This window comes from Elephantulus edwardii, unplaced genomic scaffold, assembly GCF_000299155.1.
Source record: "Elephantulus edwardii isolate Elephantulus edwardi_28Jun2011 unplaced genomic scaffold, EleEdw1.0 scaffold00152, whole genome shotgun sequence".
NCBI classification, from domain to species: domain Eukaryota; kingdom Metazoa; phylum Chordata; class Mammalia; order Macroscelidea; family Macroscelididae; genus Elephantulus; species Elephantulus edwardii.
The window spans coordinates 4767952-4833363 of record NW_006399902.1 but is presented as its reverse complement, the minus strand read 5'-3'; the positions used below and the strand labels follow the sequence as shown (position 1 = coordinate 4833363).

Below are 65412 nucleotides of genomic sequence, written 5' to 3'. Positions count from 1 at the left end.
CCGCGGCGCCTTTTCTGCACCCGCCGCTCCTCCGAGCGGGAGCCTCGGCCATCGGTGCGGCTGCTGCGAGCTGCCCCGCGCCTGGCCCGGCCCCCGCCTCAGGGATGGCAAACTTGCGCCCCGTGGCAGCCTCCGCCAGCGCCGGCCCCCGCTCCTGCTGCTGACGGCGCCCAGGTGAGTGCCCGGCCCCCAGACCCCGAGCGTCGCGGTCTCGAGTTTCTGCACTGGCCCCAACTCGGTGCCATCTAGCCTGTCTCTGCCTCATTCTCCCCCCTCCGCGACTGAGTTCGTTTGGCACCCTCCCACCCCCATCTCTCTGGGAACTCCCAAGCCTAGGGCCAAGGCCCCCTTCATCTCCATGAGTCTCTTTTTCAGCACCCTCCCCAGCCTGGATCGACACGCTTGCTCATCTCTTCTAAAAACACCCTCTCCCCAAATCCTGACCCAATCCGTACACCCATCAGTGGCTCGAGGCTTCTTATTTCAGCCCCGGATCCCGGCAATGCGCCCCCGCCTTGATTCGAGCTCCTCTCCAACCTGCAGCTCCACGGTGCCTTCCTCCCTCCATCTCCTTTCCTAGTCTGGATGCCGGACCCTGCTCCCCACACTCCATGCCACCTCTGCCCAGAGTCCTTTTAGTCCTTATCCTTTCAGTCCATAGTTACTACCCTCCCTGGCGCCGGTACCCCAACCGTGCATCCCCTCCATTTTTGCCCGGAGTGCCCCCTCCCCCCATATCTGCTTGGAGTCCCGCCTTCCCTCGCCAATCTCTGCTGCAAGTCCCCTCCCCCCCCCCCAGCCTGGACTTGGGGTCGTGTCCCCCATGTGTGCCATGAGCCCCCTTACCCTCCAGCAGGATCACGCCTGGACCCTCATCCTTGGCTCCCCGCGTCCATCTTTGACCAGAGTCTTTCTATCCATCCCCTCACCCCCTTCCTCCCACCCCCAGCGTGGAATTGAGCACCAGACGCACCCTCCCGCAGCCCCAGGGGCCGGCATGACTTGGGGGGTTGTAGGCTATCAAGTTGGCGGCCACTCCCGCAGTCTGCTGGGTCCGAGGGCACGGCCGCGGGAAGTCGTCGGCGCCGCGGCCGGTGCAGAGTGGGCAGCGGGTCTTGTGCTTGCTGGGGGAGGGGTGCCGGGGCCCAGAGATGCCGCCCGCTTCGCCAGCTGCCGGGCCCCCGGGCGTCCTCTGGCGCCCCCTGCCCGCGGCCCGCCCCTTCTCCCGTGGACAACCCCGGGTTTCCGCAGCCGGGAGCAGCAGCAGTGGCTGCAGGACTGGCGCTGGGAAGTCCCTTGGGAAATGAGGTTGGTGGTCGAGGCTGGGTGGCCTTAGTGCTACCCGTGCTCAGACACTCCTTGTTGTCAGACCACATTTCTGGGATTGCGATGGAGTAAAGGGCTCTGCCCTCTTCCCCCAACAAGTCAGAAGCCCCTCAAGTCATAAGGCACAGGATAGTAGGATCGACCCCTGGCTTCACCAGGGTCTAATTGGGCTTGTTTGGGCTTTGATAAGTGTCCCTAGGGATCCCCTGTCCACCCTATGGCTGTCCCAGTAGGGTGGGGATTGGGCAGAGGAGGACTATGGCTTGCGCATGGAGTAGGAGGGCTTCATTGGGGTCCACCTGACCCTCAGAAGGAGCAAGCACCTGGGATGGGAGGTGGTGGGAAGGTGTGAACAGTGCACAGGATATACTCCAGGAGGGGAGGGGTGAGAGAGGGTCTGTACACCTAGATTAAGGATGTGCTCCCCTCTGCTTCCGTTTTCTCCCTTCTCCTTCTCCTCTTTCTTTCTGTTCCCTACTCCCCCCCCCCTTACTTTTCAAAGAGGGACAGGCCTTGCCCGGGGGTGTATATATGTGGTAGGCATTTCTAGAACACAAAGTAGGGTCCCAGCTGGTCTCTGCCTCCTTCTCAGCTTCCCAGCCCCCAGGTAATTCAGCCGAATCGCTAGGAACTCAGTTTTGGGTTAGATGCTTTGGATTCGAAAGCTGTGCGGTCTGTGCCAGCTACTCAGCCTTTCTGAGCCTCAGTTGTCCCTCTATAAAATGGGTCCGTGATCACAGTTGTAGATAGTTACTAGGAGAATGAAATGGGATTGGATAACGTGTGTGGCACCTAGAAGTGTTAAAAAAGGAGATATCTCTATTTCTGTTCAAGGCCAAGGTCAGATCCCTCTTCTCACTGTGCGATGTGTTCCCGATTCTAAAGGAGAAACACAAAACAGATTGTGGTGTCTTTACTTCAACTCCCAGGGTAATAAAGCCAGAAAATACCTCCAGCTTTCCAGAGCCGATTCGGTGGGTCCAGGCAGCCTGTGACTACACCCTTCCCCATCCTTCATCCCGCCACATCCTTTTGGACCTCTCTGCGCTCAGCTCTGGCCAGAAGATCAGTAAATGCTGGGTTGGGGGTCTCTGAGGTCCAGGTTCAGGGGTAGAGGCCAGGGGGATGGGAAGAAACTTACCGCAGGGCCCTCAAAGGCAACCAGCCTATTGGGGAGTGGGGTTACGCAGCAGGAAACTCCATATTCTCCCCACCCCCACCCCCGCCAGGAGGTCAGACACCACTAGGCAAGTCTTGGGGAAACTGTAGACAGAGATATAGCTCCAGGTCAGAGTTAGAGGGCGACCTGGCCTGAGGGCCCTGGAGTTTGAAGAAACCTGGCTTTGGCCTAAATGGGTTGGTGACCGATGGGTAAGGAGAAGAGAAGGGCCACGAACTGGAGACGTCTGCTCAGCTTGAAGTCCCGTGGACAGTGTGACTGGATTCGAGCCCCACTGGGGGAATGAGTAGAGTCCTGGCCACTCTCCTGCCCCGGCAGTCCTGACATTGGGGAACAAAAGCTTTCGGTTCCTGTAGCAACGGTGGCTCCAGCTGCTGCAAAGTTCCGGGGAGGCGGGCGGAGGGCGGCTGAGTCACCGCCCCCTCCCCCTGCGTACGCGGCACCGCCCCCAGGGGCTGGGGGCCTCGCGCATCCCACTCCCCATTCTGCTAGCCTTTCCTCTTTTGGCTTCTGGAGCCCCCTTCTCCATCTAGGGACCCCTGGGAGCGGGGCGGAGCGACCCTCTTTGACAGCTGAAGGGGGCGGGCCACTGGGGGGTCGCCCCGTTCTCTCGGTCCCGCCCACCAGCTCTGGAGTCTAGGAGAAGGGTGGGCTCGCTTGAGCCCACAGCGCCTGGAGAGCGGTGTCTGGAGAACCCCGCCCCCTCCGGCCAGGTGCGCGGGCTGGGGACTCTGGGGCCCCCTGGAGGGTCCCTGCCCGCCGAGTGGCCTGGGTCCGGCCGGGCAGCAAGCACTCGGGAGGCTGAGGGTGAGTGACAGACGGGCGAATTGGAGCTGCCAGGTGGATAAACGCGACGGATGTGCGCGCCGCCGCGGTCCCCTCCTCCATTTCAGCCCCTTTCCTGCCCGCCGCTGGGGCTCCAGGCTCCCAAACGACCCCAGCTCCTGCTTACCACATTCGGCCCACTGGACTCAATGCCTGGGATTCCTAGCCCTGAGACACCCCTCCCTCCCCAAGCACACGTGATTTCCCTGTCCCTCTTCTCTCCTCCGTCCTGTTCTCGACAATTCCTACTGCTTGGAAAGCCTGGGATTCCTTCATTGAAGCAGAAGGGAAGCCGGAGGTTGAGAGGCCAGTGAGGACCTGGGGAGGGAGGGCACATAGGGTCTGAGTGTTCTTGGGCAGAGAGTGAGGTTCTTGGATCTGCTGCGGGCGGAGGGGCATGCTATGTATGGAGTGAGACCCTGAGATGGCTGGGGCCAGCCCTTCATTTAGCTCACCCTGAAGAAGGAGGCCTTTCTATGATCCTCCTCTCCATCAACCTTCTTCTGACCCAGGAAGTTCTTCCTCACCACGGATCTCCCTACCTCTTCTCTGTAGCTCTTGTGAACAGGGGTGTTTTGTGGTCTTGCTGGACTTGGAGATAGCAAAGCCCCACTTGTGGGTCTACCTGCAGATCCTCTCCAGACAAAGCGGTGACGGCAACCTTGAGGGGAAAGAGTGTGTGAGGTTCTGAGAAAAGGGAGAACCCACCTTGTGCCAGGCATATGCTGAGAACTGGCCAGGAGGCTGAGGGAGAGGCATGCAAGGCTTGAGAGCAGAAATAATGGTCTCCATTGGGCAAGGGGCAATTTGGGTTTGGTGAGGTTAGTCACATGGCTCGGAACCTGTGGGTCCCCTTCTAGGCTTTCTTGTGGGGGAGTGGCTCAGGGCAATGGCTCTGGATCAGTGCCTGAAGACAAGACTTGATATACACACTGGGGAGAGTTTAAATTAATCAGTGACTGCCTCAGGTCTAGCTTGGAATTGAATTCCTTGCGTTATTTCATGGGATGGTGAGTGATATCAGATGGGAATCCTCAATGCTCTTATATTGCAGTAGAATAATGAGGATCACACCCACCCTACATGGAAATCCTAGAAGGAGTGTGAAAGGTGTGTCTGAGACAGGCTGAGTGGAGGAGGGGCGCAGGCTGGTTTTAGAGGTGGCTGGGTCCTGTGGAAGCCAGGCTGTGACTCAACAAGAGTGGATCTGGTTCTTCCTGATGGATGGGGCCTGTGGAATAGGGAGCAGAGGCCCAGGAGGTAGGTCTGGGCATATGAAGCTCCCGTTTCAGGAGCATGAAGGAGCAACAGGTCAGATTGCATCTGACCCTTAGTTGCCAACTGCTAAGCCTCAAAGGGCCAATAGCTGTGTGTCTGTCATCCTGAGAATGCATGTGTATCTCCATGCATATACCTGTGTCTTACTCTTTAGATTCTTGTATATGTGTTTGTGCATCCCGAGCGCATGTGAATTTATGCATCTGGTGTGTCCCAGTGTGTGTGCATGTCTGCATGCATATCTGCATGTTCTAGTGCAGAACACCTGTAAGTGCCTGTCTATGCATATGCCAGTGCACACATACGTTTGTGTGCGTATCTTCAAGGAGCCAGGATGCTCAAGCCCCCGTGTGTAAGTGTGTGTGTGCGGAGACTCCTCGACCTGCTGTAAGTGGGGGAGGGGATGCCAGTTATAATGAGCCCCCTCCTCCCCTCCACTGAGCAGCAGCCACGGCCTGAATTTTGCAGCCTGCTTAAAAATAATTGGGGGCAGCGGGGGGATTGGATGTCACTCATCATCAGCTGCTGGCTTCACTGGTGCCGCAGCAGGCTGGGCAGGCTGAGCAGTTCAGGACAGGCATGATGGGAGGTAGGGAAGACCAGGGATCTGGTGCCTGGGGTGAGGGGAGGGATGGAAAATGGGGGTAGTCAGGATGGGAGGGTTGGAGACACAGCCTGTGTTGGCTTCTGCGGAACAGTGCTGGCCAGGGCTTTGAAGGAGATTGAGGCAGCTCCTCCCCAGCAAATGGGCTTGTACCGAACTCTGCCTCCCTCTTCGCCTTCACTCTGTATGGTTGGGAAGGGCAGAGGTGTCTGACTTAGAAGTGCAGTAATTGAGACGTGAGGCCGTGCCATGCTTCCTAAATGTTGAACAGGGGTTGCAATCCTGGGCTTCAAATTCCTGGATCCCCTTCTGCCCACCATCCTAGCCACTATTTGAGCTCCTATCTTACCAAAGAAAATCTAGAGATCTGTCCCTAGGGGGCACCTGCCTTGGGACAATCTAGCCACACCTGTGAATTATCCTTCTGTTTGTAATTCCACTCCCAGAGCTAAGAGCTTGTCTATCTGGTCTCAAACCTGAGCAGCAAGGAATGGGAAGGAGCAAAAGGTTACTGGTGGAAGAGAGAGGGGAACCTGGACAGAGGCTTTAGGTTCTAGATTCTAGACCTAACGTGACTCCTTGCATTGTGTAGTCTTGAGCCTGCCTTCCCCTCTCAAAGGCTCATCTTTACGCTTCTGATGTGAACAGTCAGTACTGCGGGCTATGCTATGTGCCTGGAGGGAGGGCATGTGGATTTCTGGGGGGCGGGGTGTGCAGAAATGGACGTGGAGCTGAGTGAGACCAGGGACTAGGCTCCACTTTCATCACCACTGGGAGAGGAGGCTGAGCCGGCTGTGGGCAGTAGCTCTGCTCTGGGGAAGAGCCTGCTAATTTCTGTCCCACCCCGAGCCCCCTTCTTCACTCTGGTCTGTGCTTGTGCCTGTCAGGATAGTACTTGGGTTTGAGTTGCTTTCCAACACCCTGAGCAAGTTCCCACCTGCTGGGAGCTCAGTTTAGAACAGATGTTTTTTGAGGGAAAGTAGAAATCAATATACTCGGAACCCCATTCTTAGGACCTTGAAGACTCTTGAGATGAGCAGGTTACCTCTGGGGGGATCAAACTCAGGTTAGGATGGTTAAGCGCCGGACTTCTGACTGAAGGTGTGCAGGTCAAAGGCATGCAGTGGAACCTTGGAAGACAGGCCCGGGGATAGGTCTTGAACACCATATTCTACTCAGCCCACATAGGGCTGCCATGAGTGGAGTTGACTTGAAGGCAACTAGGTCATGATTGAGTGAATCATACTTTTGGGCAAAGGCTGTAGATGCTAAGAACAAAGAGATGGCTTAGTAGTCTCACTGCAGGGGGTGAGGGGCAGGAACAAGCCCTATGCCAGGCCTTGGAGGACAATCTCATGTGAGCAGCAAGGGAAGAAGGTAGAAGCGAAGTATCCTTCCCATTTTGCAGATGAGAAAACTGAGGCCTATGAGGGTCGCCCAGCTGGTAGACAGTTGGCCAGGCTGGAGCTTAAGCCCAACACCTCCTTGCCTGATGCTACTTCCCTTGTTCCCAGCAGGAAGGAACTCTGCAGCAGCTGTAGGAATTACGCATGTTATTCGTACTTGCGATGCCCTCCCATGGGCATGGCCTGGGTTGTGTGCAGTCCCTGGTGTACCGGCGGTAACCCACCCCTTTCTCTCCCACTCAGTAAAGCAAGTAACGTTGCTCTGGGAATAACCTTGAATTGCTTTGATTTGTAAAAAAGCAAATCATTGTCAAACATCTCCACTTTGACAATTACTGCTGGATTATGTGTGACACGCCTCATAGCTGATCACGACAAACTTCAACTGTGAACGATAGTTAGGGAGAATAAAGAATCTGAATGCTGAGCTGAGACCCTTGTGGCTGATGGGGTCGACTGTGAGGAACCATGCAGTAATAGTTGTTACAGGGAGCTCAGGTGGCCTAGTAGCAAGAAACTGTGCTGTAATCCTAAAGGCATGCGGGTTCAAATCCACTAGTTACTCCACAGGAGAAGGATGAGCAATCTCCTCCTGTATGATTAACTGCCTCTGAAAACCCACTGTAGGGTCAGCTATGGGTTGGATCTGAGTTGACAGTACACAACAACCAACACAAACAGGAAGCCTGTGAGATAGATACTGTTACTGCCACAGGTAAACCCTGGTTCACTAAGGAAACTGAGGCTCAGAGAGGTCAAGTTCTTAGTTGTAAAGTGAGGCCTGAGAGTCTTAAAAAAATGTCTTAACCACAAAGTGCATTACCTATAGCGCAGCCACAAGAAGCTGGGTCTGGGTGGCCTGCTGATCATTGTCTTTCTCCACAGGGCAAGGGACATAGGATGACCCCAGCCTGTCCCCTCTTACTGTCTGTGATTCTGTCCCTGCGCCTGGCCGCCGCCTTCGACCCCGCCCCCAGTGCCTGCTCTGCCCTGGCCTCAGGTGTCCTGTACGGGGCCTTCTCACTGCAGGACCTCTTTCCGACCATCGCCTCAGGCTGCTCCTGGACTCTGGAGAACCCTGACCCCACCAAGTACTCCCTCTACCTGCGCTTCAATCGCCAGGAGCAGGTGTGCACACACTTTGCCCCCCGTCTGCTGCCCTTGGACCATTACCTGGTCAACTTTACCTGCCTGCGACCAAGCCCTGAGGAGGCAGCGGGCCAGGCAGAGGCAGAGGTGGGGCAGCCGGAGGAAGAGGAAGAGGAGGAAGCAGCGGGGCTGGAGCTGTGCGGGGGCTCTGGTCCCTTCACCTTCTTGCACTTCGACAAGAACTTCGTGCAGCTGTGCCTGTCTGCTGAGCCCTCAGAGGCCCCACGCCTGCTGGCGCCCGCCGCCCTGGCCTTCCGTTTTGTCGAGGTCTTGCTTATCAACAATAACAACTCCAGCCAGTTCACCTGCGGTGTGCTCTGCCGCTGGAGCGAGGAGTGCGGCCGCGCTGCGGGCAGGGCCTGTGGCTTTGCCCAGCCGGGCTGCAGCTGCCCTGGTGAGGCGGGCACTGGCCCTGCCACCACCACGCCTTCAGGTCCTCTCGTTGCCCATACCCTGTCCAATGCCCTGGTGCCCGGGGGCCCAGCCCCGCCTGCTGAGGCCGACTTGCACTCTGGGAGCAGCAATGACCTGTTCACAACTGAGATGAGATATGGTGAGTCTGAGCAGAGCCCTAGGGGGGGTCGTGCCTGGAGCCTGAGGCCTATCCTGGCGGATGCTAGGACCATTCATGTGGTCGTTCACTGATGTCTGTTTGTGTCCACCCTTGTCCAGGTGTTGAGGTAACCGACCTGTGTTAGGATCAGATCTCCCTCTGGAAGGGTTTGCAGCCTGGGCTCGAGAATGAGGGTTCAGATAGGATAGTGCAGAATGATCTGTATACACACAGGGAGGGAGTGCTCTAGCTCAGCAGCCTGGGAAGACTTCCTGAAGGAAGCAGAGATTGGAAGGACACGTGGAAGTGTGCCAAGATAATGGAATGAGGGCATTCCAGGCAGAGGAAGCAGTGCTTACAAAGGCCTAAAGCTGGGAGTGACCATGGCAGGCCCTGCACTGCAAGCTGACAAATTTGCCTGGAGGCTGGAGTAGGCAAGGAGCAGGGGATGGTTCTTGCCCACATGGGTAAGTGATTTTTGGCAGTGTCTCCAGGGTCAGGTCAGAGGAAGGTGAGGAAGAGTGTGCTTGGGTGAAGAGGCCTGAGTGCCGTGGTGGCCTTGGAGGGCTGGGTTGGCTCCGATCCCAGCATCCCTTGCCTCCCCCCTCTGGGCCCATGTCTTCTGGGACTGAGGCCGCCAGCTGCTAGAGCTTCCTGCTGACTGGGCAAAAGCTCTGCGAGCCCTTGAGTCCCGCCTGCTCCCTCTCCTACCCCAGCTCCCCTCTGTCATAGTCACCTTCCATCAACTCTTCTTCCTGCAGCTTTAAGGCCCCAAGACCCTCAGCTGGATCCTGCATGTCCGCTGAACCACAGTGCTTGGCCAGATATGGGCCAGGTGGCTGGAGGGAATCAGGTGGCTGGAGGGCTGAGAACATGGGATGGAAGGGAGGCAGGCCTGGAGTCAGGCCTCTAACTCAGGTCCTGACAGGAAAGCCCCTCTACTCTCTGATTGTCAGGTTCCCCTTCTGGGCTAACCAGACTAGCCTGTCAGCACAAGGATGGAGGGCATAGGGTAGGTATCTCTAAGATTGTTTACAAGGATCAGGGATCTGGTCTGAGGGCTGCTAGGAGGGTGGGAAGAGCGAGACAAGCATTTTTACCTTCATTGATCTCTGCTTCGGAGACCAGAGCCCTGTGGCTGAATCAACCTTTGGCTTTCACCTTCAGTAAGTTATTTATTTGGATGTCAGTTTCTTCATCTGTAAAATGGGCAGATATTTCTATGATTTAATTAGAGGGGATGGTTATCATGATAGTTTATACTCTGGAAGGGTGGGGGCTTTTTAGCCTCCCCCATGAAATAGTTGCTATTGTGTCTATCCATTTGGAGTGCCCAGTGGCCCTGCTCCAGCCTCTGTCCCAGGACTCCTTGGCTGCATAATGCAGTCAATGAAGCCGTCTGAGTGACAGCCAGGCCGTGGGCAGGTTACAGACCCCGGAGGCTGGCCTGGGATTTAGTGCCTGCAGGAAGAAATTGAATTTCGCTTCTTTGTCGAACATCAGCGGAGAGCGCGAGGCGTATATCAGGAGGTTTATGGCTCTTCCTGCCTGGCGGCCACTGCCTATCACTCTGCAGGAGCCTCCCCCGTGGCGCTCAGCTGAGGGCAGGTTCTTTTGTCTGGCTTCCCCTGTGGTCCCTCAGCCCAGTGGTCTGCAGTGGATGGAGCAAGGCTCTGCCCTCATGGGCGGGCACCATCTGGGCAGGCTGCCATGTGGAGCACAGAGCCAGGAGCAGCCAGCTGGGCAGGGTGGAAGCCGGAAGCAGGAGTTGGTTGGTAGCCGAGGTGCCCTTGGGGGTCAGTGAGGACTGGCAATGAGGAAGGCTTCCTAACTGGGGCTGCCCATTGTCCTCAGAGCTCTGGGATTGGAGGGGGTGGAGACTGAACGCTTGACTGTCCTTGGGCATGAGGCCTGGTGTCATCTCTGAGCAGGGAGCCCTGAGCTGGGACTCCCAGCTGTTCCCAAGCTGCTTTTGCCCCTTGTCCTACTTGGCATGTCTCAAGACTTCTCCACGGGGTTGCCCTGCAGAGAAGGCCCCTCGGAGGAGCTGCCCGGGGTGACATGGCATCAGTCATGGGCTCACTTGGCACACTGGTGCCCAGAGTCATTCTGGCTCAGTCTCTCTTCTTTTCTACCACTTCCTCCCTCCTACCCAAACTCTCTGGGCAGACTGGCACATGATTCAGTGTACTCCATGTAGCAGGAGTGCCTGGGGTTGGTGGCATTGTCAGGGCCCAGAGAACTCTGTGCCTACTGGTGACAATAGCATTGCCAAGCCCTTGGACCTGCATCCATTCCCTGACCTCTCCACCTGGACCAGCTGGACACATGTACCAGCTGCAGAAGAACGGGCTGGCACGTGGAGCCGCCAGACTGAAAACAAGAGGTGAGCAGGAGGTGTGAGACCCCATGCACCGCTCTGCCAGGCACTAGGCTGGGGGTTTGCTCACCTTCACCAGGATATCTTGAGAAGGATTCTGGACTTCCCCTCTCATAGGGTGTGCCCAGGTTGATGCTGGAAGAGTGGCTGGCATGGGAGCTAGTGGGCAGTGAAGGGGCACAGTGCCTGGGCCCGCCACAGTGCCAAGTGCGTTGGACAAGAGGGTACATGCGCCTGTTAATTTCACGCAAACTGCCTTTGATAGATCTCTTGTTATTTTTGGTGAGTTGAGCCATAAATTTGTGCCATCTTGCTGCCGCAATCTGTTAAGTGGGGGTGGAGGAGAGGAAGAAAGGGAAGGCAGGCAGGAAGGAGCTCAGCGGAGGCTGACTGAGGCTGGGGCAGAGAGCTGGGTCCCGAGGAAGGGCACCTGCAGAGCCTCCCTCCCGGGGGTGGCTATCAACCTGCATTACCTACCCACTGACCCTCAACTCTTGAGGAGGCACCAGCCATGGGGATGGCTGTGCAAAGGGACACTGAGAGGAAGACCCTTCCTTTCTCTACTGTACTCACAACCTCTCCCAGTTGGTACTGCCCCACCCTGGAGGGGCCTGGACTGTTAGCCTACCCTCCTCTTCATCCAAAAGCCACCAAATGAGCCTGGTGTCACTTGAATGCCAGACCAGGGAGGCAAGGGTTCGAATCCTTGCTCTGCCACTTCTGCTGTGAAATTTGGACAAAGTACTGTCTTTTTGACAAACTCTCAACATTTGCATGCAAAATAATCATGGCACAGTCTCAGCATTTGCATGCACTAAGCGCTGATTCAAGCACACTACTCCTCTTAAGCATTAAAACTTGGGTGAAGAGTTGTGCTGCCACCCCAAGGGTAGACAGTTCAAATACATGGATAGTGTCTTTTCCATGTGTGATACACAGCGTCTAGGAAACCAGGCTGGAGGATCCAGTTATGAGTCGGTTCTGACTCAACAGCAATGAGTTTGAGTTTTTTTCCAACAACCAATAAATCTGCTTTGATTTTTCCAGTCTTCCTTTGCAGGGAGGGAGCTACGGTGGGCTAAAGGAGCTGCACTCCCAAAGCAGGCAGTGCAGGTCCACCAGCTGCTCCATGGGAGAAAGATGAGCAGCCACCTCCTTTTGTGCTTTATAGCCACTGAAAACCTGTGGAGGGTCAGCTAGGAGTCAGTTCTGATTTGACAGCGATGAGTTTGAGTTTCCTTTGTAAGTGAGGAAACTGAGGCATAGAGAAGTTAACCACTTTGTAAAAGATCACAAAGTTAGTGAGACACGGAGTCAGGGGCTGAATGTGGCTGATCTGACTGGTCCTTGCCACCTCAGTTATCTGTGGATCTCTTCTGTCCTCCAGCTTCCAGCAACTCCTGCCCGAATCCACAGCCCGGAACTCAAGCCACACCCTGAGCCTTGCATCGCCTGTTTTTCAGCCTCCCCTAGTGTTGTCTAGTCAGAGCTCTTCATTCCTCCCCAGGCCTCTGCCTTCAGGCCTCCCTGCCTTTTCTCAGGAGAGGATGTTGGGGTGCATGTGCCTCACTTGGAGAATCCCTTGCACTTGATTAACTGGAGCCGTGGATCCTTTGAAGCACAGCCCAGGCTCTAGCCCTCTGAGAGGTAGTAGCCTTAGACCTGGCCAGTCTAAGATTGACCTGGTCCCAGGATTGACTTCTGTTCTCTGTTATCTGGTTCAAGCCCTCACTGCCTTCCTTTGACCAACTGCTGGTCAGGTGATAGGAAGGAGGCCCTCCCTGCCTATTTGGGGCCCAGACAGCAAGAGGCAAGACTTCTCTCCGGGTGGCATGAGGGAGACCCAGAACAGACTGTGGCATTTCTTTGAAGGCCCGCAGGCTAGAGCTCTCCTGAGTTTCTGTGTGTGTGCCTTAGGCTTGGAGCTCTGTGTGCTGCCACCAGGTGGGCATGAGACACAGGCTTCCCTGGACATACTCAGCCCCGGGACTGAACTCTGCTAGTTCATTCCACATTCCTTCATGCTTTCTTCAGGCACAGGAGAATGTGCCAGGCTTTAGCCAGCTCCTGGTGAATAACCTGAGATGAATGAGACTGGAGGTGAGGAAGTGTGTGCCACAGACTGAAGTCACTCAGCCCTCACTTCGGTTCCTGGCCTTACCATTTACTAGCTGTGTGGCTCTGGGTGTAAGTTATTTCATCCCCACTTCCTCATCTCTCTAATAGGGATGAGACATTGTGGAGGTTCATGATTGAATTCCTGTCTTTCATACAGGAGATCTGAGTTCAATTCCTGACCAGTGCACATTATGTACAGCAACCTCTGTCTCTCAGTGGAGACATGTAAGCTGCATGATGCTGAATAGGTTTCAGTGGAACTGCTATGCTAAGAGGAACCGGGAAGAAAGTGCTGGTGATTTTCTGCAAGTCAGCCACTAAAGACTGTATGGATCAAGAGAGACCTCACAATTCCTGAAATCAAAATATATGATACAGTCATTATAATCAAAACAGTCTGGCAGATCAATAGACCAGTGGGATAGAATTAAGAATCTAGAATTAGACCCAGCCAACTCTGGACAAGTGTTTTTTTAACAGGGAGTCAAAATCCATTCAGTGGAGCAAAAACTGTCTCGTTAATAAATGGTGCTGGCAAAACTGGATATCCACTTGCAGAAAAATGAAACAGAACCCAAGTCTCACACTAGACACAAAAATGAGCCCAAATTGGCTCAAAGACATAAATGTTAAACTTAAAGCCATAAATTCCTGGACGAAAACGTAGGAAAATACTATGAGACCTTCCTACTCCTTTGTAAAAAGAAGAGAGAGCAGACACTACAACAAATTCATGAATAAAAGAAGATACTATAAATGGGGCCTCATACAAATGGAAAAAATTTATACTAATCCAAAGGCTTTATTAAAAGATTAAATAGACAACCTACAGTCTGGGGATAGGGGTCTTAAAAAAATGACTTAGTCACTAAGAGTTAAGTCTCTAAGATCTATAAAAATCAGCAGTAACACAAAATAAAAAGACAATCCAATCATAAAACAGGCAAAGGACATGAACAACACTTTGATTAAAGAGGTCACCCAGGCAGCCAAAACACATCTGAAAAGACTTTCACGGTCATTAGCCGCTTACTCACTCATCGCCATCGAGTGGAGCTGACTCAGAGCCCCGCCATCGGGTTTCCGAGGCTGTAAATCACATAGGAGGGGTTTGCCCGCCTTTCGCCTGCCAGGGAGGTGCAGCCTTTGGCGTAGCAGTGCAGTGCCCTATGGGCTATGCCACCAGCATGCCCTCCTTAACTGTTGTTGTTCTTAGCTGCAATCCAGCGAGATACAGATCAAAACCAAGTTTAGATACCATCTAATGCTAAAATAGCATTGGTATATTACAAAACAAAACAGATAACAAATGTTGGCGAGGCTATGGGGAAGATTGAAAGCCTTCCCCCTTGCTGGTGGTGCTGTGAAATGGTATAACCACTATGGAAAACATACGACAACAATGGGGGACCTGGAGGGTACACTGCTTAATTAAATAAGTCAAGCATATATGGACAAATATGGCATAATCATTTTTTTATAAGAAGACAAGAATAAATTATTATAGTGAGACCCATATTCACTGGTAGTTACCAGGGTGAGGGTAGAGGAAGTGTGCTTGATCCAATACAAATTCGTTCTTTGGATGGTGAGGGAGGTGGCACTGAATATAGATATAATGCGCACAGTACAACCAAAGTCAAAATGAGGGTTTGAGGACATAGATGGATACAAGCAGACTGTCCTGTGGGCAGGTACAGAGGGACACAAGGCTGAGATGTATTGGAGTTGTTGTTTGTTTCTGTCTGGTTGGTTCAGACCCACAGCAACTCTGGGTCTCACAGACTGAAATGCTGCCAGACTCTGCACCAGCCAGCCTTGCAGTCATTGCTACGTTTGAGCCCATTGTCAGAGCCCCTGTGTCAGTCAATCTAATTGAAGCTCTTCTGCTTTTTCACTGATCCTCCTCTACTTTACCAAGCATGATATTCTGATAGCATCATACCCAAAGTACATGAGGTGAAATCTTGCTATCCTTCGCAGAAGCATCCTTGATATACTTCCTCCAAGACAAATTTGTTTAGTCTTTGTACATTCATGGTATATTTAATATTCAAAGGCACCAAGTCTTTCCCAGTTTTTTTATGTCTTGCTTTCATACACATATGTTGTTGTGCTATTGTTAGGTGCCATTGAGAATGACTCATAGCGACTCTATGAACAACAAATCTGAACCCTGTCCTATCCTGCGCCATCCTCACAATCTCTGACACACTCAAGCCTATTGCAGTAGTCACTGTGTCAAGCTACCTGGCTCAGAGTCTTCCTTTCCTTTATCATACCTCCACCTTTCCAAGCATGAGGACCTTCTCCAAGGAATAGCCTCTCCTAGCAACATTCCCAAAGCGTGTGAGACAAAGCTTTATCATCCTTGTCTCCAAGGAGCACTCTGGCTGCACCTTCTTCAAGAAGTATTTGTTTGTATTTTTGGAAGTCCATGGTATATTCAATACTTATCTCCAGAACCATAGTTCAAAGGCATATGTAGTTGATTGCCTTTGAGTCGAGCACAACTCTTAGTGCCTCTATGAACAAAAGGCCTGAAGTCTTTCTATAACTATTGACATTTTAGGCAATTAAAAATAATCTGGGTTGGATCAGTCCTAAGAAGTTTCTGTGCTATTAGGTGCCACTGAGTTGAGTTATAGCTACTTTATGAACAACAGATCTGATGCCCTAGCCTGCAGTATCCCATTGGTGTAGTCAACGTATCTATCTAGTTGAGAGTCTTCCTATCTTTTGCTTATTCTCCACCACATAACAACAACAAGGTGCCTTTTTCTAAGAACTGGCCTCTCCTGGCAGCATGCCGAAAGTATGTGAGACCAAGTTTCACCCTCCTTGCCTCTACGGCGCACTCTGGCAGCACTTCCTTCAAGACAGATTTGTTTGTGCTTTTGGCAAGTCCATGGTGTTTCCGATACTCTTTGTTAACACCACAGTTTAAAGGCATTGACTCTTTTTTGGTCTTCCTTATTTGTTGTCCAGTTTTCAGATGCATGGAAGCAATCGGAAATACATGTCTTTAGACTTTAAATTGCTCTTTAGCCCTGTAAAGAGGTCCTTGAAAGAGGATTTTCCCAATGCAACATGTCTTTTGATTTTTTGACTGCAACTATCATGAGTGTTTATTGTGGATCCAAGTAAAATGAAATAGTTGATAATTTTAATATTTTCTTCATCTATCCTAGTGCTGTGGTAAAGCTTTTTGTTTTCTTGATGTTGAGCTGTAATCCATATTAAAGGCTATAGTCTTTAATCTTCAGAAGTCAGTGTTTCAAGTCTTCACTTTCTTCAAGCAAGGTTATGTCATCTGCATAACACAAGTTGATGTTGAGTCTTCCTCCATTCCTGATTTCATATTCTCCTTCATATAGTCCAGATTCTTGAATGATTTGCTAAGTATACAGATTGAATAAGTATGGAGAACAGATAACAATCCTGATGCACTATTCCCCTGATTTTAAACTATGCAGTGTTCCCTTCATTTTTTTAAATACAATTTATAGTTTTCCAACACTCAAGCTTTGGACATTCCAAGTTCCAATTATTAAATGGTGTTTGTCATTATTTTTCTTCCTTTTTGACTTCCAATCTGGGTTCGACCACTATACCACTATAAATATCTGTGTTCCTTTACTGTTCATAGGGTTTTCAGAGGCCTGTTATTTAGGAAGTGGATAGCCAATCCTGATTTCTACTCTGTCTTAATCTGGGAGCTGTAATAAAACCTTCAAGCATGGATAACCATTAAGACATTTGACACGCTAGTGGCGTAGCTTTCAGTATCATAGCCACCCACAAGTTATGTCAATATAGCAAACTGACAGACAAATGCTGTAGCAATTAGAACAATGTTCTCCCCAAACACACAGACTGCTAATTTAGTTTGAATACCTAAATTGGCAAAAAGGAAATAGAATGCATGAACACCTACATACTAGGCATTAGTGAGATGAAATGGACTAACTTTGGCCACCTTCATATGGTATACTATGCTGGGAATGAAAACAGAAGAAGAATAGTGTTGCATTCATAGTAAAAAAAGTCAATTTCAAGTTCTGAAACCCTGAAATACAATGCTGTTAGTGATAGAATATTATCCACACATATACAAGGAAGACCCATTAATATGACTATTATTCAAATATACAATCCTACATCTAAAGCCAAAGAGGAAGAAATTGAAAATTTTTATGAAATATTGCAGTTTGAAAGTGACCAAAAGCACCATCAAGATGTGTTAAGATAATTGGTGACTGGGTTGCAAAAGTTGGAAACAGTAAAGAAGGAATAAGTAGTTGGAAAATATGGGCTTGGTGATAGAAATGAGGCTGGAAATGGAATGACTGAATTTTGTATTTTGAATGATTTATTCATTGCAAATACCTTTTTTAAAAAGACACAAATGACAACTTTACACGTGGACCTTACCTGATGGGCTGCAAAGAAATCAGATTAACTACATCTGTGGAAGAAATTGTTGGAGAAGCTCAGTATAGGCCATTAAAACTAGGCCAGGGGCAGACTGTGGGTCAAATCATCAATTAATCATGTGCAAGTTCAAATTGAGGATGAAGAAAATTAAGTCCATGAGAATCAAGATACGATCTTGACTCTATTCCATCTGAATTTCAAGATCATCTTAAGAATAGATTTGAAGCATTGAACATCAATTATCAAAGAACGAAATGGGTTGTGGGATATAAAGGATATCATCCATGAAGAAAACAAACAGGTCGTTACAAAGACAGAGGAGAAAGAAAAAAATAAAAATGAACGTCAGAAGAGACTCTAAAACTTGCACCAACTAGAGCATCAAGAAGCCAAAACAAAGGGGGAACATGCCAAAGTAAAAGAGCTGAACAGATTATTTCAAAGGGCAGCTTGAGAAGACAAAGCGAAGTAGTATAATGGAATGTGCAAAGAGCTGGAATTGGAAAATAAAAAGGGAAGAATTTGTTACCCATTTTTCAAGCCAAGAGAACTGAAAAACAAATTTAAGCCTCAAGTCACAATGTTGGAAGATCCTATGGGCAATATATTGAATGATCCAGAAAGCATCAAAAGAAGATGGAGGGAATACATAGAATCACTATACCAAAAAGAACTGACTGACAATGAAAAAAATTCAGAACATTCCATATGAGTAGGAGCCAGTTCTAAAGAAGGAAGAAATAGAAGCTGCATTGAAGGCACTGACAAAAAGTAAGGCCCTAGGAATCGATGTGATACCAACTGTCTTGTTTCAATTAACAGATGCAGCCCTAGATGCACACTAGTCAATGCCAGGAAATTTGGAGGACAGCTCTCTGGCCAACAGATTGGAAGACGTCCATATTTGTTCCCATTCCCAAGAAAGATGATCCAACAGAATGTGGAAACTGGAGCATTATCATTGATATCACATGCATGCAAAATTCTGCTGAATATCATTAAAAAATCGCTAGAACAGTACATAGACAAGGAACTGCAAGAAGTTCAAGCAGCATTTAGAAGAGGCTTTGTCACCAGAGATATCACTGCTGATGTCAAATGGATCCTGGCTGAAAGTAAAGAATACCAGAAGAATGTCTATTTGTTCTTTATTGACTATGCAAAGACATCTGACTGTGTGGAATATAACAAGTTATGGCGAATGTTGACAAGAATGGAAATCCCAGAGCACTTACTTGTGCTCATGCAAAACCTTTACCTACACCAGGAGGCTGTTGTGCAAACAAAGCAAGGGAACACTGCATGGTTTAAAATTAAGAAGGGAGTGTTTCAGGGTTGTATTCTCTCTCCGTACCTATTCAACCTGTATGCTGAGCAAATAATTAGAGAAGCTGGACTATAAGAGGAGAAATATGGCATCAGGATCAGAGGAAGATTCATCAATAACCTGTGTAATGCAGATGACACAACCTTGCTGGCTGAAAGTGAGGAGGACTTGAAGCACTTGTTGCAGAAGAATGCAGCCTTTGGTATGGATTACATTTAAATGTCAAGAAAACAAAGATTTTTATCACTGGAACAACAGGCAACATGATGGATGGAGAAGAGATTGAAGCTGTCAACAACTCCATCTTAATTAACACCCCTCATACCAGCAGTCAGGAGATCAGAAGACACATTGATTGCACTGGGAAAGTCTGTAAGTTATTGAGGAGTAATGATGTCACTTTGAGAACTAAGGTGCTTCTGATTCAGGCCATGGTCTTTTGAATCACTTGCTATGCATCTAAGAGCTGGACAGTGAATATGGATGACAGAAGAAAAGTTGATGCCTTTGAGCTGTGGTGTTGGATAAGAGCACTGGACATCCCATGGACAACCAGAAGAACAAATAAATATGTCATAGAGAGGATGCAGCCAGAGGGCTCTTTGGAGGCAAGGATGATGAGGCTTCACCTCAGGTACCTCGGACATGTTGCTAGGAGGGACTATTACTTGGAGCAGAACATGATACTCAGAAAGGTAGAGGCTTGGCAAAGGAGAGAAAGACCAAGTGGATTGACATGGTGACAGCTGCCAACAAGCTCTCTTGTGTCAGAAAGGGTGAGGATGGTGCAGGATATGACAGGGTTCAGATCTGTTGTTCATAGGGTCACTATGAGTTGATGGCATGTACAAACAATGTAACAATGTTCCCTTGTTCTGCTTGGACACATGCTTTTATGTATATACACATAGTTATTCAGAAGAGTTTCTGCATAGTGCTGGTTGTTGATGAGTCTTCCTTCAATCCGGATGCCACAGTCCTCCTCATAGAGCCCAGCCTCCTGGCTGATCTGTTCTGCATATAGATTGAAAAGATATGGTGATATGTTGCTTCCCTGGCATACAAACTTCCTGATTTTGAACCATGCAGTGTTTCCTTGCTCTGTTCTAATGACTAGGATTCCCATTCTTCTCAGAGTCAGCCACAGTTTGTTGTGATCCACACAGTCAAATGCTTTTGCGTAGTCAACGAAAACCAGAAATTCCTCTGATACTCTCTGCTTTCCGCCAAGATCCATCTAACATTAGCAATAATATCCCTAGAATCAAGGCATCTTCTAAACCTAGCGTGCACAACTGGAAGTTCTCTGTTGATGTGCTGTTCAAGTCGTTTTCGGTAATTTTCAGCAGAATCTTGCATGTGATATTAATGATATTGTTTGATAATTTCCACACTCTGTCAGGTCACCTTTCTTTGGAATGAGAACAAATATAGATCTCTTCCAGGCAGTTGGACAGCTAGCTATCTTTATCTTTCCGTTTTCTTGGCACAGCTTGGTGATCACATTCAGGGTAGAGTCTATTTGTTGAAATATGCCAGTTGGTACACCATAAATTCCTGGGGCCTTGTTTTTTGCAGTTCTTTCAGAGTAGCTTGAATTTCTTCCTTTATCACCATAGGCTCTGCTTATACATTGTTTCATGAAATTTTTCTGTGCCAGCCACTTCCTTTTGGTAGAATGACTCTGTTCCTTTTGGTAGAATGACTTTGTATACTCCTATCTTCTTTTAATGCTTCCTGGATCATTTAATATTCTGCCCAAAGCATCCTTAAGTATTGCAACTCGAGGCTTAAGTATTGCAACTCGAGGCTTGAATTTGCTTGCTACAGAAGGTCAAGGACTGCAAACTTAAATATGGATTGAGACTCAACATCAAGAAAACAAAGATCTCACCACTGGCCTGATGGGCAGCATCATGATAAGTAGCTTCACTTTGCTTGTCTCCACAATCAACACTCTTGGTACCAGCAGCCAGGAAATCAAAAGATGAATTGCACTGGGTAAGTCTGCTGTCAGGGACCTCTCCAGAGTACTGAAGAGCAACGATGCCAGTCTGGAGACTAAGGTGTATCTGATCCAGGCCATGGTCTTCACAGTTACTTGTTATGCATAAGAAAGCTAGACAATGACGAGGGATGATAGAAGGAGAATTTATACCTCTGAGGAGGGTGGAGGGACAGCACAAAAGAGGAAGACGCTGATTGAGATGAATTGACTCAGTTACTGAGGTAATGGGGGATAGGTGTGTGTCAGAGACAATAAGGTTGGCTCAGGGTAAAGCAGGGTTCAGAGCTGTTGTACCTACGGTCGCTGTGAGTCGCAAGCAACCTGACGTCATGTAACAGCAACAACATTCAGAAGAGACTGTAACTTCAGGGTTATTACTGTTCTCAAATGGATCTTGGCTGAAAGTAGAGAATACCAAAAGGATTCTATTTATGTTTTAGTGACTATGCCAAAGCATTTGACTGGGTGGATCATAACAAATTATGACTAACACTGAGAAGAACGGGAATCGTAGAACACTAAATTGTACTTATACGAAACCTAGACCAAGAAGCTGTTATCCTAACAGAACAAGGGAACACAGCATCGTTTAACATCAAGAAAGGTGCATGTCAGGGCTATGTCCTTTCTCCAAATCTGTGCAATCTGTATGCTTCACAAATCATATGAGAGGTGGGACTTTATAAAGATGAGTGTGATATCAGGATGAAAGACTCTTCAACAACTTGTGTTATACCAGTGAAACAACCTTGCTTGCTGCAAGTGAGGAGGACTTGAGACCCTTGCTGCAGAAGATCAAAGATTTTAATAGAGACTACATCTCAACATTAAGAAAACAGAAATTCTTACCTCTAGGCCAATAGACAACATTATGATAGTTGAAGAGAAGATTGAAGTTGTTAACAACTTCATCTTACTTGAATCCACAATCAACACGCTTGGTAACAGCAGTCAAGAAATTAAAATATAGGTTGTATTGGGGAAATTGGCTGTCAAGGACCTCTCCAAGGTACTGACGAGCAGCTATGCCAGAAGCGGTTTAAAGACTAAGGTGCTCTGATAGAACCCATGGTCTTTTCATTTACTTCTTATGCACCAGACATATTTCTATGACTAAGGATGATAGAAGAATTGATGCCTTTGACGTGTAGTGTTGAATTGTGTTTGAGGAGAATACGGAATATCCCATGAACTGCCAAAAGAACAAACAGCTATGTCTTGGAGCTAGTATAGGTGGGGTGCTTCTAGAGGCAAAGATGATGAAACTTCATCTCACGTACTTGGGCATATTGTCAGGAGAGACCAGTTATGATCTGAAAGATGGAGTGTCAGGGAGTGAGAAGGAGATTCTTAAAGAGATGGATTGACACAGTGACTGTCAAGTAGGTGTGAGGATAATGTAGATCTTGAGGATGGTGTATAATAGCACAAGGTTCTGGTGTGTTCATAGGATCACTATGAGTCATAGTAGACTCAACAGTACTTAACAGTGACAACAACAATAGAAATATCTGTTGTTGCCGTTGTTGATTGCCGTCAAGTCGAGGATGACTCATAGTGACCCTATGAATGAAAGGCCTGAAGCTTTTCTGTAGCTATCGACATTTATTGAAGTTCAGAGAGTTTCCAGAGGCATGTTGTTTAGGAAGTGGATGCCACACCTGCTTCCAATAGCCAACCACAAATTGAGATACTTGAGAGTGAACTTGACTAGAGACACTAAAGACCTGTACAATGAAAAGTACAGAACATTTTTTCAAGACACAATAAAAGATCTAAAGAGATGGGGAAATGTGCCTTGTTCTTAGATAGATTCAGTATTGTGAAAATGACAATCCTATTACAAGCAATTTACATGTTTAATACAATCCCAATCCAGATACCAAATTAGTTTTTCAAGGGGTTGAAAGGGAAATTGTCAAGTTTTTTGAAGAGAAAAGAGACCCTGAATAAGCAAAGCACTTCTGAAAAACAAAAATGAAGTGGAAGGCATAGCACTCCTTGACTTCAAAACCTACTACATAGCAGTAGTAACCAAAATAGCACGGCTCTGGTCCAATGACCGGCACACAGACCAATGGAACAGAATTGAGAACCCAGAAATGGATCCAGCTCTCTATGGTCAGCTGACATTCGACAAGGAAATCAAATGGGGAAATCAAATGGGGAAATGACAACCTCTTCAACAAATGGTGTGGGCAAAATTGGATGGCTACTTGCAGAAAGCTGAAACAGAATCCACATCTCACACCATACAAAAAAAGATCAACTCAAAGTGCATCAGAAACCTGAGAATAAAGCCCCAAACCATAAATGCACAATCTGGAAAGGATAAAATTTATGAATGAGACCTTCTAAAGATTAAATCCCTGTGTACATCAAAAGCCTTTTATAACAGAGTGAAAAGAAAACTTACTGACTAGGAAAAAACATTTGGTAATATCATTTCAGACAAGAGTCTAATATCAAAAGTTTACAGAATCCTACAGGGCCTCCACAAGAAAAAGACTGATAACACAATTACAAAATGAACAAAAGGCATGTAAAGACTTTTCACAGAGGAAGATATTCAGCTGGCCAACAGACACACAAAGAAATGTTCAGCATCACTGTAATAAGAGAAATGCAAATCAAAACCACAATGAGATACCATCTCAACCCAGTAGCAGGGGCAAAGTTTAACAGGACAACAGGTAATAAATGCTGGAGAGGATGTGGCAAGATAGGAACTCTTGTACATTGTTTGTGGCATGTCACCAGCTATTCTGCTTCCTGTAATATACCCTGAGAGACTGAGAACTGAGGTACAAATGGAAGTCTTATACACTAATGTTCATAACAGTCTTATTCACCATTGTAAGAATGTGGAAACAGCCCAAAAGTTCAACCACATCAAATGGATTGAGGAATTATCTTACATTGACACAATAGAATACTATGCAGTACGCAGGAGTAATGATTTTGAAAATCACTACCTAACTTGGAAGGGACTGGAGATTATTATGCTAAGTGAACAAACTCAGTCTCATAAGGACAAATACTATATATTACCATTATTGTAGAAAGAAAAAGATAACTAGTAAAATGTGTATGAGGATCCAATGGGGGGAGGGTAGGAGCAGAGGGGTGAGGATGGGTGGGAGGTAATCGTAGGGTCACACAATTAATGGTGGAGGGAAGGGTGGGTAAAGGAAATGGGAAAGATCCAGTTTTAAAAACCAGTGTATGCAAACTTTGTAAATAAAAGAGTATAAAATAAAAATTTTATTAAAAAAAGAGTAAAAGGATAAGAATAATTTTTAGAAAATTAATAAGATACGCCCAAATGTCCATGGGCATAAAGGTAAAGCAGGATGTATGGCAAAGCATTAACCTTGCCCAAAGAGAGACTTCAGTTTTCAGGGAGGTAATTTCCAATCCTCTTTTGATACCTGGCTTCATTGGAGTATCTTGGTTTACCTGGAAGCCTTTGATCAGTGTAGAGCATCTATGCCAATGAGGTGATTTATGATGGGTTGTTTAGGACTACAAGATACACACTCACCCTCGAGAGGAGCTAGAAGCTAAGATCAGCCATGGAAGAAGTCAACCATGCCTATATCAACCATTCTCAACACTTAGGTTCGGGTGTGCTTTTTTAACTAAAGAAGCATCATGAATATTATCACTCACCATGACTTAAAAGAATTAGTCCAGTCTAGGACTCCACTAGGACTATGCAGATGACACAACTTTACTTGATGAAAGTGAAGAGGACTTGAAACACTTGCTGCAGAAGATAAAGAACTAGAGCCTCTAATATAGATTCTATCTCAGTATCAAGAAAACAAAAATTCTCATCACTGGACTGATGATGCTATATGGAGAAAAGACTGACGTTGTCAATGAGTTCACTTTAATTAGTTCACAATTAGCACTTAGTATTGTTGTTGTACTGTAGAGTCACCTGTGACTCATAGTACCCCTATATACAATAGCTCTGAACCCTGCCCTAGCCTAAGCCAATTTCACTGTTTCTGACACACCTCCCATTATCACCCTGTGTCAGTCCATCTCCTCCTAGGTCTTCTTCTCTTGTGCTGTACCTCCAGTTTTCCAAATATGATGTCTTTCTACAAGGACTGGTCCTTGCTGCCATTATGTTCAAAGTATGTCAGATGTAGCTTTAAAATCCTTGCCTCTAGGGAACAAATTGCTTTCACACTCTCCAGGACAAACCTGTTTGTTCTCTTGGCAGTCCATGGTGTGTTCAATACTCTTCTCCAGCCCTACAACTCAAAGGCATCAATTCTTCTGTCATCCTTTGTCATTTACAGCTCTCTGATGCATAGCACATAATTGCAAAAACTATGTCTTGGATCAGATGCACCTCAGTCCCTAGACTGACATGGCTGCTCCTCAGCACTCTGGAAAGATCTGTGACAGCAGATTTTTCTAATACAATTCATCTTTTTCGTTCCTGAATGCTGGTGCCAAGAGTGTTGATTGTGGAGATGAGCAAGCAGAAATTGTTAATTCCCTCAATCTCCTCTCCATCTACTATAATGCTGCCAATTGGCCCAGTGTTGAGAATCTTTGTTTGCTTGATGTTGAGCTTCAGACTATATTGAAGACTAATTCTTGACCTTCCGAAGCAAATGTTTCAAGTATTCCTCAGTTTCCACAAGTAAAATTGCATCATCTGTATAAGGCAGATTGTTGATGAGTCTTCCTCCAATCTTAATGCCACATTCTGCCTCATCAAGTCCAGTCTCCCGAATGATTTGTTCAGCATATAGATTGGAAAGGTTTGGGCACAGGATGCATCCCTGGCATACTCCTTTCTTAAACTTGAACCATGCAGTATCACCTTGCTCTGTTCTGATGACTGCTTCTTTGTCTAGAAGTATCTGTAGATATGTATATATACATATATGCAAATACAGTTACATATATCCATTGGACACACAAATATGGATACTCCTCAGATATGTAATCAGAAGCTTTCCCAAACTCCTTCCAACATTGGCTTTTTGGGGAGTTTGAAGGCTTAGGCCAATAGTCTAAGAGGACAGCCCTGTTGGCATTAACAAAGGTCACAAAGAAAAAACATGATCCTAGTGAAGGGAAAAGAGTCTGGGGTCTTAAAAGCTTGCAAACAGCCACTGGAGACATTATTATAGATCTTTCCTTACCAGGAACAAAACTGTAAGAAGATAACCAAAAGCACAGAACAGAAACAATTGTACACAAGACAGCACCTCATCTTCCCCAGACTAGAGGACCTCGAGGGTTCTTGACTACCAGCAGTGACTGTTCTGATGAGGGTCATGGTAATTGAAGAGAATGGGAGAAAAAGAGCAGAGCGTAAATTTTCATGTGAAAAATGAATAACTATGCCAGGCAGTTGAGAACAGTAGAGAAGAGAGGCCATCCTGGTACTGTCACCCTGATACACTCTTCAAGCCTAGAACCCAGTCTGAGTAGCACCTGGAATAAGATTAGAGCCTTCCTTTATACCCGTCTATGTGAGACCAAAAGGTCAAGAATTACTCAAAAGCAAAGATGATGAAGATAAGGGGACAGGGAAACTAGAGTACTGGGGAGGGAACAAACGGAACAAAAGAGAACGTTGACACACTGTGATAAATGTAACTGTCACTGAAAACGCATGTGGAAATCTTCCACTGGGAAATTAACTAGCTGTGCAAACTTTAAAAAAGATGCAATAAAAGATTATTTGAACAAAACGCCCTGTGAATCATAATGGTCCGATCAGTAGCCCATCATGAGGATGGTGTGGCTGGGGACTGGACTGCATTTTGTTGTTATGTGTGACATTGTCATGAGTCACAGGCTGACTCAGTGGCAGCTAACAAGAAATAATGTGGATAGTACGATCTATTCCATGGGTAATGGGGAGAGAGAATGTGGATAATGTGCTTAAACCTGATGTCTGGCACTTGGTTAGGTCCCTAATAGTTGCTGTGCCATCCTAATTAATGTAATAGGTATGATTATACTGTGTGTTGATGTCAGGGGAGGTAGAAAAAGAGGGGTTAAACCGTGAAGGACAGAAAATGTCATTTGCTTGTTTGTTTTTTTAAAAAGGTGAATAAATACAAATTCACTAGCCTGTGAAGTTTTTCTTTAAATTGAATCACTTTTTAAATTTAATATGTCTAAAAAAAGAAATTTTATATCCTAAGTGGAAAGAGAGTATCAATTACTTTAAATAGGAGATAACCGAAGAAACAACCACAGTGCAAACAAAGAAGCAGTTATTAAATTCCAGCTAGATACTGTTTCTTCCTCTCAATTTGTTAAAAAGAGAAATTAGCAAGTGTTGGAGACTGGGTTAAAGCACAGCACAGGTGGTTTATCTTGTGTGCTTGGAAGGATTAAAAGGAAGGTGACTGTATAACATCATTTAAACAGGGGTACTCTTGAGATTATAAGGGTGGGGAGATAGGTTTTATTAATGACATCAGGGCAACAGGCACAAACCAGAATATCTAAGGCAAATTGGCAAATAAAACCCAATGCCATTGAGGTAAATCCTACTTATAGAAATCCTGTGGGATAGGGTAGGACCACCTTGTAAGGTTTGCGGGCCTGTAAATCTTTACATTAGCAAACCACCATATCTTTGTCGCTTGGAGAAGCTAGTGTAGTGGATTCAAGCTCCTGACCTTTTAATGTTAGGACCTGAGAGCTTTAATGACTGTGCCACCAAGGCTCCTAATTGGGAATTAGTCACCCCAAGTAATTAAAAGGTAGTTCTGGTGGCTTACTGGGTAAGAGGACAACCCAGAGGCAGGCAGTTCGAATCCACCAGCTGCTCTATGGGATTCCTCCCATGTGATTTATACCCTCTGAAAATGAGCTGGAGAGTCAGCTATGAATTTGTTTATTTTAAAAAAAAAATACTTTAAACTTTTCTTTTATATTAGTTTTAATAATTAATTAAAAGAGAACGTAAAGGGCCCAACTTGCTGAACCCATGATCCCTTGCTACTTACTGGTGTGTTTGTGAGGAGTCTCGAGCCATCTTCCACGCTGTGGGAAGCCGTTTAAGAGGCAGACAAGATGGAGAAGGGCTTTGGAGATAGGGGGAAGCAGCCTGTGCAAAGGCGTGCAGGTGTGAAACATGTGAGTGTAGGAGCTATAAGTAGATTGGGTTGCTGGACAATAGCCCCAGAGGTGGGAGGTGGGTCCAAGTCCTTGGACCCAACCTTGACTGCCATCCTGAGGTCCCCAGCATCTTGTCCTGTTGGCTGACGGCTGTAAGGCATCGAGGAGCTGGGTGTCGTGGGAGGAGACAGGATGAGTCAGACACGGTCCCTGCTCTCGAGGAGCTCCTAGCCTTTTGTGAGGGAGATGCTGGGGACCTGGCTGGCTCTCGTGGGAGGCTGAGTGGACAGGACCGCCGTGGGGCTTGGGGAGGAAGCAAGCGTCATTGGAGGAGGCCTCTGTCTTGATGTCTGGTCTCACAGGGAGTCCACTGGACTGCAAGAGTAGAGCCTGGAATTTTCAAAGTCCACCTCCTCCCGCTTCCCACCCCCCATGATTCTGATACTCTGTGGGGTAGGCAAAGTACTGCTGGGGTGACAAGCCATGAAGGAGGGGTTGGAACCTTGTTTCAAAGAGATCCGCTGGGGCCTGCTCAGAGCTGTAGGCCGAGCCCCAGGGAGGGTGCAGAGAACCCTGCGAAGGGAGGACTGTTTTGTCAATTGCAATGCTCTTTCCCTGTGGAAGTGATGATTATTGTGGTTATTTTTATCATGTTCACGACAAAGGAGGCTGAAGGGGCTGGACTGTGGAATTTAGGGGGGAAGGGTCTGTGGAGCAGGTGTCTGCAGTCCTGTTCTGGCAGCAGAGAGCTCACTAGTGCCAGGGGTGAGACAAAGTGACCTCTGTGTAATTAGGGTGGAAGATGCCGCTGTTGCTGAGAACCCATCTCGAGTCTCCTGTGAGAGGGGCTAGGAGAGATCCTTCCTTAGGGATCACAAGTGGGAAACCCAGGATACTTCTGTTTGGAGCCTACCGAGAAGAAAGAACCTCTGTGGTCAGCCTAGGAAGGCTTCCCAGAGGAGGTGGCATTTGATATGCAGAGGATTTAGGGATTGAGATGGAGAAAGAGCATTCCAAGGAGAGAGAGAATAAGCATTAACAGATGCCTGGAGGGAGGACAACATTTGCATGTTTAAGGATAACAAGATGGGAGTGACAACTCATTTTCATTGAGAGCTTATTGAGCTCCAGGCGGGCTGTATCTCTTGTCTCGGTTAATCCTCACACTGAACCTGTGTGGTAGGACGTGTCATTCTGTTTTTCCAAATGGAGCATCTGAAGCTCTGAGAAGTGAGGTGACTTGCCCAAGGGCACACAGTAAGACAGTGGCAGAGCTGAAAAGCAAACCCACATCTGCCTGTCTCTAAAATCTGTGTCCTTCCTGCTGTCCCTCATGGCCGGTGGGGTGCTTGGCTGCGTAGTAGGGAGAGAAAACAGGCCTGGACAGGCCAGTAGGGAACAGAGGTTTAAACTGGAGGCTATAGCAGTGGGGAGCTGCTGAAGCTTCCCCAGCAGACAAGTCACGTGACTGCAGCTGGGTGTCCATAGGATCACTTTTGAGGCTACAGAGGAGAAATCGGGCTCACTCCAATTGGGGGGGGGTGTTGGATGTGCAAAGAAACATCTAGAAAATGACGTGAAGATAGAATAGTAAGGCAAGTACCAGGGGCTTTGGAGAGAGGGCAGGGGCTTGGTGCCCATGAGAATTAGGGAAGATGTCTCTCTCCTAGGAGGCCCAAGTCAAGTTGTATTTAGTCAGAGCCACAGCAGGCCTGGGTTCAAGTCTTACCACAGCCTCTCTCTATCCAACAATGCGTCTCATTCCTCATTAGCTAAATAGAGGAAACTGGTCCTAATGAGGCTCCAGTGAGATGATGTGCAACACACAGTGACTGGCAGGCAGTTGTTTATTAAATATTACCTAATTGAAAACAAAACAAACCCATAAAAGGTCATCAGGTGGCAGCCCCGTTTATACTCACAATCAGCAGCTGGGTGGGAGAGCTGATCGGCTGCAGGGTGGTGAGCACCTGCTGAGCTTGCTGGAGGGCTACGTGGCAGAAACTGGGGTCCTTACACCCCCTTCTGGACTCCTCTTTGTCCTCCTAGGTAATGCCTGACTGCTTCCCCTTTGGGTCTTCCTGTTCTGGACCCAGAGCTGCTGACCCCGGAGTGTGATGTCATGCATGCTGAGTGAATGATTTGGTTAATGAGCCCTGTTAGTGTGGTCCATTGTGAGTTGCATTGCTAAGCCCAAGGCTGAGTCTCCCTGACTTTTTGAACCCATCACTGGCTCTGCAGGAGAAAGATGCGCAGTCTCTGATGTGAGTTAGAGCCTCAGAAACCCAATAAGAGAGGGTCAGCTATGAGTTGGCTCTGACTTGACTGCAATGAGTGAGTAATGTTCTCTGTCTTCTCCTTTCAGGGAGAATGGCCGTCACATCGTTCAGGGAGGATAAGTTGCTATCCTGTCCTTTGAGGTGATTAGGATGGAGTATGCAAGAGAGGGTTGATAATCAGAGGCCCCAGCTGGTGCCTTGGGGCATGCATATTGCTTGCCCTCTTTGGCCTAGTCCAGGGGCTTCAGAGCCACCCAGAAGATGAGAGAGTTGTCCGAAAGCTGGACCTGGGGTCGTGCTCTTATATTCTGGGAAAAACCACCACCACCACCTTTATTAAGTAGTAGGACTAGCCAGCAAATGGCTGATGAGTGGTTGGCTGAGAGCAGGGAGCCACAGACACCAGAGTGACCATGTTTTCTTTGTGGATGGGCTGGCGGATGGTTGGGAAGGGGTTGCCATAGACATGGGACGACAAGATGCCAGAACAGGAGCTGAATGAGAATATGTACAGATGGACCTGCAACACTGTCTGCAGAACAGTTATGAATACCTGGGTGTCAGGCTTGGGGGAGTATCTACGTGGTGGCCCCAGAGCCTTGTCTTTGAACCTGTCTTCACAGTGCCTGTGAAACTCATCCAGATTGTGATGCTGGGGGTGCTACTAGTTAGACACAGGGAGTAAAGATTACCAAAGACTTTCCAATGACCCCTTGGCTAGGTTGGGGGTAGGGGGGGTAGGCGAAGCAGGATGCCAGGGCCAAGAGTTCATTGACATTAATGATAAACCTTTGGGCTGGATTTGGTTCTCTCATTCTCAGAGACCAGGGACATGACTCACACACAGGCTTCTATTCAAAAAAGCACGTAAGTGGGGATCAGACAAAAGGTAGAACTCGCCATGATGAAAGGGCACGTAAAGGAGAAGCAGACAACTCCAGCCCAACAGTAGGATATAGGGAAAGCTTTAAGGAGGAGAGAACATTTGAGGTGGACTTTGGAGGATGAGAAGGAGTTTTTCATGTAAAGAAGGTGAGGACCCAGTATAATGGGCTGGGAGAAGATGATCCTATTTTGCTGCACTTGAAGGATACACAGGAGTGGAGCATGGAAGAGGCAGGTTAATGATAATGACCCAAGAGCAGTGGCTCACAGGGGTTTATTAAGCTTTGGCAGTAGATGTCTGATGGGGAGAGCAGGAGGCAGATGAGCTAAGGACAGGGAGATAGAGTAGCCAGAGAAGAAGGAGAAAATCAGGAGAGTTGGCGAGAAAATATTTCAAGGAGAGAATAGTCAACAGGACCAAATGTTGCCGAGGTCAAGTGAGACCAGGCCTATAACAAGCAGGGTGATGATGACTTTGTCAAGAACAGTTTCAGCCAGAGATGTGGGCAGAAGCCAGACTGCAGTGGATTAACAGAGGAGGTGACATTTGAAGCAGGAAGTGAGTGGCAGGTGAGAAACTGGAGTGCCAGCCTGTGGACCATTCTTTGATGGTGACAAGAAGCTGGAGGAGGAAGGAGAGTTCCTATGAAGGGGCCCAAGTAGGTCATTGGCTGCAAAGAGCAGAGGCTACTCAGGGAATGCTGGTGAGAGAGTGGAGCCCCCAGGAAAGGGACAGGAGGAAGGTGCAGGACTAGGCTGGAGGGCTGCTCTCCTTACGGAGAAGGGACAACAAAGGAAGAGATGCACATGCCCCAGAAACATTGGAGTTGGAGATACAAAGCAAGAAGTCACAGCTGCTTTCTCAGGGAAGGAGGCTGTTTCTGAGAGGTGGGGCAGGTGGCTTAGGGAGAGAGGTCCACATGGCTCCGGGTATTTTGAAGGAAGGGAGCTAAGAAGGTCTGCCAAGATGCCCTGGGCACCCAGTGGACGTGGAGCTTCTGAGCCTGTCGTGGTGCCAGTTGGCACAGCTGTGGACTTCTTCAGCAGCCTGGGGGTGGGCATGGAGAAGGCAGCTTGTCACAAGGCTCTGGGTCTGGGGACTGGCTGAGCAGGCATGGTGGAGGGCTGAATGAGGGAATGCAGGGGCTGGCTGGCAGGCATGGCATTGCCATCTCCAGGGTCCCAAAGCAAAGCCAAGAGGTATCACAGATGCTGTGCAGAGGAAGTTCACCCTGGGGGCTGGAGGATGGCATGTGAGGGGGTTTGAGGGTGAAGGTTGGGAGGGGAAGAGAGATGACAAAAATAAACCTGATAGTTACTGCCTTTTGAGCATGCGCATGTGCCTAGCAAGGTGCTCAGCTCGTCTTGGCCCCAGGCAGGAAGTCCTTGGTCCAGCTCTCAGGCGAAGTGCTGCAATTATTGTTCTGTGGAGACAGCAGGGTCAGAGAGGGTAGGAGACTGGCCCAGGCTCGCACAGCTGGCAGGTGTCCAAGCCCTAAGTTAGGAGCCAAGTTGCGTGACCCCAGATGTTCTAGGGTTCAGATCTAAGGTAGGATGGAGAAGTTTGAGGCTGTGGACTGGGCCCTGGCAGTGGGGATTTGAAATGAGGGACCAGTATTTAAGGTGACAAGGCTGGAAGCTGGACTGAGTGATGTTCTGGTCTCCCTGGGTGGTGAGTGTACCGGTGCCCCTCGTGTCAGGTAGGAGCATTCTCTCAGACACCTGCTTGGTACGAGAAGGCAGGGCGTGGGCATGATACAGCTCTATTGCTGCTATCTGGTTGGTTCCTACTCAGGGCAGCCCCGTGCATGCCCCAGAGCTAGGACTGCTCTGTTGGGTTTTTAAGGCTCTGATTCTGTGAAAGCAGATCACAGGCTGGACTTCCCAGCCGCCTCTGGGTTGGTTCAAACTACTAACCTTCGGCTAGTATGTTGTGTACCATTGAGCGGGAACTGACTCATAGCTGACCCTCCAGCAGGTTGTCAGAGGCTGTAAATCTCATGGGAGAAGATTGCCCATCTTTCTCCCGTAGACCTGCTGGTGGATTCGAACCATCTTTCTTCAGGTTTGCAGCGCAACTCTTTATCACTAAGCCACCAGAGCTCTTAGTAGTTCCACAGCTGGAATATTTGAACTGTGGGCCTTCGAGATAGCAGTAGAGATTCCTACCACTAGGCCACCAGAATAGTTAACTCTTTTTGCCACCCAGAGGCTCACGGAGCTCTTCAAAAGCAGAGTGCCTGTTCACAGTGCTTTCAGAAACGGAACGGTCAGGGTGGGGGAGAAGAGAACCTTCTAGACTGGAACAGCATAGCTGTGCTCTGTCCTCAAATCCTGTGCCAATCTCACCTGTGTGGTGTGGACTGGGCCTTTCCCCCTCATGCCCCACTCTCCTAAGTGCATGGAGGAGTGCCTGGGATGAGCTCATGTCTGTGCAGAAGGGGCAGGCTTTGGAGATATGGAACCTCTGAGCTCCTCCTCCCACATGAACTTGAAGGCCTAGATCAGACACATAAATTAGGGTGACCAAGAGCCTGGCAAGACTTTCCAGAGCACCTGCTGCCTCCCAAACCACCCGCTGCTCTCCTGGCTCTGGGAGCACAAAGAAAAGGGTCTGCTGGATGCGTCTACCTGCCCCAGGCTCTTGAGTGACAGGGGAGCAGGCATTCTGATCTGTGCCTCCAGGCCACAGTTCACTGCTACTTGAAGAACAGAATCAGGGCCCAGCACACAGCACCTGGCTTGACATGAACCGTGATGCAGACAGATTTGAGAGTGCATCTTGCTGGCCACCTGGGCTGCCCTGCTGGGCCCCTAGGAGTCAGCCCTAGAAGCAGGGAAGAGCGTGAATGTCACACTTCAGCTGTCTAAGCTATGTGGTCCTGTAGAATTCATTTCCCCTCCCTGGCATGATAAGCAGGTGATGGAGCCGTACTATGTCCCAGAGGTAGCATAAAAAGAGATAATGTACAGAAAGGGCTAGGCATGTGAGTCTCCTGCAGAGCTCATGGATGGGAGCAGCCACTCTGGGTAGATCCTGTAGCCTCAGTTTCCCAGTCTGTAAAATGGGGCGGGGGGTGGCACAGGGGACTGGACATACTGCTCTCTCAGCTTCACCTGCTGTTAGCTCCAGACACAACTCTGGCAGGACAGAACTGGCCTTTGCTGAGCCCCTGCCATCACTTCCGTGTTCCAGGTGAGGAGCCGGAAGAGGAACCGAAGGTGAAAACCCAGTGGCCAAGGTCTGCAGATGAGCCTGGGCTATACATGGCGCAGACAGGTAACTCGGGCCCGCCTCCCTTGCTCTGTGGCGGGGGCCCGACTGTGTGGCGTCTGGTGGCATGTGTGCTTGGCGTGTGCCCGTCTGTCTAAGTCCTAGAGTTCAGTCATGTCTTTCTGCCACATGAGGCCTGTGGGCAGGACTGGGTTGTCGTCTGAAGAGCCTGCCAGTTGGGATCAGGGTAGGAGGGTCCCTCAAATGCCTACACCCACCTTGCTGGTGCTTCCCTCCCTCCCCCAGGAGGCTGAGTGCGTTTGAGGTGTCTCCTGCCGCCGACGCTGGCTGTCCCTCTCTCGTAGGTGACCCGGCAGCTGAGGAGTGGTCCCCGTGGAGCGTGTGTTCTCTGACCTGTGGGCAGGGTCTGCAGGTGCGGACCCGCTCCTGCGTGTCCTCCCCCTATGGGACCTTGTGCAGTGGGCCCTTGCGGGAGACCAGGCCCTGCAACAATTCAGCTACCTGCCCAGGTATGCCTGCCTTCCTCCTTGCTGGGTCTGCCTGCAGGGCCAGGTCCTGTCTGGGATCTGGGCAGGCTAAGCTGCCAAAGGTGGTTGGCTACCTCCTTTCATTCATTCACCTTGGCTGACCCCTATGCCCTGCCTGGCCCCAGGCCGGACACTGGGATACAGATGAATCAGGCCAGAGTTCACTCCTGTGGCCTCAGTTCTGGGCATGCCACTCCCCTGATGCCCAAAACCTGGAAAGGAGTGTTTACTTATTTCTCTCACTGCCCTCCAGCCTCCCAATGCTCTGGCCACAACTCCTGCACTGCTCCACCTTCCTGTGTATGCTTTTTCTGGTCTTGCCCTCCCTTCCCCATTTTGACTGTTAAAATACAGCACTCCTTCAAGGCTTAAGACAAATGCAACTCCCCCCCACCCTTCATTTTTTAGACAAAGCCCTGCCTCTTTTGGGCACCCTGTACTCCACTCCCCTGAAAGCCTGTCCTAGACCCTATATGCTGTCCTCAGTTAAATGTACTTGTTGAGCCTCTGCTGTGTGCCTTCTGGGGGCAGATGGTTGACTCTAAGGGGCAGGGCAGCTTCAGTCAGTCCTGCCTTCTGCTACCTGAGAGAGTAGGGGCCTGAAACAGCTACTGGCTGCGGTGTAGAGTGGGGCCTACCTAGGAAGAGTGAGTTTAGAGCAGGGCTTGTCTGGGGAATGTGGTGCTTGGGGATGTGGTCGGTGCTTGCAAAGGGCTGGGGTGGTGCCGGGGGCGGGGCAAAGCCGCGTGCCCAGGTGTGAGCTTTCTGTGTTGGTGTTCATGTAGAGGTTTGTGTCTATTCGTGTGTCCTTGCTCTCGGGGCAGGGAGGGGCACTTCTGTCCCGGCCTGCTTGTTGGGTTCAGGCTTTGGGACTGGGGTTGAGGTGGGAAATGGGATCTTGAGGGCTTTCCGGGGCTTTTCCTCTGCCCTGAGGAGCGGAGCACCTCTGGCTCCAAGCCTGAAATGGGCCAGTGACCCTTTCGAGGTGTCCACAGGGGCTGTCCGTTGTGAACTGGGACTAGATACCTTTGCCTTCCACATCCCACCAAGGACAGAGTTCTGGGGCCACGAGAGATCTCTGGCAGCAGAACCTGGTGAAGGCAGAGCCAATGAGGAGCATTCGCAGCGCGGCTGAGCTCCTGATTGGTGGGTGGACGGGCAGACGCTGGCAGTGGGCGGGGCCAAAGTGCCTCCCAGCCATCGGCCACGTGCTTCCTTGCAGTGCACGGCGTGTGGGAGGAGTGGGGGTCCTGGAGCCTGTGCTCCCGCAGCTGCGGGCGGGGGTCCCGGAGCCGGATGCGGACCTGCGTGCCCCCCCAGCACGGCGGCAAGGCCTGCGAGGGTCCTGAGCTGCAGACTAAGCTCTGCAGTATGGCTGCTTGCCCGGGTCAGTAGTGCCCGTGGGCTTCTAGGCGGGCACTGCCCAGCCGGGTGGGGGTTGGGAGACCCAGGGGAGGCAGTTAGATTCAGTGGACCTGGGTGGGGGAAGAGGGGCCCCTAGAGCTCTGACCAAGCATGGGGGATTGGAGAAGTATACCTGATAGACTTAGAGGTGACCCCCTAGCCCAGACTTGGGGATGGTACACTGTAACCCTACCCAGCACCTTGAGTTCTAGTCTCCTCTTGCTGATCATGGAGCTTTGGTGCTGATGGCCCAGTGACCATTGAGGGGACCCAAAGCTGGGCTTAAGTGTGAAGTAAGATGATCACCAGGTACCCCTTTGCTCATTTCCCTAGCCAAGAGTCTGGTGTGTGACTTGGTGATAAGTGGGGGAGGTGGCCCCTGTTCCTGGGGCTAGTGACAGGAGGCAGGAGAGGCCCAGGCACCACCTGTTCCTTTCTTCCACCCTCTCCACAGGGCTGGCCTCGCTCAAACCTTGAATGCCCAGCAGTTCTGATGTCCCCCTGCAGTGCTCTGCCACCCTCCCTTCACCCTCCCCTGACCCTGGCTTTGGTATCCCTGCTCAACGGCCACGCCTGCTTTTGTCTCCCCATGCAGTGGAAGGCCAATGGCTAGAATGGGGTCCGTGGGGCCCGTGCTCCTCATCCTGTGCCAATGGGACCCAGCAGCGCAGCCGGAAGTGCAGTGTGGCAGGTCCTGCCTGGGCCACGTGCACAGGTGCCCTGACTGACACCCGTGAGTGCGGCAACCTCGAGTGCCCAGGTGAGTATTCGGAACAGGGGAGGCAGGTGGCAGGCCTGGCCCTGGGGACACCTGGGGCCACTCATGCCACCTTCTCCTACAGCTGCTGATGGCAAGTGGGGGCCATGGAACGCATGGAGCTTGTGCTCCAAAACGTGTGACACAGGCTGGCAGCGCCGCTTCCGCATGTGCCAGGCCACGGGCACGCAGGGCTACCCCTGTGAGGGCACCGGCGAGGAGGTGAAGCCTTGCAGTGAGAAGAGGTGTCCAGGTACTGCCCGTCAGGACCCAGGGGCGGAGTGGGGGGAACCCATGAAGCCTCCTGAGCCCCTCCCTCTGCCCCCGCAGCCTTCCATGAGATGTGCCGGGATGAGTATGTGATGCTGATGACATGGAAGAAGGCAGCAGCTGGCGAGATAATCTACAACAAGTGCCCCCCCAATGCCTCAGGTGAGGGTCGGGCTGTTCTCTCCTCTGGGCCCCCAGCCTCTCTGAACCTCCACCCTGAGTATGACAGGTGGAGGTGGATGAGAGCTCAGCCTCACGCCCAGTCCTCTGTTTTCTCCCCTACAGGGTCTGCCAGTCGCCGCTGTCTCCTCAGTGCCCAGGGCGTGGCGTACTGGGGGCTGCCCAGTTTTGCCCGCTGCATTTCCCATGAGTACCGCTACCTGTACTTGTCAGTGAGTGGCCCTGGGAGTGGTAGAGGGAACTTGAATCGTTCTTACACTTTGGCATATGCTGTTCCCACTTCTGCCTGGCTATACCTGTCTCTGGCAAACTTCTGCTCATACCTCAAAGCCTCATTCTCATGGGCCGTCCCTTGTTCCTGCTGACTACCTCAGTGTTCCTTCAGCTCTTCAGGCATCTCATTAGGTTTTAGGAGTGCCTATCTCTGTCTTCTAGTGGCTTGAGAGTTCTTTGAACTAACGCACAGAATGGAATTTATTTGTGTCTCCAGTGCCCAGCCCAGGAGCAGCCCTGCCAGCCTGTCACTAGCTCCAGCCCAGGGGCAGGAGTGGCGTTAGCAGATGTGACCTATGTGTGTCTGTCTGACTGCAGTGAAGTGTTGGTTGTGTATTTTCATTTGGAACTTGTATTTATGGGCAGTTGTCTGTGCACGCGTGAATGATGGTGAGGTGCCGGATTCCCATACTGTGCTTGACAGTTTTGAATGTCTTTCTGAGCACCTCCTTTCTCTCGATGCTTCTGTTTTAGTTCCCTGCCCCTTCCCCTTCCCACTCCCGCCCCATGCAGACAGTGGGTGAACTGGGCCTCTCCCAGCTCCTGACAGTTCTGGTGACTGCGGCTCTCTGTCACTACAGCTTCGGGAGCATCTGGCCAAGGGGCAGCGCATGCTGGCTGGTGAGGGCATGTCGCAGGTGGTGCGTAGCCTGCAGGAACTGTTGGCCCGGCGAACCTACTACAGCGGGGACCTGCTTTTCTCTGTGGACATTCTGAGGAATGTCACAGACACCTTCAAGAGGGCCACTTATGTGCCCTCAGCTGATGACGTGCAGGTACCACCCTGCCTCCTGGGAGGAAGGACTGAGGGAGGAGAGGCCCTGGTCTGAGGGAGGTCCCGTAGTGGTCTTCTGGGGGTGTCAGGTGCAACAGTCATGGGGAAGCCCTTATCCCCTGGATCTGGGCCCCCATACATTCACTGCTCTCCCTCTAGCGCTTCTTCCAGGTGGTGAGCTTCATGGTGGATGCAGAGAACAAGGACAAATGGGATGATGCCCAGCAGGTGAGGGTCTGGGCTACCAGGCTTGTCCCCCTGCCCCCCACCTCCACCTTGGAGCTTTACACACCCTCTGTCCTCAGGTGTCCCCTGGCTCCGTGCACCTGCTCCGTGTTGTGGAGGACTTCATTCACCTGGTGGGCGATGCTCTCAAAGCTTTCCAGAGCTCCCTGATCGTCACGGACAACCTGGGTATGAGGGATTGGGGTGTGGGGGCTGAAGGGAGTTCTGATCGCTGAGAGGGATGGGTGGTTTGAGGTTTTGTCCTATTTTCATCTCTCTCTCTCTTTCTGGGCCCCATGGCCCCCTATTTAACCCCTACTTGTATCTTTTTCTCCATGTGTCATTGCTTCCATCTCCATCTCATCTATTTCTCTGTGTATGTATCCCTACCTTTACTCTCTGTCTGCAACAACCTGCCTGGTGCCTGCCTTCCGCATGGCTCTCTTCCTCGACGCGTGTCCTCCTGTTCCTGCCTCTGGTATGGTTTGTGTACCTTCCATCTGGCTGCAGTGATCAGCATTCAGCGAGAGCCCATCTCGGCCGTGTCCAGTGACATCACATTTCCCATGCGGGGTCGCCGGGGCATGAAGGACTGGGTGCGGCACTCAGAGGACCGCCTCTTCCTGCCCAAGGAGGTGCTCAGCCTCTCCTCCCCAGGGAAGCCAGCCACCCCTGGTGCTGTGGGCAGAGGGCCAGGCACTGTACCCCCAGGCCCAGGTCCTGCCCACCAGCGCCTCCTCCCAGCAGACCCTGAGGAGTCCTCGTCCTACTTTGTGATTGGTGCTGTGCTCTACCGCACCCTGGGCCTCATCCTGCCACCCCCTAGGTGAGTCCCACGTTCAGGGTGGTGGGGGTTGCTGTCGGGCTGGGAAGACAGCAGGGAAGACTGAGCCTTTTTGGGCTGGACACACAGGTGCATTTGTGGCCTCCTGTACCCTCACGGCCCCCTCACCCCCCTCACCTGACTCTGGATAAAAAAGTGCTGCTTTTTTTTATTATTATGAATATCTTTTATTGTTATTTTAATGAAAGTTTACAAAAAACTTAGATTTCCATTCATCCATTTTTGCACATTTTTCTCCTTACTTCCTCCCCAATTTGCTTTTCTCTTAAAAAAATCATTTATTGTTGTACAATTTCTTCCCTACCCCTATTCCACTTTGCTATGCACCTCTTATATGACTGTTGTCATGCAAATAATGCCTGATCATATATTTCTTTTAAACAATTCTTTCCCTCATCTGTTCTAATGCAGTGTTCACTATATATCTATCCCCTTTTTTGTTAGTTATCCCCAACCCCCATGTCAGTCCTGTTTTATAACAGTAGCATTGTGCAGTATTTGTCCTTTTCTGACTGAGATTTTCACTCATCATGATGTCCTCCAGGGTCACTCTTTTTGTATAATATTGTATGAATTTTCTTGTTTTACAGCACTGTGTAGTATTCCATTATTTGAATATACCACAGCTTCTCTATCCATTCATTTGTTGATGGGCACTTGGGTTGTTTCCAGCTCTGTGCTATTGTGAACAAAGCCACAATATACATGGGTGTGCATATCTGTTTGGGTGGCAGCTCTGGTTTCTTTAGGGTATATTCCCAGTAGTGGAATTGCTGGGTCAAATGGTATTTCTATTTCCAACAAAAAGTGCTTCTTAATGCAGTTCCCAGGTCTCTGCTGGGTATAGACGTGGGGTGGACTGAGCTCCTGATCCCCCCTGGGCCTTGATCCCACCCCGCATCTAGAGCTGCTTCCGGGTTCCCGACTGGGTTTGGGCACCCGCTGGCAGGAGCTGACTTCAGTACCTGCCCCCAGGCCTCCGCTGGCCGTCACATCCCGGGTGATGACAGTGACTGTGCGTCCCCCCACGCAGCCCCCAGCCGAGCCCCTCATCACAGTGGAGCTCTCCTACATCATCAACGTGAGTGGGGCCCAGGCTGGGACCCGGGCAGACCCCAACACCAGCAGCCAGAGGCCCGTCTGATGGGGAGGTTGCTTGTCACCAGTGCCAAGCTGAATTTCTGGCCTCTGTGGGGCCTGCCATGGAGGATGGGTGGTGGGCAGATGGACAGCCCACATCAACACTGACCTTCTGCTCCTCAGGGCACCACAGATCCCCACTGTGCCAGCTGGGACTACACCAGAGCGTGAGTTGGTTGGGGTCTCTGGGTGGGAAGGGTGAAGTCCTGTGATCCCTATAGTAGGAAGGGGCTCCTACTAGAAAGGCCAGGGAGTGCCTTGATGCCATCTTTATCTAAGGGGTTGAGGGTACATCCTGGACTCCTGCCTGTCTGGTTCTTAGATGTGGTGTTGTCCTGGGTTTCACTTCCCTTGGGTAGTGGCCAGCATTGTGGGGGAGGGACAGTGGGACTGGACTGGGGCTCATTCCATCTGTCCATCTACCTAAGAGATGCCAGCTCAGGGGACTGGGACACTGAGAACTGCCAAACCCTCGAGACCCAGGCAGCCCACACCCGCTGCCAGTGCCAGCACCTGTCCACCTTTGCCGTGCTGGCCCAGCCGCCCAAGGACCTGGTGAGTGGAAGGAGGTACTGGGCCTGGAGCTGGGGAGGATGCCCCTGGCTGCCAGCCGCCATCTGTGAGCATCTTGGTAGGCACCTGTGCAGTCTTGAGTGTGCATCTGTGCAGGTGCACCTGCATGGTTGCACAGGGCCTGCGTGCACCTGTGATGGGGCTCGTGGGTTATGCATAGCTGGGAGTGTGTGGGTGGCGGGCGAGCTTGTGTGCATATAACACACACCTGCACATCTGATTGTGCATAGAAGGGTGGTGGTTGCGTGCAGGTTCACCCACGTGTGGGACTGACCTTGGCCTGTGTACGCAGGAGTTCATTGGTGGGTGTCCCTCTACCCAGGGGCTTGTGGGAGAAGGAGCTGCCAGTCTCCACTAGAAAAAGGGTGGGGCAAGCGGCAGGCAATCACCAACAATGATCTGAATATCTGCCCACATCCTCCCAGACACTGGAGCTGGCGGGCGCCCCCTCGGTGCCCCTCGTCATTGGCTGTGCCGTGTCCTGCATGGCGCTGCTCACCCTGCTCGCCATCTATGCTGCCTTCTGGAGGTAGGCCTGGTGCTGAGCAATTGGGCAGGGCAGCCACTTTCCCTTGGGTGGTTTGGCCAGCTCCCTGTCTGTGCATCCTGTATCCTCCAGGTTCATAAAATCAGAGCGCTCCATCATCCTGCTGAACTTCTGCCTGTCTATTCTGGCATCCAACATCCTCATCCTGGTGGGCCAGTCCCGGGTGCTGAGCAAGGCAGGTGCAGGCTCTCAGGAGTCCCAGGGGACAGGGGTGAATGGATGGGAAGTGTTAGCGGGTCATGGTGCATGTGTTTGTTGTGGGTACTTAGTGATGGATGTTTGTGTACACTTGAGCCGTGTCTCAGGGAGAGGGGGTGTGTGTGAAGTGTGTGAACATGCGTGAGGGTGTTGGAGAGGGGGTGTGTGTGTACTCGAGGGATGACTGTTTATCTGTGAATATGGGCGTGTGCAGAGTGCCTGTGTGTGCGTGTGCTTGGCGGGTGGCGTTTGAGGAGCCTGGGTTTCCTCGTGCCCATGGTGTATGGGAGCCTGCGGAAGGCCTCCTTGCCACCTGCATGTCAGTGGCCTGTTCTGGCTTGCCCCCTCTGCTCCCTTGACCTTCTCTAATCCATCCCAGCACTCTGAGTGCTGGGTGTGAAGTCCACTCGCCCGGGACATGGTGGCACTCCCATCTGCCCCCCTGCCTGCGAAGCGTGTCTGTGTGTGGGAGGTCTGCCCGCCTCCCCGGATGCCGAGTGCTGTGTGTGTGTCACCGGGCCTGTGTCGTGCTGTGTGTGGGTGCAGGAAGGCGGAGACACCTGGCAGGGCTCTGTAGGGGGTGGGGCTCAGGTGGGCGGCTATGGCAGCGCCCAGCAGCGGGCGTGGGAAGCCTGGCACCTCTCGCCCTGGCGGCTGCTCAGGCCCATGCCCTCCCTTCCCTCTCCCCGCAGGGCGTGTGCACCATGACGGCAGCTTTTCTGCACTTCTTCTTCCTCTCCTCTTTTTGCTGGGTGCTCACCGAGGCCTGGCAATCCTACCTGGCTGTAATTGGCCGGATGCGAACCCGCCTTGTTCGAAAGCGCTTCCTCTGCCTGGGCTGGGGTGAGCAGGACTGACGCTGAGCTCTGTCAATAGGCATTGTGGTATCTGGGATAAGGTCTGGGAAGTCAGGGGAGTGTCTCACCTCAGCTCTCTCTGCTCTCCCAGGTCTGCCTGCCCTCGTGGTGGCCGTGTCTGTTGGCTTTACCCGCACCAAAGGATACGGTACATCCAGCTAGTACGTGGACCTCCTGTAGTGGGTGGTGGGGGCCATTGGGACCTTCTTGCGGAGTTGGGCCTTTTCAAGTTCAGATCTTGGCCCTTTACTACAGGGACATTTTGGACACATCCCTCCCAAGTCTGAGCCTCATTTTCCCTTACTATGAAAAGATATTTCAGGATTGGACCATCTCTAAGACCCACCTCATTCAGGACTCAGCCTTGTTTTGTCTCCTGATGGCTCCAGGGCCTGAGCCTGATGTTCTTGGCCTTTGGTGGATTTGAAACTAATGCACAATAAGGGTCTGTGGTTCACACTAACCCTGTCTGGGGCTCAGTGCCTTTTGTAATGTGGAGTGGCAGCCAGACTGGGGGGCAGGAGGGCTGTGCAGTACCATGATATTTGAGGATGGGAGGGAGTGTATCTGACATCTCTTTCCTCCACCATAGCTGCTGGCTCTCCCTGGAGGGTGGCTTGCTCTACGCCTTTGTGGGCCCTGCAGCTGTCATTGTCCTGGTATGTGTGTGTGTGTGTCTGTTCCCCCCCCCCCCCCGTCAGTGTCCTGGGAGGGATGTATCCCCAAAGGGCTGCCCTGCCCCTCTGTCTCCCTCCTTCCTGTATCCAAGATCCCGTTGTGGTATTACTTTGCCAGATGGGCACCTGGTGATCCTGTCTTCCCCGACTCTCTCCTCCCATGGGCTCCAGGTAAACATGCTCATTGGAATCATTGTCTTCAACAAGCTCATGGCTCGAGATGGTATCTCGGACAAGTCCAAGAAGCAGAGAGCCGGGTAAGGAGGGGCCTGTGACTTGGCCTTAGGGGGAGTGGCAAAGGGTGGGTGTGCAGTGGGCTCTCTCTGAGACTCAGGGCTTGAAGAGGCCATTGAATGGGACTCCCTGACCTTGGTGCCCCAAGGGCACAGGCCCGGTGGGCACCTGGAGTGCTCAGCCGCAGCCCCTCACCCACCCTAACTCAGCTCTCTCTCTCTCATCTGCCCTCCCCCTTCCCCCTGACTGGGGCACATTCTGCCCTGTCCCTTCCCTGCTTCCCATGTGTTTCCCCCTTCTCCTGTGTCTGTGCCGCCCCCCCCTCGAGGTCGGAGCGGTGCCCCTGGGCCAGCCTGCTCCTCCCCTGCTCAGCGTGTGGAGCGGTCCCCAGCCCCCTGCTCAGCTCAGCCTCGGCCAGGAACGCCATGTTAGTCGTGCCCCCTGGAGGGCGGTGGGGGTTGGGGCGGGCAATGGAATGGGGGGCATTTCCCATGGTGGGGGGCGGCGGGATGTCAGCGCAGTATCCAGGAAGCTTGGCTGCACCTTGCCAACTGCTACACACCCTCAGGGGCTTGGCATCAGGTGTCAGGGTCATCGAGAAGTGACTTGTCTCCTGGGACATTGGGGTCCTGTGCCTGCCCCACCCCACGCCTGGCTTATGTACTGTCGAAGCATACATAGCCTTCACGCTTCCTCCTTGCACCTCAGCCCCACAGAGGCTTGTAGAATCTTAGGTTCTTAAATATTTGAGCCATTGAACCTCAGAATTAGAGTGGTGGATTCTTAGAATAAGACAATCAGAAGTGAAGAATGTTCAAATGAGTGAATCATCAAGTCTTATCATCTGTCATAGAGTCGGAGCCTTAGAATTTCAGTGCCATTGAATCTCACAATTAATTAGAGGCAGAATTGTGGAGGTAGAGAATGATTTCATAGTGACCTCCTAACAGCCAAGAATCTGAAAATCAAGAAGAGAATGAATCCACAGAGGCATTGGGCTCAACCTGCCAGCCAGGGTCAGAAGTCTGTCTGAGTCGCCCTGCCTAGTAGGGATTCTTCTTGCTTACCTCTAGGGCTAGGGAGTTCACTGCCTCTGGAGGCAGCTGGCACCATCAAGGGGAAGTTCCACACTGTAGAAAATCCTTTCTTTAGACTCGCACCTGCTGCCCTCCTGTCCCAGTCAATCTGAACTTGCAGTTAAGGGTTTGGGCTTTGGAGTTAGCCATGCTGAGTTTGTGCCCCAGCTCTGCCTCTTTGCCCAGCTGGGCAGACTCCAGTTTCCTCATCTGTAAATTGGGATAATAATCCCCATGCCTGTTTATTGGCGTTGTTTTGATCACAATGTGACATAATGTATGTAAAGTGTTCAGCATAGGACCAGGCCAAGAATTAGTGGTTAATCAATGGTAGCTCTTATTACTGTGATTAGACCTCCTAGTGGTCTTGGTTCTGCTGCCAGGGGCTGCCGAGACCACTGTGCCGCCCCCTGCCCGGCTGAGCAGCTCTCCTGGGGCAGGGCTTGGCCCCCTGCCCAGCTCGCTGCCTCTGAAAACAGAGCCACCCTCGGCTCTGTCAGGAGCTGTGCCTGCCTCACTGCCGTGCCCATTAGGGACCCAGGGTGTTTATGAGGCAGCTTGGGCTGGGGACAGCCCCTGGCCCAGTAGGGCACAGCTACTCCTGCTGTGCCCTTGTTGGGAACAGCGAGGCTGGTGCCTCCAAGGTCAGGGCCTCATCTGCCTTTTCTTCCCACCCCCTCCTGGTATAGAGAACTGGGCATTTGGGTTTGGCTCTGATCTCCCTTTGCCCCCAGCCCCAGCCATGGTCTCTGCCAAGTCCTCTGAGCAGCCCTTAGGAGGTGGCTTGGCATCTCTCCTCTGGGGAACTAAGGGGGAGAAGCTCCTGCTTCTCTGTCCTGGCTCCGGTCCTACCTTCTCCCCAAAGATATGCACCTTATTCCGTCCCCCACGTGCTCTGCCTGTGTAATGTTGAGTCTCAGTCTCTGTGTCTCACAGTCGCTCACTGTGTCTGTCGTCTCTCCGTCCCTCAGCCTCTGAATCAGACTCTCTGGGGAAGTGGCCCAGGACTGTGCTCTTTTGAAAAGCTCCCAGATGCTTCTCTGCAAATTGGGGCTGAGACTCTCTGGCCCCTGTCTGTCCACCGCCTCCTCTTCTCCCCCACTGTCTCCTTCCACCTTCTCCACCTCTGTCCCTTGATGCTACCTCGCTCTCCCACTCAGTCTCACTGGTTCTGTGTATCCGTCCCTCCCACCTCTTCTAGTCCCTGCTCTGGCCCACAGTCCTCCCCTTCTTGTCTCTGTTCTGTTTCTCTGGCTCCTCAGCTTCTCAGGGACACTCCTGAGGCTCTGGTGCTTGGGGAGCTCCACTGGTCAGTCTGAGGTTCCCAAGGCTGGGCGGAGGCCCAGGCCAAGCCCACCTTGTCCTTTGGAGGGTCGTCCTGAGGGCCCCTCTGCCATTGTCCTCCTGCAGGGCCTCACTCTGGAGCTCCTGCGTGGTGCTGCCCCTGTTGGCCCTCACCTGGATGTCCGCTGTCCTGGCCATGACAGACCGCCGCTCCGTGCTCTTCCAAGCCCTCTTTGCTGTCTTCAACTCCGCGCAAGGCTTTGTCATCACTGCTGTGCACTGCTTCCTGCGCCGAGAGGTGGGGCTAAGACTCCCCGCTCCCTGCCTGCCCTCTCTCCAAGTCCACTCTTCCCCACTACGCAGACAGAGAGGATTGAGGCTGTTGGGTGGATGAATAAGGTTACATTTAGGAGAGGATCTCTAGGCCCAGCCTCAGGCCCCTAGTTGGGCAGTTCTTGGCATGGAGGCTGTGGTCATCCCCAGACATTAGCAGTTGCACCCCATCCTCTTCCTTGGCCTTCTGGTCTCCTGCGGTCCCCACCCCCCGACTCTGATCTAACCCAGGCATCATCAGCTTCCTTCCTATCTGTGCTGCATTCCCACCTGGGTGCCTGGACTAAGGGGTGCAGCTGGTTGTGGCCGGGCCCCTGTGGTGGCCTCAGACCCAGCAGGTGCCCTCTGCCCTCAGGTCCAGGATGTGGTCAAGTGCCAGATGGGCGTGTGTCGGACAGATGAGAGTGAGGACTCCCCTGACTCGTGTAAGAATGGGCAGCTGCAGATCTTGGTGAGTGAGACGATTGGGCAGGCACAGGTGAACTTGGGGTGTCCCTCTACTCCCTTTCCCCAGGCCACTCCCCAGGTCCCCATCTGTGGCATGGAAGGGAAGAGACAAGGTTTGATTGAAGCTCAGCCACTGACAGCTGGGTGACAATGGCCAAGTTCTTCTCCTTCCATGCCTCAGTTTCTCCACCTCCTACAGGTGGGGCTAGAGTAGATTCTGTCCAGAGCCTCTCTGGGTTCTGTTAGGTAAATTCCACGGGTGGTCCCTGTGATCAGCTGACTGGGTGAGATGGAGAGGGAGGAGCGAGCCCCTCCCATCCTGATACATTGATCCTCTTTCCTCTCACCTGCTCTCTCCCTCTCCGCCTATAGTCAGACTTTGAAAAGGACGTGGACTTGGCTTGTCAGACAGGTGAGTCCTTGGGACAGAGTGGAGAATGATCCTGGGAACAGGCAAGAAGGGGAATCCCCAAGGCTCATCATAGGAGCTCCCTGGAATCTGCCCCAAACCCAGCCTCTAGTCAGTCTTGATTGAGATGCAAGGCTGTGAACCCCATTTACTGTATGATCTTGGATGAGCTTTGCACCTCTGGTAACACACTTGCGAGGGAGTGAATATAACCTACCCTGGGTGGGTTGTTGTTGTTGTTGTATACCGTGGAGCTGGAACCGACCTATAGCTGACCCTCCAGTGGGTTTTCAACTAATCACACAGGAGATTTCCTATTCTTCTGGCTGGTGGCCTCAAATGGTGTGCCTTTGGGATTGCAGCGCAGCTTTTTGCCACTAGGCCACCAGGGCTCCCAAATATCATCTACCCTGGGTGGGAAGGGGGCTTAAATGAACTAAGATCAGGGCACTTGACACACAGGGCTGCTACATTATCCTGTCATGTCTGTGATTCTTACGGGAATGTCTTTGCAGTTCTTTCGCTTAAGGAGAAACTGAAGATGGTAGTGGAAGGGTAGTTAGGACCTTTTGACATCCTTGGGGCTATGGGTCAGAGGTCAGGATGTGCACAGGGCACTGTGGGAGTCAGGCGTTGGCTCTGCTGCTCTGTGAGCCCTCAGGAGTGCCAGCTCCCAGCCAGCTCTCTAGACCTCGGCTTCCTCCCCAGTTGGAGCTCAGGAGCATGGAACCCATCCAGCTGGGCAAGGGGATGGGGGCTCTTACTCCTCAAGGCTCACTCCTTCCTCCCTCACTCCTGTCCTCAGTTCTGTTCAAGGAGGTCAACACTTGCAACCCATCCACCATCACGGGCACACTGTCCCGCCTGTCCCTGGATGAGGACGAGGAGCCCAAGTCCTGCCTCATGGGCCCTGAGAGCAGCCTCAGTTTCTCGCCACTGCCTGGAAATATCCTGGTGCCCATGGCAGCCTCTCCAGGGCTGGGGGAGCCTCCACCCCCACAGGAAACCAACCCTGTGTATATGTGTGGGGAGGGCGGCCTGCGACAGCTGGACCTCACATGGCTGCGGCCAACTGAACCAGGCTCCGAGGGGGACTACATGGTGCTGCCCCGGCGGACTTTGAGCCTGCAGCCTGGTGGTGGGGGCGGAGCTGGGGAGGATCCCCCACGGGCCCGGCCTGAGGGCACCCCTCGGAGGGCTGCCAAAACAATGGCCCATACTGAAGGTTACCCCAGCTTCCTGTCCGTGGACCACTCAAGTCTGGGCTTGGGTCCTGCCTATGGATCTCTGCAGAACCCCTACGGGATGACCTTTCAACCACCACCTCCGACACCCAGCGCCCGCCAAGTGCCCGAGCCAGGGGAGCGCAGCCGGACCATGCCCCGTACCGTGCCTGGCTCCACCATGAAGCTGGGCTCCCTGGAGGTGAGGGCAGTGAGGCTGTGGATGGGGGTGGGAGGCCTGCTCAGTGGGCCTGGGTCTCAGGCGTAGGTCACAGCAGGTGGGGAAGGACAGTGGGCACTCTCCTTACAGAAGTCCTTTTCTCCAAAGTCACTGTGTGTACATCTCTCCATCGTACTCGTGGTTTGATCTTGTCATTTGAGATGGAGTCGCTCTCAAGTCATGGGGTGACCCCTTGTAGAGTGAAACTGCTCCATTGGGGCTTCAAAGCTGTGGTGCAGTTTATGCTCAACTATTTAACCTAAAGGTTCAACTCATTGCTATCGATTTGGAACCAACTCATAGCTGACCCTCCAGTGGATTTTCAGAGGCTGTTAATTACATAGGAGCAGTTAGTGGATTCATACCACATACCTTTGGGTTGGCAGTGCAGCTCTTTACTCACCAGGCCACCAGAGTTCCCAACCTTAAAGGTAGTGGTTCACATTAACCCAGCATCCCCACAGAAGGAAGACCTGACAATCTGTTTCCGTTACAGCCAAGAAAACCCTGTAGAGTAGTTCGCTGTGATACACAGGGTTGCCGTGCGACGGAATCAACTTCATTAGGATTTGAGACCTTTGCAAAGCAAATTGCCAGGTCTGCTTTCCCAGGTGCCTTGGCAGCACCTGGCAAATTCCAGCTTCTCTGAATTCCTCAAGTGGGCTGGGACTCCCCACACTGAATGCATTTCTGATTCACTCACTCTTGTTTTGGTGATTGCTTTGCAATGGCCATTTAGAATGGGGCCTCCTTTAAAAGGACTGTGTGTGACTCAGACACAGCGTGTCATAGGGAAGGTGCACAGCAGAGCCCGGGCCTCCCAGTCATGCAGACCTGCTTGCCAGCAGTAACATCTTGATTAAGACTTTGTGCCTCAGTTTCCCCCAGGGCTTTGAGCTTGTTCGTTCCAGTTTGTCCTCTTATTGAGAGTCTGCATTGCTATCCAGCTCTGGAAATCACCTGGGGACCTTGTTAAAATGGAGATCCTGATTCAGTACATCTTGGGTGGGCAGACCCTCAATAAAGAAATAGACATGGTGACTGTAGCAGTGGGCAATGGGAGTGTGTCAGGGATGGTAAGGATGATGCAGGATAGGGTAGGATTCAGATCCATCGTTCACAAGGTCACTAGGAGCCCTAGTCATAGGGCGCAGACAACAACAACAGCAACAGAGAATGAGTGGAAATGCAAATTCTCAGCAGGGATTTGAACTGGAATGAACTGGTTGGAAGCTCCAGTTTCCTCATTTATAAAGTGAGGATAACATAGTCGCTCCGTTGTAGAGCTGGATTAATTGAGAGATGGTTTTGTGTGGAGCAGGTAGGAAACGGTGGGTTAATTGGAAATTTCTGCTCTTGTCATTCCTGCAATCAGCGTGGTGCTGTCCATAGGCCAGTGGTAATAGACCATCTCTTCCCGAGAAACCGCAGGCCCCTCTGTACCCCTCTGTGTGTGTTTTCTGTGGACGCCTCCTTGCCTCGGGTCTCCTCAGGCCTGCTCCCTGCAGGAAGCCCAGCCCCAGACTGACACTGGGGACAAGCCAGCAGTAGTGGCGTGCTGTCCGCCACTCTGGAACTGGAGCTGTAGAGATGAGGGGATGGGGGAAGGAAGAGGGCAAGGGTCATGGCTCAGACGTGGCTAGCTGCTTGAGTTGGGCCTCGGAAACCTGCTCCCATCCTCCGCATAACACATAAAGAAAAGCCAGTTAGCAACTTTGAGTATTCTTAAGTTTAGTTTCTCCCCAAAGTGTATCTTGAACATTCGGTGCTTGCTCCTGCTACAGATGGCAAGAACCAGAAGGCATAACAAAGACAGAAAACCAGACCAGCACTGGGGAGGGGTGCGTCGGCATCACGGCAGGTTCCATTCTGTGGACACCTGCCGGCTGGGAGAGGGGGATCGGGGTAGGTCCTCGTGTGTGGTAGCAGTACATGGAGCCACATCCTGAGGGGTCACAGATGACACCCAGAATTCTGATGTGGGCATCAGTGGCAGGGTGGAGGCAGAGGAGCAGGTTTGGGGGGAGTGGGAGTTACAGGTTTATCCAGTTGGGCACAAGCTGGGGGTCATCAGGAGCAGAGGATGGCCTGATGCTTTGAGAAAGCGAGATGTAGCTGGGCCTGGGGCAGATGCACATGTTAGATGAGGCAGAGCAAGAGGCCTAGAGTTAGGGAAGCCGCTATGGGCTGCAGAGAAGTGTGATCAGGGAGGTGGGAAGAAAGGCAGGTGGGTAGTATCTTGGACAGCGATGGTGGCATTGTCCACTGAGGTCTGGAGTTGGGGAGATCCATCCACACTTCCTTTGCCACTCAGGGATTTGAGGCAAGTCCCTTCCCCTCCCTGAGCCTCCCTTTCCTGATCTTAACCTGAGAAGGTGGGTCTCAGTTTCATGTGTACCTTCAGTACAGCAAACACACTAGACCTTTAAGACCTCTCTCATTTAGCAGCATAGATAGTGTATTGGGACCATGAAGATAGTTTTGGGTGAGTCTGAGCAGGAGAACTATTAAGGGCTGGGAGGCAGGGCCTGGTTTGGCAGAAAAAGGGACAAAGTGGGGTCAAAGGAGGGTTTCCAAAAACCTGAGTCTGTGTTTGTAAAAGTGGAAAGTTCTAGGGAGATGGGAGCTTGTGGCTGTGGAGAGGATGGGAAGATGGGGCAGGCAGGAGTGGGATCCAGTGCACAGAGGAGTGTGTGTCTGCTCCGGATCCCGTGTGGACCCTTGTCCTTGCCATGCTAGCAGCCTGCACAGTGACGTTTGGCTTGTGTGTGTGTGTGCATGTGTCTGTGTGCATGATACTCCCTGCGAGTGTCTGCCTGCAGCTTCCGGCATGAGTGCACTGCATTGGGATAAAGGAGCGTGGACCTGAGGCCCATGCCAAGCCCAGCGGCAGGGCCAGTGTCTTGACATTTCACTTTATGTGCATACAACCGCAGGGGCTCTGCCTGATACAGTATTGTCAGCTCCAAGCCTGGCCTGGGGGGATGCTGCAGTGGGGAGACCTCTGGGGTGCCAGGCTTCCTGGCTTATGGCTCCTGCTTGGGGTGAATAGTTTCTCCTCCTTCCCTGAATCCTTGTTGCTCTTTCCCAGCGAAAGAAGTTACGGTACTCAGACCTGGACTTTGAGGTAAGTGCTGTGCTCTCTTTCTCCGTGTGTGTGTGTGTGTGTGTGTGTGTGTGTGTGTGTGTGTGTACTTTGAGGTAAGTGCTGTGCGCTCTCTCTCTCTCTCTGTGTGTGTGTGTACACTTTGAGGTAAGTGCTGTGCGCGCTCTCTCTCTCTCTCTCTCTCTGTGTGTGTGTGTGTGTAGATGTGTATTGAGAGAAGTCATCTGCCTCTTTCCTGGGGGTGATTGAATCACTGCTCCTAAAAAGATCCAAGCCCCAACTCAGAGCATGACCCCAAGATCCCAAAACTGTGTTTCTATGGGATTTTCCCTCCTGGTCCTAGCCCACATATGGAGAGAAGGCCAGACCTTGTCCCAGAGAGGCCAGCAGCAGGGAGCCCAGAATGCTTTGTCCTGGGTCCTGGGTGGGACCACAGTGCTTCGGGGGCGGTGTGGGGAGAGCACTTCTTCTGACGCCTCGTGGATCCTAGAAGGTGATGCACACCCGGAAACGACATTCGGAACTCTACCACGAGCTCAACCAGAAGTTTCACACATTCGACCGCTACCATAGCCAGTCCACAGCCAAGGTGAGGGCTTCTGTCTGGGGCTGCCTCTGCCTTCTGTCAGGAGGCCAGGGCTCAGCTTGTGACCCCTCAGGTTGGACCCTCACTTGTGGCCCCTGTTGTAGATGGAGCAGCAGTGGAAGTGTCCTAGGATGACTTTCTGATAGGGGTCTGTTAATGTGAGACCCTGGGCTGGGTGGGGCCAAGGTGCGTTCTGAGGGACTCATTCCTTCCCTGGTCTGAGTAACCTCATCCTTCTGCCCCGGATCGTCCCCGAGAACATGAGCAACAGCTCTCGGACGACAGTGAGCAGTGATGGGGCATCACCAGGGTTCACAGGAAGGGTGGGTAGACATGATTAATGGTCCTGCAGGACAACTGGCCACAAAATCAGAGTCCTAACATTGCAGCCAGGTAGGTTTAGATTCAAACCTCACCTTGGAACCTGCTTGTTCTCGTTAGTTGCTCCCATTTGGTCCCTTCCTATGACCCTGTGTGTACAAGGTAGAACTCCTCTGTAGGATTTTTTTTCAAGGCTTATAGACCTTTTGAAAGCAAAGTGCTAATTCTGCATTCTGCGGTAGACTTGGACCTCCAACCTTTAGACTTTAGTTGGGCACTTAACCATTGGTACCACTCAGGGGCTCTAACTTTAGGCATCCCCCTTTAGGAGGCCCTCTCTGGGCCTCCTGTTTGTTCCTCTGTATAATGAGGGTATGTGGACCCTTTCTGTTTCTTCCGCCCAGGAGAAACCGAGCCCAGGAGAGCGTCCTGGCCTGTCCCAACAGCGGCGACATCAGAGCTGGAGCACCTTCAAGTCTATGACACTGGGCTCGCTGCCACCCAAGCCCCGAGAACGGCTGGCCCTGCATCGAGCAGCAGCCTGGGAACCCGCCGAGCCACCAGACGGCGACTTCCAGACAGAGGTGTGAGTGCCACGCTGGACTGCCCACTGCGTATAAATATATATATCTCTCTATTTTCACACTCCACTTTGAAATTACCCAGGAGCCAGCACCCCCTCCCCTCTCCCAAGGGCTGGGCAGGGAGGCGCAGTGGACTCGGCTGGGGGCCACACGGTTTGTGGCCTGGGAGCCAGACCCCATCCTTTTTCTTGGAGGTCCCTCAGCCACCTGGAGCCCCATCTTTGCCCCAGCCAATTTGTCCCTTCCCGGGCTGGGGAGGGGGGAGGGGACCTTTGTTGGGAATAAACTTCACTCTGTGGATTTTGTTGCTGAGCTGTTTGCTTCCCCAGCTGAAGACCCAGCCTTGGGGCCCCACATTGCCCCTTCATCTCCCCAGTTTGTTTCATTTGATGTTGTGTGATGGTGTCTACTCTGATGAAGAGGGGTCTGCGGCTCTAACCACATCTTCACTTGGTCCCCTGGGTGGCCATGGGCAAGTCCCTTCCCCTGTCTCGTCCTAATACGAGCAGAATGGGGAGGTGGGATGGGGCCCTTAGCAGCTGGCCTTCCCTCACAGCTGGATGATCAGGGTGGCCATTCACTGGAGTTCAGGACAGGAAGCTGAAGCTCTGTGTCTTGGGACCTGCCCTGCTGGGCCAAGACTCAGAGCCTACATAGGAGGGTGGGTGTGGGATGGACCAGCTCTGGGAAGGAAGCCAGGCTGGCATTAGTGTCAGAAGGCAGAAGTGAGAACGTCACTGCTGGGGTGTTCTTGGTACTCCCAAGAAAATGGACCATTCCTTGCCCAGTTCCCACATCCCTGGAAAGTGAATTGTAGACTCAGCATGCAGAAACATCCTGAGCTGGACCCTGTAGCTCTCCTGGAGTCAAGATGAAACTGAGCAGAGGCTACAGATGAACTGCTAGCCTGTCCACTTGGCAGCATATGGACTTCTGGGCCCTTTCAGGGACTCTGGGATCAGATTTCGGCCTTTGGAGAGCTAATAATTATGGGGGTTGGCTGACATGTCAGCTGGAGGGAGCAATACTGGGGAAGCCTGAGTAGGCCAGGGGAGTAGTGCGGGCCCTCTCGATCCCACAAGAAATCTGCTGCCTGTGGGTTGTGGCCAGAGGAGGGGTACAGCAGATCCACTAGTCCCACTCCTGAGTAAATATACCCTGGTCTTGGCCCTGGTGATCCCGTTCTCGGCTCTTCGGGCATTCCTTCCTCCTCCCTCCCTTGGAGCACCCTCAGCCCGTACATACAAAACACTCATTCAAGTGGCACCTTATTGGCTCCTTGAAGGTAGGTATTGTGACTTTCCCATTCTACAGATGAGGAAATTGAGGCACAGAGAGGGGAAAGAAGTTTTCCCAAACTGCCTCTAAGTGATTGTATTGAACGTGGTTGGGAAGGGAATGGTGGAATCCTGATGCTGGTCATCTCAGGCAGAGAGGGCATCACTCAGAAGTGCCAGTTATATCTGGTGAGCCAGCTGCAATTGAGATGCAGAGTCAGAGCCCCTCCAGATGTTCTGTCCCCTCTTGGCTTCATTCTTTTTAAGCAAACTCCCTCATCTGAAGGTGGGAAGCCCACCAACTTCCTCTTCTCAACTTTGCCCCCAGATAGCAAGCAACTCTTGAAGTCTAATTAGAAAACTCCCAATAAAGTTCTCTGATGGGGGTGGTAGCCCCCTCAGCAATGGAGCAGGTGTTCCAAAGAAGGGGACTGGCTCCAGCAGCGGGTGGGTGACAGGCTCATGTAAACAAAGCCCCCGGTCCTTGTCCTGAGCTGGCAGACCTCACCCATGTCCTGAGTCAGGTTTTCCCCTATACTGCCTGCTGCCCTCACCTCAACCCTTCTTGGATTCCTATTTCCTCCCACACCAGCTCTGGGCTCACTCACCATCAGCTCCAGGAGCTCTTGAGGGCTCAGCTGCAATGTGCCTTCCCCCCTATGCTTGTAGTCTCTTGCTTTGCATCCAGCATTGAGAAGATTTTGTGTTTGCCCTGTAAATCCTGCTCAAACAGCAGCCGCAGCTGCAGGGTTTGACCACTTGCATGATCAGGGACACAGCTTCCCTGGCATGGGGACTGCGCCTTGCTGTGTGATCTTGGCTAGGCCACTGGACTCTGACTTGGGTTTTCTGATCAGTACAGTGAGTTGACTGATAGCCTGCCCATCCGAGCTGATACATAACACTTGTCAGTTCTTCCCACTGCTCAAATGTCTCACAGCATGATCCTACTCATTCTCTCTGCCTCCAGTTTCCAGTCCTTCATCCACAAGGTCCTAGTGGGAATTTTCCAAAATGACCTGGCCACTATACTTTGCAAGATCCCCTCATGGGTTCCAAAATTAGCCCTCGTCTCTCTTTCCTCAAGCCTATGTTTGTCACTGCTTCAGCCTGTAACCCTCTCTGCTGACTCAGCAAAACCCCCATATCTCTCTCCCCCCCACCTTCCTCCCTCTCCCTCTCCCCCCGCCCCCGATTTAGCCGCGTGGCCCTTTGGTGATCTAACGCTGAGCTCCCCACCCCTCAGCAGTCATCACCACAAAATCATCAGCCTGCACTGGCTTCCTTTCCTCATCCCACTGATCAAACAGAATTGTGCTTATTTCTCTCTGCCTTGTTCAATTCTGTGCATTCAGCCCTGGGCCCCACATGGAGCAGTCACCAAGGGGTCTTTACTGAGTTCTCGGATAAGAATGCACAGGCCATTCTGAACCTTGGTTTCCTCATCTGCAAAATGAGAATAGTGATACTCTAGGTAGGCTTCAAGGAACCGTAAGGGCACACTGGTTAGGCATCCAGCTGCTAACTGAAGGTTGAGCAGTTTGAACCCACTGGCTGCTGTGGGGGAGCTCTGGTGGTGTATTCCATAGGGAAGCACGCTGTTAACCCAAAGGCAGCTCTTCCCTAGGTGGTTTAAATCCATCAGTGCCTTGAAAAGAGAAAGATGAGCAATCGCCTCCCATGTGATTTACAGCCTCCTAGAAACCTGCTGGAAGGTCAGCTGTGAGTCAGTTTAACAGCAGTGACTGAGTGAGATGCTCTGTGGGAGAAAAATGTGTCAGTCTGTGTCAGTAAAAGATTTACAACCATGGAAACTTTGCCGGGGTAGTTCTCCTCCGTCCAGTAGGGTCGTTATGAGACTGGATCAACCATGACAGATTAGTTACCCTGGCTTCCCCACACAGTAGGCAGATCATTACTTGGGCTTATTCATGGAGTAGTTTTGCTGGTGTTAGCTGCCCTACGTCAGTTCTTGCTGGCTGCTTTGCTACCTTGCAAACCTAAAGGAGAAACCCATCCTGGCTGCTGTCCAAGGTGCTGAAAGGGACTTTCACCCTTTCAAGAGCTAAGCAGCCAGCCTGAGGCTCAGCCACGCTGCAGCCTTGCCATCCAGACTGGTTGGCCCTAGGGTAGACAGGCTGCCCCTCCTTGCAGGCCGTGGGGAATGTTTGGGAAAAATACACTGCAGATGCCATTTTCTATTTCCTAATCTTTTTCTTTTTAAAGTGAAGCAACAGGTGAAAGAAATTAGAATAATATATTTAACCCAATATATAAAAATCATTTCAAACTGTAACCAATATAAAAATGGCAAGTGAGATATTTTCTCATCTTTTCTCCCCACTATGTCTTTGGACTCTGGTGTCTAATGCACATACAGCACACTCTCAGTTCAACCTGGAGATGTTCTAAATCCTCAGTAGCCACACGTGGATAGTGGCTACCACATGGCACAGCACGTCTCTAGAAGACAAGGGCAGTGACCTTGAGCAAGTCAATGCAGTGTCCTCTGAGAAAAGTCTAAGATCTTGCTTGGCCATTTGAGAGTTCAGGGAAATGATGTACTGGAAAGCTCCAACGGAGTGCCCTTGTGACTACTTAGGTCCCAAGAGAGTGATTCTAGAATCTGAGAATTCTGGGTACTTCCTGAACAAGAAAGAGCAGGAAATTTGGAGCTTCATGAACACTTCCTAAGGATATCTGTGGACTGGTATCAGTCCTGCCTCAGCAAACCCAAGGGAAAGGTATTCCTAACCTCAACTCTCTCCCACTCCTACAAACTGTTTTCTTTTCCCCCATTTTCACGTAGACCCAGGAAGGAGGAGGCAGGTTGTGACTGGCACTTGAACAGATACATTAAAACGCAATTGGGTTTAATTCACTTCCATTAGGCACCAATTAAAAGGAAATTAGGTGTCCTGGGTAGCCTGAGGGTAGGCAGTGTATGGGAAGCAGCTGACGTCTGCCTCGCTCAACTCACCTCCCTCCAGGCATCCTCATGCCATCCCTGGCAGCTCCTGGGGTCCCACAGCTAAGACTTTAAAGGCATATCCCCAGTGCAAATCTCACTGCTGTCAAGTTGGTTTCAACTCAGAGCAACTCTAGAGGACAGTAACACTGCTGTCTAATGGATTGTTGTAGTGTCAGAACCGACCCATAGCTGACCCTCCAGCAGGTTTTCAGAGGCAGTTAATCACACAGGAGATTACCCATCCATCTCCCACAGAGAAGCTAGCAGCCTCGAACCACATGCCTTCAGGATTGCAGCACAGCTTCTTGCCACTAGGCTACCAGAGCTCCCAATGGGATGACACGGTTGTAGATCTTCATGGAAGTGGACGGCCTCATCTTTCTCCTATGAACACTGGTGAGGGTCAACTGCCAAATTTCAGTTCGCAGCTCAGTCTTTACCCTGCAGCGTCACTGGGGCTCCTGGTCCACCCACAAACAAAAACCTCAAATCCACTGCCACTGAGTCAGTTCCAGCTCATGATTACCCTCCATCAAGTCTCCAAGACTGTTAGTCTTAATGGGAGCAGACTTGCCTCATCTTCAGAGTGGATTAAAACTGCTGCTGTGCAGTTAGCCACCCAGCATGTAAGCCACTGTGCCCGAGTGCTGCCCCTTATCTTCCTCCCTCATCTCCTCCAAGACTTCCAAGATCCTGCCTCTCTCAGCATCTCCACCCTTTCAGCCTATCAAAACACATATGTGTCTAGCGAGGAGAAGACTTCAGGCTGCACTATTTGAGAACGGGGCAGCATGGTCCATCCCTACATGAAGCATCATTTTTCTATGGAGAGGCCAGAATCCTGCACAAAGGAGTAAATTGTGGGGCAGGAGAGAGATCATGAGAATGTTACTTTTCTATGGGTCTCAGTTATAGAGTTAGAATTTGGAGATAGTTGGGCTGGAAGACTTCTGAGCCCCTTCCAACTCTGATGTGTTAGAATCCAGTCATTCTGAGAGAGACTACAGATGGGATTTGGTACAGACATTAAGTCAGAAATGCTGTCATTTCTCAGAAGGAGAAATCAAGATAGACTGTGATCAAAGAAGGCTTCCTGGAGAATGTAGATAGATAGACTGGAGATGAGAGATGCAAGGAACTGCATGAACAAGAGCACAGTGGCAAACATGTACACACACTGGGAATTCAAACAGAGTGCCTTCTGGGTGGGATGGAAGTGTGGGATAGAGGAGACTGGACAAGCATGTTGGAGCCAGATTGCAAAGAGCCTCGGACATCTGTGTATTCAATTTGGGTTTTATTCTGTAGGTAGTTGGGGTCCATAGGAAATTTTTGAGCAAGAAACATTATATATATATATACACATATATATGTATGTATATGTATATATGTATATATACGTATATATACACACATATATATACACATGTATATATATACACACACGTATATATATACACACACGTATATATATACACGCACATATATATACACACACACGTATATATATACACATATATACGTGTATATATATACACGTGTGAATATATATACGTGTGTATATATACGTGTGTGTATATATATGTATATATACATGTGTGTGTATATATATGTATATATACGTGTGTATATATATGTATATATACATGTGTGTACATGTGTGTGTATATATATGTATATATACATGTGTGTGTGTGTGTGTATATATATATATATAAAGATAGTCTAAAAGGGAAATGGAGGCTTCTGTTGGAGGCTGCTGAAGAAATCCAATGACAGATGAAAACTCAAACTCATTGAGTAGGAGCTGACTCACAGCTGATCTGACAGCAGGCTTATGGAGGCTGTAAATCACATGAGAGACTGCCCATCTATCTCCCACAGAGACACTAGTGGGTTCGAGCCACCAGACTTGGCCTTTTGGGTTAGCAGCACACCACCCTAAAATTACACTACTAGAGTTCCCCAGAGGAGAGAAGGGAGGGTCTAAATCAAGCAGGCATTATGTGGAGGAAACAGCTTCTAAAGCTATGCAAGAGTTGAATTAACAAGATTGGACAAATGCAGGAGCAGAGCAGGACAAGCGGAGTCAAAGGCACCATCTGGTTCTGGCTAGGTAACTGGATAGAGACATGTCTTCAGTGGAGTTGGAATGTAGTATGAGAGATGGGTCTGGTGGATGGGAAACCGTTCATCAGCCCATAATAATATAATGTTATTTCCTTTAGGCTGCCATAACAAATTCTCAAAAGCATAGTGACTTAAAACGATGGAGGCTGGAAGTCTGAAATCAAGGCAGTATGCAGAGAAGAATCCTTCCTGCCTTTTCTAGCTCCTGGTGGTGGCTACTGATCCTTGGCTTGTGGCAGCGTAGCTCCATCTTCTGCTTCTGTCTTCATGTGACCTTTTCCAAAGCTTGTCCTCTGTGTCTCTGTGTCCAAACTTTATAAGAACACCAGTCACTAGATTTAGGATACACTTTAATCTAGGTATCCACCCATGGTGGTGTAGTGGTCGACCACCTGGCTGGTAACGGAAAGCTTAGCAGTTTAAAACTCATTAGCTACTTCATAGGAGAAAGATGGCGTCGACTTGTTTTTGTTGTTGTTATGTTCCACTGAGTCATTTGCAACTCATAGTGACCCCATGTACAAGAGCCCTAAACCCTGCTCTATCATGTGCCAACCTCACTTTCTCTGACACGCCTACTCCCACTACCCCAATCACTGAATTGATCTCATCAAGGGTCTTCCTCTCCTGTGCTGTTCCTCCACTCTCCCAAATATGATGTCCCTCTCTAAGGACTGTTCCTTCCTTGCAACATGCCCAAAGTATGTCAGACAAAGCTTCAGAATCCTTGACTCCAAGGAGCAGCCCAGCATCGCCCTCTCCAGGACAAAACTGTTCTCCTAGCAGTCCATGGTATATTCAACACTCTTCTCCAGCATCACAGCTCAAAGGCATCAATTCTCTTTCTATCATCCCTAGTCACTGTACAGCTCTCCAATGCATAGCACACAATTTAGAAGACTATAGCCTGGATCAGGTGCACCTTAGTCTCCAGCCTGACGTCGTTGCTCTTCAGTACTCTGGAGAGGTCCCTGACAGCTGACTTTCCCAAATGCAATTCATCTCTTGATATCTTGACTGCTGGTACCAAGAGTGTTAACTGTGGAGCCAAGCAAATGAAAACGTTAACTATCTCAATCTCTTCACCATCCATTCTGATGCTGCCAATTTCTTTGTTTTCTTGATGTTGAGCTTCAATCCGTATTGAAGGCTGCAGTCTTTGACCTTCTGCAGCAAGCACTTCAGATCCTCCTCAGTTTCCACAAGCAGGGTTGTGTCATCGGCACAATGTAGGTTGTTGATGAATCTTCCATCAATCCTTATTCCACATTCCTCCTCGTACAGCCCAGCATCCTGGATAACCTGTTCTGCATACAGATTGAAAAGGTATGGAGACAGAATACATCCCTGGTGGACGCCCTTCCCAATTTTGAACCATGCAGTGTCTTCTTGCTCTGTTCTGATAATTGATTGCCTCTTGGTCCAAGTAAGGTTTCGCATAAGCACAATCAAATGTTCTGGGATTCCCATTCTTCTCAGAGTCAGCTATAGCTTGTTGTGATCTACACAGTCAAAAGCCTTTGCATAATCAACGAAGCACAGATAGACATTCCTCCGGTACTCTGTGCTTTCTGTCAAGATCCATCTAATATTATCTATAATATCCCTAGTACCACGACCTCTTCTAAGCCCAGCCTGCATATCTGGCAGTTCCCTGTTGACATGTTACTCCAGTCTGTTTTGGATAATTTTCAGCAGAATCTTGCTTTCATGTGATATTAATGATATTGTTAGATAATTTCCACACTCTTGTCGGGTCACCTTTCTTTGGAATGGGAAAAATATAGATCTCTTCCAGTCAGTTGGCCAGCTGGCTGTCCTTCTGATTTCTTGGCATAACTTAGTGAGCACATCCAGGGCAGTGTCTGTTTGTTGAAATATGTCAATTGGTATGCCATCAACTCCTGGAGACTTGTTTTTTGCCAATTCTTTCAGAGCAAACTTGAACTTCCTCCTTCACCACCATAGGCTCTTGCTCATACATTATTTCATTTCTTCCGTGTCAGCCAATTCCTCTGATACAGTGACTCTGTATACTTATTCAATCTTCTTTTAATGCTTCCTAGATCGTTTAATATTCTGCCCAAAGCATCCTTAAGTATTTCCACTCATGGCTTGAATTGGTTTTTCAATTCCTTCAGCTTAAGAAATGCTGAGTGAGTTCAGCCCTTTTGATTTTCTGACTCCAGCTCTTTGCACATTTCATTATAATATCTTGCTTTGTCATCTCGAGCTGCCCTTTGAAATTTTCTGTCCAGGTCTTTAATTTCCTGATTTCTTCCTTTAGCTTTGGCTTCTCAACGCTCTAATGCAATATTCAGAGTCTCATCTGACATCCATTTTGGTCTATTTCCATAAATATTACAGCCTTCAAAACTGTGCATGGCAATTCTCGTCGGTTCTAGAAGGTGGCTATGAATTGGAGTCGACTCTACAGTAAGTAGTAAACTAGAGACTCAGTGAAGGTAAGAAAGGCCCTCGATGAGATAGAATGACACAATGACTGCAGCAGGGGGCTTGGGCCTGGTGGGGTTGTGAGGATGATGCAGGACGGAGCAAGGTAGGTTTTTTTTGGTTTGTTTTCTAATTAATTTTTAATTTTTATTTATTTTTTTATTTCAATGAACATCTACAGAGATTTTGGAATTCCATTCATTCATTGTTGCACTTTTCGCTCCGCCCCGCCCCGCCCCGCCCCCCTCCGCTCCTCGGAGCAAAGTTTTGATTGGTTCTTCATAGGTTGGCTATGAGTTGCAGATGACAGCACTTCTCAACAGTAACAGCAATACGTTTTATTTTGAGGGACATTTAAAATCCAGCATGAACTTTTCTTGACTAGATTACATTTGCAAAGATCTTGTTTTCCAAAAAGTCACATCCACAGGTATTGGGGTTAGGACTACCACATATCTTTATGGGGACAGAATTCAATCACTACAAGTATCTACACCAAGCAATGTTCTGAGAGCTAATAATTAAACAGCAAAATACACTGTGTCTGCTAATGAAGGTCGCTATCTATAGACTTTAATATGCAACATGTAGGAAAGTTTAATCACAGATGAAAGGAGCAGATTGAAAAGCAATTCACCCCAGACTGGGCATCAGAAGGAAGTGGTGTTTCAGCTCCAGGTCAAGTGAGTGGGATCATTGTTGTTATGTACCATCAAGCGAGTCACAACTGAGTCATAGCTGACCTTCCACCGAGTTTTCAGAGGCAATAAATCACGCAGGAGGAGATTGCCCATCTTTCTCCCAAGGAGCAGCCAGTGGATTCAAACCATGTGCCTTTGGGTTAGCAGTGCAACTCTTTACCTCCTAGCCATCAGAACTCCCTTTGGTGGGATAGGTAAGGATATTCCAGAGAGAGGAAACTCTGCTAAAGTCCTAGATGCAAAGGAACATGAATGTCTCAGAAACAAAATGTCAATTTATGGGAAATGAGAGATTAAAATGCAGAGAGTGAAGCTGGAGAGAGAAGCTGAGGCCAGGCCTGCAGAGGGTTAGAGCTGTCTTGAGAGGTTTGGTCTTTGAAGGGAAGCTGAGGGGAGGTGTTGAGTATGGTGCTGATGTCATCAGATTTCTATATTTAAAGGATTCTAGATAGATCCTTGGGAAATGGATTAGAGGTTATGTGTGCTAAAGAATTGGAGTGGATGCATGAAGACTAGTAAGGAGACAATCCTCGTGAAAGAAACTAGAGGAGAACTGTTGGGAGTGGGGTATGTGCATTGTGGGAGAACTGTCAACCTCTGGTGTAGACTGGGTGTGACCTGAGCTGCTCTTTTGCAAAGCTGCATGGCTGGAGGTACCCTTGGAGCTACACAAGAAGACTTGCATTTGAGGAGATTAATGTGAATTTGACCTTGAATGTTTTAACCTTGAGGTACCTATGAGATGGCTAAGGGGAGATTTCACATTGGAAGTAGGCAGTTGGCGACACAGGACTGGAATGTGGGGGCTGGGACAAAGTCCTGACATAACAAGAATCCAGATCAGAGTGGGCTGAAAAGTGAGTGGGAGGTGAAGAAATGAAGATGGTATAGACAGCTCTCGAACTGAGGCTAGAGACAGGGTGAGGGAAAGAATAGGGTCCTTTATAGGCTCTAAAGGTGGATTAGCTGGAGAGGATGGTGGAAGATTACTAGCAATGGAGAGGTTATCCTAACCCCTCTGCAAATCCTACATAATGATGAACCAAAAATAACCGGCCCTACCATGGCAGGAGACGGGGGACGAAAGGAATTCCTTGAGGCTCAGGAGTGGATATAATCAGAGAGATTGATTCTGCTCATTTGTCGGGCTGCAGGCCAGCCATGACTCCCGAAGGTGGGGGGGAGGAAGTGGGGTAGGCACTCGGCAAAGCTTGGCTCTAGGACCCTCTGGGAGGAGGGGACTCTGGATTCCATCGGAAACTCTCAGGGCTCAAGATAGAGATGCAGACGTGAGGTTCCAGGACCCCTGCAGCTCTTGTCCCCACTCTTTCAGAGCAGCATGAGCAAGACTGAGCTCTCCACCACAAGCCTCAGTGCTCCACTGGGGCTACTCTGGGCTAGTATGTCCCCATCCCCTGCGGTGGCATGGCCCAACCCCAGCCATCAATCTAGATGTCCCTAGAGTCCACCAAGAAAGTCAATATTTAATTTGGGCACCATGTTAATGCCATCGATCACCAACTCCCCCCTTCTACTTCCTTGGGTTCATTTGTCACTTTTCACCCACTGGTCGGGGTGCTGGGACCCAGAGGAGGCAGAGCCCCGCCTAGGGTTGGCGTGGGAAGATTGGCCTGCAAGAGGGTGATGCCCAGGACGCCCCCAGGTTCCATTCTCCCTATGGATCACTAGTTCCCTGAGACCTATGCCCAGGAGAGAGGAAAGGTCAACTTTTTCTCAGGTGAGGACTGAGCCAGATTCCCCCTGGAGAGCCAGACGTAGAGCAGGTGAGGTGGGGGCAGTAGATGAATGAGAAGTAGTATGAAAGGATGCACTACCATGAGAGAGACTTGAGAGCAACCCTGAGATCCAGAGCCCCTCCTGAATGCCACAGCTGTGCCCACGTGAAACCCACGGTGGATCCTGAGACCAGGGCCCCTTTCTACATCCCAGGAAGCCGCTTGAGGGGGGCAAGCTTTGATGCTTAGCACCCACCTGGGTAACAAATGAGGAGCCTAGGGGAGGTCAGGACTTGGCCCAAGGCTGGACGAGGCAGGTGGGCTGTGCTGCTTGCATCATCCCCCAGTTTGCTGCCTTGGGGTGACCTCAGGAAGGGACAGGCTGCTTTAGGGGCAAGTGTGGGCTCAAAACTCAGCTCATCTTCAACATGCTGTGAGACCCAGCAAATTAAGTAACCTCTCTGAGCTTTCGTTTCTCCTCTGAGAAGCCTCTTAGGGCCTCAGTCACTTTGTACAGTTGGAAGGACCAAGGATGGTCAGGAAAAGGCTTCAGTGGACTAAGGATCTCTGGGAAAGTTCCCACAATCCTTGCTGCCTTGTCTGGGCCAGGAGGACACCTTCGGTGCACCGCGTTAGCTTGTGTTCATGCACCAGGACCACATCACTGAGGGGATGGTGGATTCGGCCCTGACCCCTAGCACTGAATAACCAACCAATAGGCAAAGACTGAATGTTTCCTAGGATATTAGCAAGACAGCGGCACATACATGCATACCCAGAAAGAAATTGTTTTCATTTCAGCATACACGTGAAAATGATGCCTTACAAAGTAGTGCTATTTCTACTATGAAGTATGCATGGGGCATACCAGAGTTTGCAATACGCAGGAAATCTACATGCTTTATCCTGGCCCAGTTGATGCCTGCCCTGAGCTTCCCTTGACTCCTCACCAGCCCAGGGACCCCACTCA

The 65412-nt window shown here is 50.5% G+C and overlaps 1 protein-coding gene across 2 annotated transcripts; it reads left to right on the top strand.

Moving 5' to 3' along the window:
* The first annotated feature begins 7510 nt into the window (after positions 1–7510).
* BAI2 (brain-specific angiogenesis inhibitor 2) lies at positions 7511–53280 on the top strand. 2 transcript variants are annotated; one of them, XM_006894949.1, is made up of 29 exons: positions 7511–8321; positions 34065–34148; positions 34448–34612; positions 35853–36017; positions 36630–36794; positions 36877–37044; positions 37122–37223; positions 37347–37453; positions 38096–38290; positions 38449–38517; positions 38595–38703; positions 39025–39340; positions 40334–40439; positions 40622–40665; positions 40927–41053; positions 41497–41600; positions 41691–41793; positions 42509–42659; positions 42765–42834; positions 43266–43332; positions 43522–43607; positions 43913–44011; positions 46071–46242; positions 46633–46728; positions 47097–47136; positions 47939–48558; positions 51668–51703; positions 52173–52271; positions 52994–53179. In XM_006894949.1, exons 1-29 carry the CDS (start codon positions 7520–7522, stop codon positions 53177–53179), a joined length of 4653 nt encoding a protein of 1550 aa, XP_006895011.1. In that variant the 5' UTR covers positions 7511–7519. The 2 variants fall into 2 exon arrangements, with proteins under 2 accessions (XP_006895011.1, XP_006895012.1); XM_006894950.1 differs by lacking the exons at positions 34448–34612; positions 43913–44011 and having other exon boundaries at positions 52994–53280.
* Positions 53281–65412: the final 12132 nt, after the last annotated feature.

What these genes read in the sequence shown, in the direction of transcription:
- BAI2 (XM_006894949.1), top strand. Translation starts at nt 7,520, where the DNA reads ATGACCCCAGCCTGTCCCCTCTTACTGTCTGTGATTCTGTCCCTGCGC. An exon ending in CAGTATGGCTGCTTGCCCGG is followed by an intron (nt 36,018 to 36,629) that starts GTCAGTAGTGCC and finishes CTCCCCATGCAG; the next exon opens with TGGAAGGCCAATGGCTAGAA. An exon ending in AGCTCTCCTACATCATCAAC is followed by an intron (nt 40,440 to 40,621) that starts GTGAGTGGGGCC and finishes TCTGCTCCTCAG; the next exon opens with GGCACCACAGATCCCCACTG.